The sequence below is a fragment of the Macaca nemestrina genome, chromosome 10 (assembly GCF_043159975.1).
Source record: "Macaca nemestrina isolate mMacNem1 chromosome 10, mMacNem.hap1, whole genome shotgun sequence".
In the NCBI taxonomy this organism is placed as follows: domain Eukaryota; kingdom Metazoa; phylum Chordata; class Mammalia; order Primates; family Cercopithecidae; genus Macaca; species Macaca nemestrina.
In genome coordinates, this window is record NC_092134.1 from 74,161,393 (window position 1) to 74,233,481 (window position 72,089).

The 72,089-nt window shown below is 36.5% G+C and overlaps 1 long non-coding RNA gene and 1 pseudogene across 1 annotated transcript; one reads left to right on the forward strand and one right to left on the reverse strand.

Moving 5' to 3' along the window:
* Positions 1–26,432: 26,432 nt before the first annotated feature.
* On the forward strand, positions 26,433–27,718 carry LOC105474053 (L-lactate dehydrogenase B chain pseudogene; annotated as a pseudogene).
* Positions 27,719–32,467: 4,749 nt separating this feature from the next.
* Positions 32,468–59,387, reverse strand: LOC139356551 (uncharacterized). Its single transcript, XR_011608554.1, has 4 exons — positions 58,948–59,387; positions 57,053–57,157; positions 33,398–33,469; positions 32,468–32,698 (listed from the first exon to the last, which is right to left on the reverse strand). It is a non-coding gene; the product is annotated as an uncharacterized lncRNA (long non-coding RNA).
* Positions 59,388–72,089: the final 12,702 nt, after the last annotated feature.

The window sequence follows — 72,089 nt, forward strand, 5'->3', positions numbered from 1 at the left end:
ACAGCCCCTCTATCAAAGGCCTGGAGGCTAAGGAGGAAAATATGGTCTCCTGGGCGGGGGCCCCGGGCCCACCTGCTATGTTCAGCCTAGGGACTTGGTGTCCTATGTCCCAGCTGCTCCAGCCATGGCTAAAAGGGCCCACGGTACAGTTTGAGCCGTGGCTTCAGAGGGTGCAAGTCCCAAATCTTGGCAGTTTCTGCATGGTATTGAGCCTGCAGGTGCACAGAAGTCAAAATTGAGGTTTGGGAACCTCCACCTAGATTTCAAAGGATGTGTGGAAATGCCTGTGTGTCTAGGCAGAAGTTTGCTGCAGGGGCAGGGCACTCATGGAGAACCTCTGCTATGGCAGTGTGGAAGGGAAATGTGGGGTGTGAGCCCCCATGCAGAGTCCCCACTGGGGCACTGTCTAGTGGAGTTGTGAGAAGAGCGCCACCATTCTCTAGAGCCCAGAATGGTAGATTCACCAACAGCTTGCACTGCACATCTGAAAAAGCCACAGACACTCAACAGCAGCCTGTGAAAGCAGCTGGGAAGGAGACTGTACCCTGCAAAGACAAGGGCAGAGCTGCCCAAGACCATGAGAACCTACCTCTTGCAGTGTGACCTGGATGCAAGACAAGAAGTCAAAGGAGATCACTTTGTAACTTTACTGCCCTGATGGATTTTGTACTTGCCTGGGGTCTCTAGCCGCTTTGTTGTGGTCAATTTCTCCCATTTAGAATGGATTTTTTTTTTTTTTTTTTTCCAGCAGAGTCTCGTGATGTTGCCCAGGTTAGAGTGCAGTGTCATTATCTCGGCTCACTACAACCTCCACCTCCTGGGTCCAAGCAATTCTTGTGCCTTAGCCCCCTAAGTAGCTGGGATTACAGGCACCCGCCACCACACCCTACTAATTTTTGTATTTTTAGTACAGACAGGGTTTCATCATGTTGGTCAGGCTAGTCTCGAACTCCTGACCTCAGGTGATATGCCCATCTGGGCCTCCCAAAGTGCTGGGATTACAGGTGTAAGCCGCAGCACCCAGCCTGGAATGGCTGTATTTATCGAATGCCTGTACCTCCAGGGCATCTAGGAAGTAACTAACTTGCCTTTGATTTTATGGACTCATGGATGGAAGGGACTTGCCTTGTCTCGGACGAGACTTTGGACGTGGACTATTGAGTTAATGCTGAAATGAGTTGAGAGTTTGGGGGACTGTTGGGAAGGCATGATTGGTTTTGAAATGTGAAGACATGAGATTTAGGAGGGACCAGGGATGAAGTGATATGGTTTGGCTGTATCCCCACCCAAATCTTATCTTGAATTGTAGCTCCCATAATTCGCACATGTTGTGGGAGGGACTCAATGGGAGATAATTGAATCATGGGGGCAGTTTCTCTCATAGTGTTATCATGGTAGTGAATAAGTCTCATGAGAGCTGATGGTTTTATAAGGGGAAACCCCTTCCAGTTGGTTCTCATTCTGTCTTGTCTGCCAGTGTGTAAGATGCACCTTTTGCCTCCTGCTATGATTGTGAGGCCTCCTAAGCCATGTGGAACTGTGAATCCATTAAACCTCCTTTTCTTTATAATTACCCAATCTTGGGTATGTCTTTATCAGCAATATGAAAACAGACTAATACAGGATTGAAGGAATTTCTTCATAAGAAGCCTGAACTTCCTTATGACTAATTAACATTTGTCCTTTCCAAATACATTATAAATTCTTTTGAAAGAAAGATACATGTGTCTGTATTTTTATATATTTCCCTATGAAAGTAGTGTTTAAGAAAACAAATTCTTGTTAAATACTCAATTTAAATGTCAAGTATTCCTTGAAATGGCTACATTTGTTTGAATGGAAAAACAGTCTGATAAATGAGGTCATCACTATATTTTATCTATTCTATTACAAATTTTTCATGTTAACATTTTTGAAATTTATAGTCTTTTTATTTATGGTACATAAAATAATGGTCCATTTTACACTGATGGCATCTTAGATTGATGAAATTTAATAGTTTGTGCATCTGTGATGTACCAGGTCCTAAGTACTTTATAGACATTATCTCATTTAATTATCATGCTACTAATGAATGAATGTGCCCCTCCAAAATTCATATGTTGAAATCTTATTTGGAGGTGGGACTTTTGGGAGGTAATTAGATCATAAGAGCAGAGCCCTCAAAAATGGTATTAGTGCCCTTATAAAAGAGATTCCAGAGAGCCCCCTCACTTCTTCTGTCATGTGAGAACACAGAGAGAAGACAGTCATTTATGAACTGGAAAGTGGCCTCCACTAGACACTGAATCTGCCAGGGCATTAATCTTAGACCTCTCCAGCCTCCAGAACTGTGAGAAATAAATGTTTGGTTGAGCTGCCCATTGTAAGTGTTTTTGTTACAGCAGCCCAAACAGACTGAGACACATGGTAACCAAGGGTGGATATTCTTATCATCATTTTGTAGGTCCAATTTAGAGTTAAAGAAAAATATTGGCCAGGAGCAGTGGCTCACGGCTGTAATCCCAGCACTTTGGGAGGCTGAGGTGGGCGAAACGCCTGAGGTCGGGAGTTCGAGACCAGCCCGACCAACATGGTGAAACCCCATCTCTACTAAAAATACAAAATTAGCTGGCCATGGTGGTGAGTGCCTGTAATGCCAGCTACTCAGGAGGCTGAGGCAGGAGAATCGCTTGAACCCGAGCAGCAGAGGTTGGAGTGAGCTCGGATTGTGCCATTACACTCCAGCCTAAGCAGCAAGAGTAAAACTACATCTCAAAAAAAAAGAAAAGAAAAAGAAAAAAGAAAAATGATTGTGATCACACTGCTAGTAATGATGGAGTCAATTCCACTGACATGTGTCTGGTTAGAAAGTTCATGCTATTAGTCAGTTCACCAGCATGCTCTTCTAAGAAAGGTTTCGATAATTTTTTTTTCTCTAAAAAGAAAAAAATTTAAAGTCTCAGAGGTGATTCTATTTATTTGCTAATGCTTCTCATGCTTCTTATATATCCCTCTGCTGGTCAAATCCTGCAGCCTCAGAGCCATACTGCACTTTCAGCAGCTGTACCATTTAGTGTTGATTCTCAGAGCTAATCCGACATTAGAACGCAATTTAATGTTGAGGTGACTCTAAGAAGCCAGAACACTGTTGAGGAAGGTTGTCCTCTTTTTCAAAATGAGATATAAAGTCTATTTCATTCCATTTTGATAATATTTTAGTACAGACTAAAATTCCCGATAGTATTCTCTATGAAGAAAAACAAAACTTATTTCCCCATTTAAATACTTTTATATGTCAACAAAATAATTTCACCACAGCCTTAAAAAATCCAAATTGACAAGATAACTTTTACTACAGAATTTTACAATGAATTAGAAATGTCTTTTTAAAAACTTTGTGTCCACGTAATTTTAAAAACTATTATTAAACCTCAATATTTTGGGAAATTTTTGAAATAATAACAGAGGCAACAGGATTGATGATTAAGTGCTTCACTACACTACCTTAATATTTGTTATGGTAAGACCCATGACATTCTTATTTTTACAGCTATTTCAATATCAAACTGAGGCAATAACAAATATACTAAACTAGATTTAGAACCAAACTGAAGAGCTCAAGAAAAAATATCGCAAGAGTGTTACTAATAAGAATCTATTTGGTGAAGCTACAACATATCTATTGCTATTTTAACATGCACAATCATTACATTCTAGGTTGTTCCCAAATTACGAATTCAAAACATATTGAAGGGCTGAAAATGACTGCACATTAATGGTAATTCAATATGAAGTGAACAAAATACAATATCGTCAATTGTTATGACGATATTGTTAACTTTAGTTACTCTAATGTTAACTTTAGTTACTCTAGATGAAATGTACGCTGTCAAGATGCTAACCAATCTTGAAATAAGAACTCGGCCTGTATTTCCCTATCCCGTGATTGCTCCCTTAGTCCCACATCAAGTTCTAATTTAGGAGTCTTTTCTTGCAGAGACTCTATCTAATCACTGGCAGCCAGAATGATGCCACTCTGTTGTCAACAACTTAAACTTGTAAAAAGAGTTTCCAGTCTTATAAAACTGTACAAGTAGTATATACATATGTAGAGATTTTACAGATAATATACATTAATTATACCACACTGATTCACCCAAAAGCATTGTCTTGTAAATATTCCCATAGCAGTCTATAAAGTCCATCTTTTTTTTTTAACTGCCCCAAAGTATTCTATGGTATGTAGGTACCATAATTTATTTATTTAACAGTTTTCTTTTGATATTTATCTACCTTGTTTCCATTTCCCTTTTGTTTTTGTATTTCAAATAATACAGAGAACATTCTTGGACGAGATACATTGTATATGTGTAGGAATTTCTCCAGAGTAGAAACTTTAAAATAATTATTGGAAATTATAGATGTCTAAAATTTTTTCGTAGAAAGTATCCAATTGCTCTGCAAAATTGCTATACCTTGGCTGGGCATGGTGACTCATGCCTATAATCCTAGCATTTTGAGAGGCCAAGGTTGGAGGATTGCTTGAGCTCAGAACTTGAGGCCGAGACCAGTATGAGCAACATGATAAAACTGTGTCTCTACAAAAAATATCAAAATTAGCTGGGTGTGGCCGTGCGTGCCTCAAGTCCCAGCTACTTGACAGACTGAGGTGGAATGATTACTTGAACCCAGAAGCTGAGGCTGCTGTGAGCTGTGATTGCATCACTGCCCTCCAGCCTGGTTGACAGAGTGAGATATTGTCTCAAAAAAAAAAAAAAAAAAAAAAAAAATGCTAGACCTGGAGTCAACCACCAGTAACAGAGAGTACTTGTTTCCCCACACAATAGTTAACACTTTGTACTTAAAGACTAAATTTGACAACAGTCTGATAAGTGAAAATGGTATCTCATTCTTTTCATTTTCATTTTCCCCATTGCAAGTAATTAAAAGTGATCTTTTCATGTGTGTATTGACTTACTCTTCTCATATGACTTTTGACTGTTCATATGCTTTCCTTATTTTTTAGGTATTTGTTGAACTTATTTTGTGTTGTATGCTGTAATGTTTTCTACCAGCTTGTCACTTATTCTCTAACTTTGTGGTATAGTTTGTTTTACCATGATCAAATTTATCTATTTTTATTCATATATTTTCCGTTATCTTTTTTAAAGAACGTCTTTCCTGTTCTAAGGTCACAGAAACATTTTTCTGTTTTTCTTATTTTTATGCTTTTTCTTTTTTTTTCTTTTTTGCAAATAGTAAATACTTTTTATTTTTACATATAGATATTGTGTCAATCTGGAACACATTTTTGAGACTCTTCAAGGTAGGATTCCAAGTATTTTTTTCCAAATGGATAGAAAATTACCTCAACTCCATTTATTAAGTAGTCTATCTTTTATTAACTGATCTGAAAAAGACGTTTTGGTATATTAGCTTTCTATATGTCAATTTCTGGATCAGTTGTGCTCCATTAAATATCTCAACTTATTATCTATTATATTTTTCAATTATGTTTTAATATCTAATATGACATCTGTTATTCTTCATGAAAACTGTCTCCACTATTCTGTTATTTTCTTCTTCATATGAACTTTAGAGTTGACTTTCAGGTTCCATGAAAAATATTGATGGAAATTCCATGGCTATTATATTAACATTAAAGATTATTTTGAAAATTAAAAATTTAGAATACTGAGATGTTACATTCATGAACATGTTATAGTTCTTCATTTATGCAAATCTTCTTTTAGTTCCTTTAGCTTTAAAGTTTTATGTTTCCAGTATTAGGCCTGTACACAAGGTTTATTCTTACAATTTTATGATTTATATTCTTATTTGAATGCTTGCTGTTTATAAAAATAATGATTTTATGCTTTAATTTTATATAACATCACTTTACTGATCTATTTTACTATTTCTTCAGTTATATTTTGTTGATTGTGTTGGGTTTTTCTAGGTAAAGTATAATATTGTTCACATAGAAAGATGCCTTCATATTTTTCTCTCCAATATTTATATTTCATTTTTTATTGTTCCTATTGCAGGTCTAGGGCCTCAAGTAAAATACGGTAGGATAGAATGCTTTTCTTGTACCTGAATTTATAAGGTCCTTGTAGCTTTGAGATGTGGTATATGCAGTACTTGAGTACATTGCTGATGCTAGTGCCAAACGATAACTTTAAATCCCAACTTCACCAATTACTACCTGTGTGACCTTGAGCAAGTTTTAAGCTCCTTGTGCCTCAAGAATAATAATGCTTATTTTATAGGGTTGTTGCGAGGATTGAGTGAGTGAATATACGAACACTGCTTTTAATAGTGCCTGGCCCATGTGCTATGTAAATGTTAACTATTATTATTCCTATTTTGACATTAAATATGATGTTTGATATGAGTTAATGCCCTCAGGTCTAGATACAATCTCTGAAATTTGGACTATTATCAAATATTAGCAGAAAGAATTGATAGCATTAACATTAGGCTTCAAACGTATTAATACCTTAAATAGAGTGTATTGAAGTAATTTTGGGTTGGTATCTAAAAGAAAGGGAAGAAAAGGAGCATCTATTCATTGAATACCAGATATGATCCAGGAACTGCCTGAGACTGACTGAGTTATTCCTCATAACTCTCTAAGATACAGAGCCACAATTTGACTTTTAAAATGAAGGTGAGGTTAAGCAACTTGACCAAGGTTAGACGCAAAGTTTGAGGCAATATTTAAATTCTGGTTGCAATTCTACAGATTGAGTAAACTCCTAGGTTTTGCAGCTTCTACCAACTTTGCAGATGGATTTAGACCTGTGGATCTTTCTTTTCCCTTCGTTGTTTTTTTTCAGGGGGACTGGAGAAGAAAAGGCAGAGGTGTTCTTCCTGTTAAAATGTAAGCTCCCTGCAAGCAGAATTTGAGTGACTCTCAAAATGCAGTGGCCAGAATAGTACAAGGTGTACGGTAAAACCTTAAAATACTTTTCAAAATTTTCAAGTGACAAGAACACGTACACGTTTATGTCACTTACACTGAGGATTCTCAGATACTAAGTTACCAAAATAATATTACATCATTTTCATTCTGAAAGATTATTTCTCTGTAATTTTCATCTCAATAACAGTTTTATATTCTTCAGTTCTGGGTACACAGGAAAGCTATCAAAAACACAGGCATCAGACAAGAAAATTTTCCCAGCTTGAAACTTCAAATGTGCGGTTATATGTAGATCCGCCTTGATTTTCCAGGGTGTTCCCATACCTATTTAGAGCAGAAAAGTAGCAGTTGATTCATTCTGGAAATGATTTGTTAAAGTTCTTTTTGTTTAAAACTTATTAAGTTAATACTTAATATTGGAATGATATAAAATAAAATTCTAGTCAAGGTGTTTTTTATTTATTTAATAATAAAATATCAATTACATCTGTTGATAATTATAAATCATTGAGATTGATATATTTAGTCATTCCAACTAAATATAGGAAAAAACTGAAGCACAGAATTGTTAAATAATTTCCTCAAGGTAACTTAGCAGGTAAATGGTTGGTGCAATTCAAACCCAGACGGGATGACTCCAGAATCCTCATTCTTAACCACTATGTTGTGTTGCCTTACATAATAGTTAAAATATCTTCATTATCCTTCCTAAATAAATGTTTAACATGTAGAGGGATATATCTCACATCCTTACTAGTGATTCTACATTTGCTTCCGGAAGTCCGGTTAAAAATTTGGAGAGAAACATATTACTCTACATTTCTGTATACCCACAGCAGATTTACAGCAGGTATTGTTAATATATTAAATTGTACTTTGAAGGACTTCCATCTAAACCTCAACTTCCCTCAACTTCCACCTTCAGTAAACCTCATTTATAAAAAAAGATGAAGTCATTTATGCATTTTTAGTTTCAGTATTTTCAGTGTGTTGTCCAGCTAGTGTGTTCGTTGCCTTACATAATGACATTTCTTCAAAGCCTGTACGTGCTGCTGCTTTATTTTGCATGGAGGAAATTGAATTGAATCCCTCTCTTGGAGTGAACGATCACTTGGCAGCATAAGTTATTTTAATGGACATCTCTTTACACGGAGCCTTTGCCATCTGTTTCACCCTCTAATTACAAATGCAGGAAGAACACAATTCACAATTGTGTCTGTAAAGGAAAGTATAAGGGACTTGAATGCAGGTTTATATCACTGCATCTGTTCAGTGTTTTTAAATCCAGGAGGAACAAGAGGGCAGGAAACTTTTCTTTCCCTTCTAGATCCAATTAGCATAGACAAGTAAGAATTCACAGCACTAAGTTACCAAGATTGGTTCCTCTAGTGAAAATTGGAAAACTACACTACTAATCTAGATCTGTGTTTTACTTTACATTCAATTGTTTTTCTCTGATACCAGCAATGGTACAGAAATTAAAATTATTTTAGAGACTAGGCAGAACATTCATATGAATTTAATTACATGAACAGCTCAATGGCAAGTGGGATTCAGAATCAAGACCCTTGTCATTTAGGTGGAATTAATTTAGTCAAAGGAAAAGGCAAAAATGTTTCCTTACCTGTTCATAATTTTTTGATAAAGCTCACAAACCTATGGATGGATAGAAATCTTAAATCTAGGTCATTTGGCAACCAAGTAATGATGCTTCCTGGGCCTGGTGCCTAAAGCTAGAAGTTAGATTCACACTCTGACAAGGAAAAGATATTAATGAAACCAGATTGCATGTGTGTAACTGGGCTACTCACTTCAGATTTTGTAGGTTCGATTTATTACAGCAGTATCTTGTGTCTGGTGGCTTAAATGTCTTTTCTTCTTAATTATGACAGCTGCACTCTCTTGATACATCAATTAGCCCGTGAAATGGAGAATTTTCTCATACCCATAACCAGTGCAGCTATTATCAATGTCAAATCCTTTCAAAATATACTGAGCTAGATAGAAATAATTTAAATCACTCAAGCATGTGGGCACTAGTCACTAAGGCACTAGGGTATCTCATTTCTCTGGGGCCATTAGAACGACATTATAGGAACTGTAACCTGGTGGCAGTCCCATCCTCTAAGAAAAACACACTGGGAGATTCTAAGTAAAGCACAGAGAAGAACAGCAATTATAATTTTTTTTCACTGTTGCACTAAAACTAAAACCCATAAGATCACTAAAAGTTAGGGAAATCACCAAAATTGAATAACTTGTGTCCATAAACACAAATTTTAATTTGCTGTCATATTCATGTTCTGACTGAACAAAGTAGGAAAGAGAAAAAATGTAATTCTGTTTTGTACCTAAAAGCTAAGAATTTATTTTTCTTTTTTTCTCTTGCACATAAATGCATCTTCCTTTTAAATGCTTCATATATAACAGGGTTACTCTACTTATGGGCCAATAATGTGGAGATTATTAGCCCGTATTCCCCGGGAGTTATCTAGAGTATAGTGATGCTGTAAAATGGAGATGGGAACTGTACATTGACCCTGTTAAAGATAATAATTCAGTGATTTACAAGACATGTCACAATGAAATCAACTGAATTCATTGTCTCATTAAACAATGCAAACAGGGTTAAAATATTATCCTCCAGTGATTTGAGTTTGCATTGTCCCCATTACAGCTGCATTATGGGGCTTCAATAGTCATTTGCAGGTATACGTAATTGAAATTATTAAAACAGAATATCAAACCCTTAGTTTTTACATTACTTGTGCAATAGAATCAGGAGTCAATTGAGGGCATTTCATTTATTTGCAGAAAATTTACATGCAGCATTTTTTTTCTTCTCTTTCCGACTTATCCAAATTGACATTCATGACTTCTTCCCAGTAAATCTAACATCCACTTTAGTTGTACCTTAATTCACCACCCCAGCCTCCAGGCTAATCTCTCCGCACACCAAGATCCCTGCCCAGAAAGTTCACTAAGTGGCCTGGAAAAAAAGAATTTATTATTGAAAACGATATGGGAGAACTTCCTTCTCTCATATCCTGGAAATGTGCGAAATAATGGATGATGATGAAGCAGCAGCAATGTTTTCAAAACGCAGATGAAGGGTCACTTTTATTCAGTTTGTCTCCTTAATAGATGAATAGATGCATGAATCATGAATCATTTTATTCATGACTGTTAAAAGTATATTTTAGATCATAGTACTATTTTGTTTAAAATTCTTCAACAGCTTTTCACTGCAACCAAAAGAAAATACAAACTACTAGGCTGACTTCTCTGATTTTATCTCCCTCTATTCTTATCCCTTTCACTAATCTCCAGCCACATTGACCTTTGTACCTTAAACATGTCAAGGTTTTTCTCAATTGGGCTTTTATTCTTATTGTTTTATTTGCTTCATACACTCTTCCCCAAGATTTTTGCCCTCTATCATTTTCTTATCAATCAACTGATAACTCAGAGAGCATTTTCTAATAAATCTACCTACAAAGCAGCCCTCTTGTCTCTATAATATTATCTTATTTTATCTGTGTCATTGCACAGCACCTAAAAATGTTCTTTTTTTACTTGGTTACATGCTTATTCTCTCTTTTTCATGGCTAGAGCATAAACTGTTTAGAATAGGGACTCTGCTCCAGTCACGCCAATGATTAGTAGGTGTTCTATATGTATTTGCTTACTAATTGTTGATTTACCCCCCCCCATACTACCACTACTCTCATGCTTTCCTCCCCAGTTATTTTCTTGATTGTACTGAAAATCATCCAGTAATTGGCCACACTGAGATAAAAATCCAGACGGAATCTAGAGTACTGACTCTTAAAGATAACATTATGGCACATTTTTAAGAGTTATACAAGGGAAATGGAGTGAACATTACAGTATTTATGTCTATCAGCATTGTCCCACTGAAGTTTCTGCAATGATGGAAATGTTCTATAAATCCAGCTGTCCAATACAGTATCCATTAACATATGTGGCTATTGAGCACTTGAAATGTGGCTAGTCAAACAGATAAAATGTGGTTCTTTGGATGTGGACCCCCATAGACATAAATATTAGGGCATCTGAAGGCAAAAGAGCTAATGAATATTTCTTAAGGCTAACTAGTACTCTACAGAATAAGTAATAATAGACACATAAGAAATATAATATAGCAAGTTACAGAACCAACCATTTAGACTTTAAGTGCTAACTTTGGGTTGATAACAATCATTGATTCTATTTGAAACATGAGAGCTCCTTTCTCCTTTTCAAATTTGACTGTTTTTAATTACTAGAATGTAGGTTATAAAAGTTGTTAGTATTTCTATAACCTGAGTTTTTGTATCACAAAATAGTACTAGATTGTCAAGATAATTATTCTAATTTTTATATAGACAACATAAGAGAATGCTTGATTATTCTGTATTATCGGAAAAAAGGTAAATTAATTTTTTAATTTGTTAAAATAAGACAACAGGAAGAAGGAATTTTATTTCTAAATAATTAGATGGACATTGTTAAATAATTTTTACTCAGTATTTGTTGATAATAAAACCATTTAAGGAAATATGTTCAATAGTTATCTGTAAAAATTAGACATTCTTTGGAATATTTTCTTATGCAATTCTTTTGAGAAAACCTTTAATGAGAGAGTATATTTTAATGCTAATATGTTCTTTGTATCTCATATCCAGTAGGTGGCACTCTTTCTTTTGAATTAAGAACCCAACAGAATAAAAGTAAGGATGGATGGATAGATGAGCTAAACAAACCCCATCATTCTAAAATGCACTGTGCATTTTCAGATAAATGGTGAAATGAATATCTGGTCTTCTAATCCAATAGATTTTGCAAGACTTGAAGCTGAAGATTCATGCCTTGTTGTTGACAATAATATAGGTCACCAGGACGCCTGGGAAAAGGGAATAACTAGGTTGTCTGGTCTGACAGGAAATTATTGCAGAGCTCTGTCGTGTTTTCAGTGCCTCAGGCCATAGGACAAATTTGTAGCTGATCTGGGAGCAAGTTCAAGAGTCAAGACGATGCCAAAATATAATTTTTTTCATCAAACTTCTACTGAAGCTGTAAGAAAATAACAGTGATTTAAGCTTTTCATCTCTTTTCATTATCCATTTTTAATGTCATGGAGACATGACAATAAGCAGCAAAATAAAAATGTATAAAGAGATTAAAAAATAGCAAAGAGTGAATGCCATATACTGCCTTTTAAAGAGTTTAAAGCACATTTATAGATATCATCTCACACTGAGAAGATGATATTTAATTTTTCAAAGCCTTACTGAGTAACTTTAACAATATTTGAAATATATACAATTGGTTCTTTTTTCCTGTCTGAAAGAAATCAACATTCTACTCTTTTTTCTTTCTTACTGTCCCTACTTCAAACTTGGTTGGGTTGTAGTTTATTTTCAGAAGGAGAGGTGCATACATATTTCCACCCTTATAAGGGTTTTTTGTTGTTGTTGTTCTTAACACCCCAGATTTCATGTTTGTTTCATTTTGTCTATCTCATTTCTAAAACATTCTTTCTAGAAAAAGATAAGGTAAAAATCAATAATCCAACCATTGTGGTTAGATGGCCTACCAGCCTTCAATTCCCAACACATTGATCACACAAATCCCTTTCTTCATGTACTTAGTTTTTTTATTATTATTATTGTTCACTAGACCATAACACTGAGGTCCTCCTGGCAAGAGATATGTTTTACTCTTCATGATTCTACCTACAAGGTCTAGCATAAGACTTCTACATGGTAGGCATTCATGCAACATTTATTTAATAATTGAGCAAATTAATGAATATTAAATCAAATTTTACTTTCGTTTGGGTTTATGCCATGTAAAGTTTCTAAATTTTTTCCCATAATATATAGAAACTCATTTCCATACTTCAATAGCTAACATTCCTAATATTGAATATTTCTGTTAATGTTAACTCCAAATTTTTTCTGATAATGCTCTATGCTCTTAACTTTTTCTATAGACACCCCTTTAACTATTAAAAAAAAAAAAAACTTCACGAAGCAAGTAAATACATGTTTCATGTCAATTTTACTATATCTTACACCACTCTGCTCACAAACTGGTTCCACGTGGTTGCCGGGAGAAGAAAAGAGAGCAAATAGGGTAATCGAGGATTATATATCCCAATAACCAAGTACCACAGGGCATGCTGCAATGTCAGAAGGGCCCAAATTCTGTGGTAAAACAGGAGTTCAGATACAAATTTCTGACAAAACAGAATTTTTAAAGCTACTTCCCAAATGTTCAAAAAAATTAATAAACTAGTACTATAAGCCCAAGAACCACTTACTCTTCAGACTGTATTTCATTTCTCACTAAGTTTTCTCTGTTAAACATGATTAACCTGCCTGGTTTAACCTCAAAAACTACCTTTCTAGAATTTTAGTATTAATCATTATTATCTTAAAAATCTTTCATTATTGCCATCGCTGTCGATCTTCACATAGTTAAGTTCATGCATGTTCAGCCTCTGTAAGTAGAAAACTATGGTCTCCTATAAGTATCACTCTAGCTTCTGGTGTACAGAAAGGAATTCATGCTTGTAGTAAAACTTCTAGTTCAGTTTGTTTTAATACATAAAAGACTCATATTATTTAATATTTTCTTCTTTGTTACCTACTTCTAGTCTTGACTCCTTCATTTGGACCCTGTGTTAGTTCTGAAAAACAACCTTTCTGGTATTTGTTTCTTCATCTTGATCTGTCTCCAAATTACTAACCTTCTCTTAACATAAATTTTGCTATAAAGAAATCAATAACATTTGAAGGGAATAGTTTAAGAATATTATGACACACATACAGAGTATCTGGGAAATATAAGATTTAGCTGCAACATATTCATGGAATATGGAATATCTACTATTAATATTCAGATCAGTGGCTTTGATTGCCATTTGTATGGGGATGATTAGTGCAAATCTCTCTTCTGGATTCCAGTCTTCTTGTCCCAAAGTTTCTAAGATAGTTATACAATTAGTTCCCATTGTATTCATCTTTTTTTGGTTGTGGGCTACACAGAGTTGAAACAGTTGAGTAAAGTTTTAGATTTGTTAACATAAATGTCTTAAGCAATGGCAAATATGTGAACATTAAAATAATTTTTCTGGACAATGTGGAATATGGATTGTATTAGTCTGTTTTCATGCCGCTGATAGAGACATAGCCAAGACTGTGTAATTTATAAAGAAAAAGAAGTTTAACAGACTCACAGCTCCACATGGCTGGGGAGGCCTCACAATCATGGCAGAAGGAGAAAGACATGTTTTACATGGCAGCAGGCAAGAAAGGAAGGAGAACCAAGTGAAAGGGGTTTCCCCTTATAAAACCATCAGATCTTGTGAGGTTTATTCACTGTGGCAAGAACAGTATTAGGGGAAACTGCCCCCATGATTCAACTATCTCCCACCAGGTCCCTCCCACAATACGTGGGAATTACGGGAGCTATAATTCAAGATGAGATTTGGGTGGGGACAAAGCTAAACCATCATGTATGTTAAGGGGAAAAAAATATATATTCAAGATAAATATGTTTTTATTGTAATACATTACTAATATTAATAGATACCCTCCTCTTTATTAATTTATAACAAAAATTATATATATATATATAAAAATTATAAAGTTGTGTGAACTTCACTGGGTATAATGGTGCTAATAATAAAGACTCATTTATTTTGAAACTAATCATATGTTTTAGTTTCAATGCTGAGGTCACTGGCACAGTGCCTTTATGTTGATTCAATCGCTTTGTCACTTGTTAGTTCACCTATAACTTAAACTTACATCCATGTGGCAATAATTTAAAAAAAAAAAAAAAAAAAAAAGCAACCTTTTCCAAGTGATTTGAGTAAAGTTATAGGGTGGATCTTTGCTCATTTTACTCATGAGTGAATGATACTAAAAAAGAAATCTTTTTACATGACATAAACTGGTTTTATTTGTTATGAAATGTTTACCCTTTGACTTAAATGTTTTAAGTAGAAGTCAATATGGAAAACTGTATATTTTTAAGTCACTGTAAATGTTCATGTGCCTGTTAGCATAAATGTGAAGTATAGTTTTATAAACATTATATTTAATATGTCACATAATTTTTAAAATGTATGTTGACATGCAGTCAGAAAACTTTGAGTTGTTTCTAGAATCTATTACATTTTAGTTGTGTGACCTTTACTAATTTACTTAATATCTCTGAGTCTCAATTACTTGTAGAACAGAAATAATAATATCCTTCTTAGGACTTACATAAATATTAAATGGGATCATAGACACAAAATTTGATGATTTTTTAGTCCATATAAAATTACTCTTCACCCAGTGTGCAGAGAGTATTTTAAGTACTCTACATACAGTTTGAATATACTACATTTCTGTATATCTCAATAATATAGTTTGGCTCTGTGTCTCCACTCAAATCTGTCAAATTGTAATTCCCAATGTTGGGGGAGCGATCTGGTGAGAGGTGATTGGATCATGGGGTCAGATTTCCCCGTTGCTGTTCTTGTGATAGTAAGTTCCCATGAGATCTGGTTAAAAGTTTCTATCAATTCCCCCTTCACTCTCTCTCTGCTGCCACCATATGAAGACATGTTTCCTTCCCCTTCACCTTTTAGCCACGATTGCAAGTTTCCTGAAGCCTCCCAGCCATGCTTCCTGTACAGCCTGCAGAACTGTGAGTCAATTAAACCTCTTCTTCATAAATTACCCAATGTCAGGTAGTTCTTTATAGTGGTGTGAGAATAGACTAACACAGTCAATAAAACGTGAAAATGTAAAATATGAAAATAATAGTACCTGCTCCGTAGGGTTGTTTTAAAACAAGGTACAAACATGAACTCAATAAATAATAATTGACACATTTAACTTGTAATTATTGTTAATGAAAGCTCAATCCCCATGTGTTACACAGTGGGACTTTGTTATATTTATATATAAACCAATCAAATGACATATCCTGAAAGAAAACTTCATCAAATAAAAAATAGATACAGGCTGGGTGCGGTGGCTCACACCTGTAATCCCAGCACTTTGGGAGGCTGAGGCGGGTGGATCACAAGGTCAGGAGATCAATACTATCCTGGCTAACACAGTGAAACCCCATCTCTACTAAAAATACAAAAAATTAGCAGGGCATGGTGGCGGGCACCTGTAGTCCCAGCTACTCGGGAGGCTGAGGCAGGAGAATGACATCAACCTGGTGCAGGCGGAGCTTGCAGTGAGCCGAGATCATGCCACTGCAGTCCAGCCTGGGTGACAGAGCAAGACTCTGTCTCAAAAAATATATATATATAATAGAGTTTGTCTACATAGAGTACTAATCTACATCGTAGTGAAATAAGAAGGGTAGGATCATTTTTAGTAACTTATAAATGTTATCAATATTGGTGATTGTCAAAAGCCAAAGGGATATGGTATAAATCTAGTTGCCAATTTTCCTGCACACCTTTCTCCCATCTGCTTCATTCCATAAAACATTTTAGGCCGGGCGCGGTGGCTCAAGCCTGTAATCCCAGCACTTTGGGAGGCCGAGACGGGCGGATCACGAGGTCAGGAGATCGAGACCATCCTGGCTAACACGGTGAAACCCCGTCTCTACTAAAAAATACAAAAAAAAAAAAAACTAGCCGGGCGCGGTGGCGGGCGCCTGTAGTCCCAACTACTCGGGAGGCTGAGGCAGGAGAATGGCGTGAACCCGGGAGGCGGAGCTTGCAGTGAGCTGAGATCCGGCCACTGCACTCCAGCCTGGGCAGCAGAGCGAGACTCCGTCTCAAAAAAAAAAAAAAAAAAAAAAAAAAAAAAAAAAAAATTTTACAGAAAAAAAGGATTTCTCTAGACTTTTTTTCAATCTAATAAGGGCACAGATTAGGCACTGATTATCTGCGATGCAAAAGACTGCCTGGTGAATAGGTTATATATTCCATTTAATGTCTCTACTTCAAAAAGAAAATGAAAATATTAATTGTTTGACTTCAAATTATTTCTAGAAAAAGAAGGGATTTTTTTTCTCATATTTGCAGTTATTACTTAGATTTTTTAAAAGGCATATTTTCAAAGCCAGAGGTTTTGAATAAGGATATTTCAAATAGTGATAGTAATTGCATAGTTCAGGGCTAGTAAAAATACCAATTGTGAAAATAATGTGTGGATTCATTTTCTAAAAATCACAATTTTTTCAAAGAATATTATGGTATTATTGTAAAGTACAGCCTATTGGATATCTAACTTACAATGTGGCTTTTATTTTGCAGCTTAATTATAATTGACAAAAATAGATTTTATTTTTTTTTTAATCAGTGTAACCCAAATTGAGACAGAAACAACAGGAACAATCCTAATTGTTATAACATAGCCACACAGAAGAAATTAGATTTTGATATCCAACTTTTAGAATTACTTCCAGCACAAAGATGTGTCTATGAAAAACTATAATAAAAAATGTCATTTATAGGTAGTTAAGGCAAATCTCAGTATTGGCATGGACACTTCTTCCTTGGATTTTTTGCAGTGATCAACTCTCACAGCTTGTTTATATGCAATCTCCATAAAGCTCACTCTTAACTTTTCCAGGCACAGAGACGTTCTTAAACAATCTTTTAATCAACTATAACACTATAACAATACTAACTCTAGTTTAAAGCATCCATATTCATTAGATAACAATTAAAGAGCTCAACAGGATATTTTTATTATTTATGCTTTGTTTTGTTATGAAATTTGTATTTCCTGCTGACCTATATTTTAAATAACAGAAAAGTTCTAAAATAATGCAAGTCAAACTAATGGTTGTTATTATTTCTGGCAATTCATTGCTGTTGTTTGTAGATAATTCTCTCTCCAGATAAGGATACAGAGGATGTTAAAAACAATTAATTCCATAGGTTTTTCTTATTTTATAAGAAATTTTGGTAGCAAATATATATGTTTACCCAATGTTACCTAAATAATCTGATAAGACAGTGTCTTCACTTTTAGGAAAATAAGCTTAATGGAATGTTGGTTAAGAGATGCAGCATCAATAATTTAGGTTTATTGCTATTCTTTATCCTTGCTAAAAAGAAGTAAGTATGTTAAATCCAGAAGGACATGGAAAATGAGATAATATTCGGCAACAGAAGACAGAGGTCAGCAATTTTTTGACAACTAGAAAGTGGATGACTTAGTGGAATGGAGAATGCTTAGAAAACATAGATCAATATAAGCAAGCCAATAAGTTCTGAAGAGCCCTGGATTGGTTCCTTAGAAGATAAATGTGGCAAAGTCTTAATGGACTTTATTTAAAACTTGAGGACCTGTAGTGTGTTATGCAATGTGTGCTACTCAGCTTAGCTCGTAACCCAGGTACTAATCGAGCATGTCCAAGCCAATGGCGATCAGCTAAAACACTAATCAAGAATGTACAGTTGAGTTGTGATCAGCAGCATTCTATGGAAGCCCCTACTCAAAATGTAGCTAATACAGTTGTTTCTGTTATCCATATATTAATCAATATCCAAAGCTGAATAGTTAATATACTAATGTTAGTAAAATATGTTGACTAGTTTGATAAATATTGCATGTAAATTTTCATTATTGAAATTAAATTTTTCCCAAGATAGGATCATTGTATAAAAGTATTTGAGAGACTCTTCTTGGTTGCATAGCAGATATAAGAAGCCAGCTAGATCTATTTCCTTTAAGTGGAAAGATGCTTTGAGCTGAATTCCTAAGTGGTCCTGTGTTTAGCTGTGAACTCTGGGGCTTTAGGGCATTTTGTTTGGTTGACAAATTCCAGCTATCTGGGCAACAAAATCCTGCCCTGAAATCTTGACGTTTGCCCAAATCTACCCTCAAGCAAAGCGGTAATAACAATCATCTAAAGGAACTAAGAGTGTGTTTCCTTGAGTCAGCCAAAAAGATTATATAAATTCTTCCTTTTGTATTTGTCGGTGTAATAGATGCAATGTCAGGATCAGAATGGTATGGGACTTCACAATGAAAGCAATGGAGATTAGAAGACAATAGTATAATGATTTTAATGGTATAAAGATAATGGTATAAGTCTAAAAGATAATTATTTCTAACTTAGAGGTCTATATCCTGATGCAATTCAATCACAAATGAGGGTAGAATAAAAATTTTAAAACATGCAGGGGTAAAAAAATACATTTCTCAAAACTTGCTTCTTAGGAAGGTAAGGGAGAAACTGCTCCAACAAAATAAGGGGAAAAAAAAGAAGAAAGTATGGGGCCCCCCAAAAGAGGAGACAGGGCATTCAACACAGAAGAAATGCAAAGGGAATCGGGAATGATACTAAAGGCAAAGAGGATCAGACTGAAGGGAAGTGCCAGGATGCCAAGGACATGGCAGGCTTAGGCAGCAGTCTATTGAGACTGGACCAAGAGGAAATTAATCTGGTATTGTGCACAGCACATAATAAAATCATGATAGCCAGGCTATGCATGACCAATCAGGCTGCTAAGGAGGCCCAATCCATGTGATACAGACAGCTCAGATGAAATAAAAATGGATCATCACAGTGACATCTGTTAAAGCACTAGGTCTCTCTGTTAAAGCACTGGGAATAATGTCAATCATTTATATGTTTGGGTGTGGCAAATATTTCTAAAGCATTGAATTCAAGTTTTGAAACTTAAATTACAGAACTTATTGCTAGACAAAGGTACGGAAATAGAGAAAAAACCGACTTAACATTATCTATATTCTGGCAATACTATTCAATTCAGTTTAATTCCAGGACACTTCAGGTCCATAATTGCCTTTTTTTGTTGAATGTGGGCTTTAAAAGTCCATAAACTTCATGCAAGATCTATTGAGGTGTTGGGATGCAGAACTATGATACCTCAAGGTAGAAGGCACTTTGCCATGCTAAGTCCTTTTGAACTGAAGGAGACTGGAAGGGCCTCAGAAGCAAGAAGTTCTCTGTGACCTTCTCCTGTTCTCCTTTCTCCGTTTCATCCCCAAAGCAGGTCATAGAACTAGAATTCCTCTTCCCCAAGGAAGATCCCAGAAACTAGAACTCCTTTCACCTAAAACAAGTCATAAAATCTAGAAATGTCACTCTCTGATTTTCTTTCTTCTCCCCTGAAGATCCTCATGTGATAAGTGACCTAACCTATACCTAGATAAAGGGATGCTACACTGAGATGCTGAGAAGAATCAGCAAACAGGCCTTGCTGGGTTCCCCCCAGAGTTCATTACCATTAGATCATACCCTTTTTAGCCAATTTTATTTCTACACAGCCATCAATTCTTTACTGCATATAAGCATAAAAATGCACAGTTTTTCCTAGGTCTTTAGGTCTTCATTCTGAAGTTTCCTGGGACACATAAAACTTGGATTAAATAAATTTGTTATCTTTTCCTCTTGTTAATCTGTCCTTTGTTATAGGAACGTCAGTCATGCACTTTGAAATGGGTGCAAAAAAAGTATTATACATTTTTACCTTTACATAGTCTTCAGAAAAAATATAGATAATCATAACTTCTTTTCAGTTAGTCTCTAAGTAAAATACTAAATGTTGGTTGTCATATTTAAAATATAATGAGAAATAAAATTGTTCTGTATATATATATTTTAAATTTAAAGAACCCTATTATGTATTACTTCATTGGATCTATTTTCTGGATTTTAATTGTTGAAAAGTCTGGAGTAAAATAAACAGAATATTTTTCAGATGCATTGTAGTTAAAATAATTGAATAAGAATGCTAATGTAATTTTTCAGGAAGTCATTGTCAATTTGTCCAAACTTGGGTCTTTCTGCTCTTTCTGCCTGGTTTTTTGTTTGTTTGTTTTTGTTTTTGTTTTTGCTCATTAATAACTGTATTAAACAAAGGTGTTATAAAAGAGAACTATTTTATGCATTTAATTAACTTTAATTTTATTTTCAGTTTTTACTTGTTTTAAATAATTTATTGTTGGCAGTTTGAGGAAAATATTAAATGTGAGAGATTCACATAAGCTATTGGTCAGAATGAAGTTTTTGGTTTATCTTTGAATCCAATAATCCTTTCTTTGTCAGCATTTTTGTTTTTACTATTTATCATTCTCATATTGCACAAATTGGGAATTCACTGAAATAGGTATTGATGTTTATACTGTGTTTTTCATCCTTATAGGAGTATGAGGATGTAATTTTCTTTATAGAGATGCATTGAATTCATCTTTTTGAATTATCAAGCAAAGCCTATTTCAAGACTATGAGATCTTCTCAGACTTCTTACAATAACTCTTATTATTCATGAAGTCACAAACTCAGAAACCAAGAGAACTCACACTGACCCTGTTATTACCTCTAGACAGAAATAGGGGTGTTTTGCAATAACCGCCCCCCCCAGTCCCCACCAAAAGTAGGTATCATAAAACAAAGAACAAAGACATACACCACAGGTTGCCTTACACATTAGCAAAAACTAAAATGGGTTTTGATATCTTGGTTTAGCCTGAATGTCCAAAAAGAGAATATTCTAAATCACTGTGGATAGAAATATAAATATATCTCAAAGAATTTTGGCGGTATAATATATATAATGGACAATATCTATATGCATAAGGTTTGCATTATACCATTGTTTTTAGAAGCAAAAATGGAAACAAAATATCTATTTAGAAAGGTTAAATAAACTAGTACACCTAAACAATGGAAAACTATGCTATAACTTATTAATATTAATAAAATGAAAAGGTAGGTTCATCTACATTCACTCTTGTGAAATAAACTTCATAATATATTGATAAATAAACAGATACAGATCAAAAAGTATATTTTATTCTGACAGTATACACCAGAGTTAATATCTATACACTCGATACTAATATTTCACATATTAGTTTTCCCTATTTTTTCTAATTTATATCTATAATTATTGTTCATTATTTAAATAATTTAAGAAAATGTTATGCTATCAAATTGAAGAAATTAAATTTCCCATGAAGTCTTTATAATTGTAATACTTTTCAAAAAGCCATAATAATTTTAAGCAAAATAGTATGCTTTCTAAAATGTGCTGAAGACTTTACAATGGTTTTTAAAAGATAGTGCAGATATATTTGTAAGTGAACACAAATATCCCATCCTTCATTCTTGATCTCATCCTTTGTTATTGAAGACTTTCAAGTATGGCAATTAACGTAAGAGCATAGAGATAATTTCCAGTTGTGATGGTTAATACAGAATGTCAACTTGATTGGATTGAAGGATACAAAGTATTGATCCTGGATGTGTCTGTGAGAGTGTTGCCAGAGGAGATAAACATTTGAGTCAGTGGACCGGGAAAGGCAGACCCACCCTTAGTCTGGGTGGGCACAGTCTAATCAAAAGCCAGTCCAGCTAGTATATAAGCAGGAAGAAAAATGTGAAAAGAGAGACTGGTCTAATCTCCCAGATTACGTCTTTCTCCCGTGCTGGACGCTTCCTGCCCTCGAACATTAAACACCAAGTTCTTCAATTTTGGAACTCGGACTGGCTCTCCTTGCACCTCAGCCTGCAGACAACCTATTGTGGGACTTTGTGATCATGTAAGTTAATACTTAATAAACTCCCCGTTACATATGTATCTATTCCATTAGTTCTATCCCTCTAATTAGAACCCTGGCTAATAAAGCAGTATTATTTTGCTTATTCTACTTTTTCAGAAAGTCAAGAAACCTTTAGATTCTGTGATTTAGAGTATACTGAATTTATTACTTTGTTTTACTGACTTTAAATGTATGAGGATGAGTACGAACAGGTATATAATAACTATAGATTGAGCTCTTCAAAATCTGAATCTTATTCAGACAGCCACAGATCTATGTTATTTGATGACTTTCAAGCTTTCATTGTTGTACATACCAAAAATAAAAATGAATTACAGCTTTTCTTGGATATTTGGAGAATTTTCAGAAATTAAAGAAACCTAGCTTTCTCTGCTAGTTTCAAGTGACATTTAGCCTTTTGTTCGTTTACAGATTAGGTTAAGAATATAACAAACCCAAGGGATCATCTTCCCAGAAAAATGTTCTTATGCACATACAAGAACAATTTTTACATACAATTTCAAGTGTCCATAGAGTCCCCTGGAGCACATGCTTATAATGGATAAATTAGTAAAACTAAGAGAGAAGGTGATTTCATCTTCATATTCAAAGGGGCGTGTAACAAAGCAGAATTTCCAACACTGTGCATTGCTTCAGACAAAGCGGAATTTCTGACACTGTGCATTGCTTCAGTAAGTCTTTGGTGAGGGTGATTAAGTATACTCTGGAAACAGATTGAATGAAATGGTGCAAAAGGAATGCTAACCTCCAATTTGAAGTTTGACAAGATGGCCTCAGAGAATATGCTGTTATTTTATTATTGGATGTAAACAAAGATAGTATATTTAATTTAATAGATAGACTTTCAGAACATGAAAGTAATTAAAACATCACCACTGTACTACTATCTGCCACTCTCTATTTTCTCATCACAAAGGCAATACTAGTGTTTGATGTCCTCTCCCTTGATCCTTCTTAGGACTTTTGTTTCAAGATGGTGGGCGGATCATAGACAACTATTTCTTTCCATCCCTAAACCTATTAAATTGATAGGAAGGATAATCAGGAAGGGTAAAGTTCACAGCAATGAAGAAAATAATGACAATGAAGTCAATGGGTAAGAAAATTATACATTCCAGAAGATGAAAAAAGATAAAGGATGAAGCAGAAGTGAAACTGAACTGCAGACTGGAAAAATTGGGAAGGAAGCTGCAAAAGACAAACTCAAGGATAAATTTAACCTGACTAAGGAGACTCTTGAGCGGCTTTGTCTCAGGGACCCAAGGTCAGCAGACAGTAGATGTCTCCCAGTACTCGGATGAACTATATCCTGCTACCTGGCACTTAGCTCTGGACAAAAATCACAGGACTCTTCTTCAAAGAAACTGCATCATCTACCTCTGGTTAATCAGTGAAATTCTAAATAAACTGTAGAGCACAGTTTTCCTTATTCCAGCATTAAGATTTGGTTTAATGGCTACCCCCGCCCACTAACCTTAAAGTGAAGCCTGCTGAACTTGACCACACACAGTGCTTCCTGTTTATTCCTTCTAAGTGTCAGCATAAAAACCAACATTCAACATAGACCACAGGATATCTGCAACATGAAAAAGATACAATAGAAACAGATAATTTGTGTAACATAATGATGAAAATTTGTTCAAAGTCAAATATGTTTTCTCAGAAAGAATAAAGAAGATACAGTATCCACCAAAAAGGAATGAAAGGTTATGAAAAAAAAAGAAAAAGACAGAGCTTTTAGAAATTAAAATGATTGGAGGATTAATTAATTGAAAGATAAAAGTTTTTAAAAATCTAAGATTTATAGAAAGAAAGAACAAAATTCAAAAAGACCTAGTAAGAATCCATAACATCTGACTAAGAAGTGATCCCCAAAAAGGGTGAAAAGGAGCAAATTTTAAAATACAAGGCAAGTTTAACAGTTATTTTTAAGTTAAAAAAATACTGTTCATAGCTGAAGTTTCCCAGTGTTCAGGAATATGCAGAACAATGATAAAGTACCTTAACAGGGTTTTCACAAAGCACAGAATGGACTCAAATGAGGCTGTGATCAATTCTATCCTGGAATTTTTCAGGGTCACCAAATAACATATAAGTAGACTACTAGAATATGACTGAGAATTCAGGATTAGAAGAGAGAGAGGTAAGTGATTCTAGAAAAAAGGGAACACCACACACAAAACTCTGGTGTGGACAAATGAAAACTGCCTGCTGTCCTATGGTAATCTTCGGAATCTGTAATAAGCAGCAGCTCATCAGGACAGATGCAGCAATCAATTCAGACAGATACCAGCTCTTCACAACCAGTACAGCCATACCTGACTAAGTGTCATCCCTGCTGACACTGAGAGAGAAGGGCAAGTTCTTTAGTTTAAGAAGAACAAAAAGAATGAATAAAAGAAGAAAAAAAAAGATGAGGTAGATTTGCTATTTTAAGGCATACTGTTTATGGAGTGAGAAGACCAATTGCGCCGTAAATTCCTGCCCTTTGTCCTCCAGAGTCTATCCTTTGTCTGTGTGTGTGTGTGTGTGTGTGTGTGTGTGTGTGTGTGCGCGCGCGCGCGCGTGTGTGTAGGCCTGGAAGAGAGGAAGATGAATTAAATACATACTTGATTTAAAACTCAAGATAAAGCTTAATTTACTTCTGGGCAAATACATTGTTACTTTCTGGGCAAAGACTTCATTTTAAGGCAATAGATGGCTGATCGACCTTTCAGTAGAGGAATTTTTCATGGTAAAGTCTCAGGGTTTCTTGAATACCAGAGGGGGCAAGAGAAGAGTTAAGGGTTATAAAGAGACAGGCGGTAGTGAAAACAAAGATTCATTAAAAACTCACCTTGGTTGAGGTACTATACCCTAGGACATACAGATATGGATTATTGGGATGATAAACAAGAAAAAAAACTGAATTCATGAGAGTGGTAAGTTTGGAGTGATAGGAGAAAGGGGGAAAATTTAATCTATTCTTAGATATAAGACTCAACCTGACAGGATCTACAAATCTGAGGAGTGTAGGCTCCAAGAAACCAAGAGTCTTTTTTACTTCTTATTCATCTGAGAGTTGGACAAATTAGGTTTGTTAATTTCTAATGAATTAATTGAATGGGTGATTATGCAGATTATGTTTTATTTTGAAATAGTAGTAAATTTACTATAGCCAACTTACTTATTTTTCATATTTTGTCAAAAAAAATTTGCTTAAAGTGTCTCTTTTTTTCTAATTTAAATTCATGCCAGGTTCAGTGGCTCACACCTGTAATCCCAGCATTTTGGAAGGTCAAGATAAGTCGGTCATTTGAAGTCAGAAGTTCAAGACCAGCCTGGACAACATGGTGAAACCATGTCTCTACTAAAAATACAAAAAAAAAAAAAAAAAAAAAAGGCTGGGTTGTAGTGCTGCACGCCTGTAATCCCAGCTAATCGGGAGGCTGAGGAAGGAGAATTGCTTGAGCCTGGGAGGTAGAGGTTGTGGTGAGCCAAGATTATGCCACTGCACCCCACTCTGGGTGACAGAGTGAGACCCTGTCTCAGAAAAAAAAAAAAAAAAAAAAAAAAAAAAAATCTCTGCTGCATGTCTCTGCTTCAGTTTGCAGAATCTCAGCCACAGTGAATAAAACTCATTCCAGTTCAGGAAATTCCATTTTCAGACTGGGCTCAGTGGCTCACATCTGTAATCCCAGACCTTTGGGAGGCTGAGGTAAAAGGATCTCTTGAAGCCAGTAGTTCGAGTCCAGCTGGGAAATTAAGCGGGACCTGTCTCTCCAAAAACAAATTTAAAAATTAGCCTGGTGTGTTGATGCACACCTGTAGTCCCAGCTACAAAGGAAGCTGGTGCAGGACGTTCGCTTGAGGCTAGGAACCTGAAGCCACTGCACTCCAACCCAGGCAACAGAGACAGACCTATCTCTGAAAGGAGAAGAAGAGGAAATAAATTCAATTTTCAGAAAATGGCCCATTAGAAGTCTCCAATTGGAGACGCAGGCAGCTCACATTGTCTTCTCCGCACTGCTGTTACTGAGGTCTCCAGCGCCTTCTCCCTCCTGTGTAAAATGGCAACTCTTAAGGAAAAACTCATTGCACCAGTTGCGGAAGAAGAGGCAACAGTCCCAAACAATAAGATCACTGTAGTGGGTGTTGGACAAGTGGTATGGCGTGTGCTATCAGCATTCTGGGAAAGTCTCTGGCTGATGAATTTGCTCTTGTGGATGTTTTGGAAGATAAGCTTAAAGGAGAAATGATGGATTTGCAGCATGGGAGCTTATTTCTTCAGACGCCTAAAATTGTGGCAGATAAAGATTATTCTGTGACTGCCAATTCTAAGATTGTAGTGGTAACTGCAGGAGTCCCTCAGCAAGAAGGGGAGAGTCGGCTCAATTTGGTGCAGAGAAATGTTAATGTCTTCAAATTCATTATTCCTCAGATCGTCAAGTACAGTCCTGATTGCATCATAATGGTGGTTTCCAACCCAGTGGACATTCTTACATATGTTACCTGGAAACTAAGTGGATTACCCAAACACCGCATGATTGGAAGCGGATGTAATCTGGATTCTGCTAGATTTCGCTACCGTATGGCTGAAAAAATTGGCATTCATCCCAGCAGCTGCCATGGATGGATTTTGGGGGAACATGGCGACTCAAGTGTGGCTGTATGGAGTGGCGTGAATGTGGCAGGTGTTTCTCTCCAGGAATTGAATCCAGAAATGGGAACGGACAATGATAGTGAAAATTGGAAGCAAGTGCATAAGATGGTGGTTGAAAGTGCCTATGAAGTCATCAAGCTAAAAGGATATACCAACTGGGCTATTGGATTAAGTGTGGCTGATCTTATTGAATCCATGTTGAAAAATCTATCCAGGATTCATCCCGTGTCAACAATGGTAAAGGGGATGTATGGCATCAAGAATGAAGTCTTACTGAGCCTTCCATGTATCCTCAATGCCCGAGGACTAACCAGCGTTATCAACCAGAAGCTAAAGGATGATGAAGTTGCTCAACTCAAGAAAAGTGCGGATACCCTGTGGGACATCCAGAAGGACCTAAAAGACCTGTGACTACTGGGCGCTAGGCTATAGAAATTTAAAAACGACAATGTTATTAACTCTGAGCCTTTAGTTTTCATCTGTGTACATGGATCGCAGTTTGCTTTGATCTTCAATATGTGAATTTGGGCTCATAGAATCAAAGCCTATGCTTGGTTTAATGCTTGCAATATGAGCTCTTGAACAAATAAAATTAACTATTGTAGTGTGCTTCTAAAAAAAAAAAAAGAAGTCTCCAATTAATGAAGTGATAAATTGAGTTGTGCATAAAAAGTAACTGTAAGTTTTATATTTCTTGTATAACAACATATTTCTCTAACTTAGTAATAAGTCTATTGATTTGTTCATAAATGAAATTTGAGACACAAGCAAGGTGAGTTGTTACATGTTAAATTAGTTATTATAAAATCAGGCTTTGGTCAAATTGTGTTATTTAAAAGTAAATAAATAATTAGCTGATCTTTCACACAGTGTTTTCCAATGTCCTCATTACTGTCTTCTGCACAAACCACTAGGGGGCAAGACAGTCTAACATATTAGAGCAGACCTAATTGTATCCAACAGAGGGCAGTAATACACAAACTAGGGAGACAAGTCAATCACATTACATTTCAGCCATTCACATCTGCCATTTCCTCTGGGGATTATAAGAGGGAGGGAAGAGAGAAAGGAAGGAAGGAAGGAAGGAAGCAAGGAAGGGAGGGAGGGAGGGAACAGCCTTCTCAATAAACAATTCATTGGCTGACTTTTCTGAAATTGTTAAACAAGTGAATTTAATAAACAACTTTTTCTGAATTTAAATAGTTTAACTTTGAAGTGAAAAACCACAAGTTTGAAGATAAGTGTTAACAAATAGAAATGAGAAAATGTGAAAATCATTTCCAATGAAAGGAAACAAGTGTTAACAACTTTATTTTTAATGTTACTTTTAAAGGATAAGTAGTGAATCAACAGCATAAATAATTATTTATTAGGCAAATAACAAGAGCTGAGTATCTGTGAAGTGTCAGACATTCAAAGTCATAGTCAAGGGATTAGCAATGTCTCATAAAATATCTTGAAGAAAAAAACCTCGGTTATGGGGAAAAGTCAAGAGTCGGAAAGCCTGGGTTTATTACTGACTATGGTATCCGACGGCTGTATGATATTTGGTAGATCGGTCAATCTACACAGCCTTCAGTTGCCTCATGTGCAAAGTTACAGAACTTGTAACATAAATGGTTTCCCAGCCTGGCTGCTCATAGAGGAAACCTTGCATTGTCATTCTCCATACCTTGTGAATTAGCACTGACTCTCCAGAAATGAAACTCAGCAACACCTATACATACATATATATATACACACACATATGATACAATTTAAGATCATATAATACACACATGCAATTCTAGGTAATTCTGATGATCTGACATTATTATAACTATTGGGTTAAATGATGGTTAAGATTTCTTTTTTCTCTTTAAAATACTGAGTTTATGACTATTTGTACATAACTACAACTAGTATTTTAGGATAGAAGGTATTTTTCTCACCCAACACTAAACACACACACACCCCAAAAACTCCATCACATTAAAAGAAAAAAAAAATAGAACTTGACAGAGTTCAAGATATGCTCTCCTAAAATGTGGCACCTTGACATATGGAATATTTTAAGTTGAAGGAATTTGTGAAATAGATACGCAGGAAGGTATTTCTGACTTCTTCACTCCTCCCCTGGAGAAGGTCATAGTTCTTCGTGTGAGAGGTGGCTTCTCAATGCCTGGAGGAAAGGAGCATCCTTACCCCTAAAGACACAGATCACAGGGACACCAAGAGGAATCTCAACAAAAAGGCCTAAGCTTCCCCCGGTTTATTACCCTTAATTCTTTCTTTCTTCCTTTCTTTCTTCCTTCCTTCCTTCCTTCCTTCCTTTCTTTCTTTTTCTTTCTTTCTTCTCTTTCTTTCTCTTTCTTTCTTTCTTTTCTTTCTTTCTTTCTTTTCTTTCTTCTTTCTTCTCTTTCTTTCTTGCTCTTTTTTTTTTTTTTTTTTGCCTCATGTTTTTCCATGATTCTCTATTCTTCCTCAAATCTATTTTAAAAACACTCAGGTTTAACTGATTTTTTTTCAGTCTTCACTTCTTTATGAAGGCTCCTGTATCATGTAAAAATAATATTAAATAAATGTGTATGCCTTTCTCTTGTTAATCTGTCTTTTATGACAGAGGCCCCAGTCAATGAACCTATGATGTGCGGAAGGAAAATGTATTTTTGTTTTCCCTCCCCAACAAATTAAAAAATAAATCAATTTGGAGACAAAGTTTCCAAGAGTTCCACTGAAACACTGGCACTTTTTCATTTTCCCTTAGAACTTTCTTTCTTTTTTTTAATGAATAGTTGTCATTATTACTTTTGATGTGATGTGGCTGCAGCTGATTATATGCATAAATACCTTGACATTATTGTTGTTCTTGTTGTTGTTATATCTTGTATTAGTCCATTCTCATGCTGCTAATAAAGACATACCTGAGACTGGGTAATTTATAAAGGAAAGAGGTTTAATTGACTCACAGTTCAGCATGGCTCAGGAAGCCTCAGAAAACCTACCATCATGGTGGAAGGGGAAGCAAACACGTCCTTCTTCAAACGGCAGCAGCAAGGAGAAGTGCTGAGCAAAGGGGGAAAAACACTTAACCATCAAATCTCATGAGAACTTACTCACTGTCACAAAAACAGCATGAGGGTAACTGCCGCTGTGATTAAATTACCTCCCACTGAGTTCCTCCCATGACATGTGGGGATTATGGGAACTAAAATTCAAGATGAGATTTGAGAGGGGACACAGCCAAAGCATATCATAACTTGAATTTGTAATGACTAATCACCTCGGGAATAACTTCATTACATGTAGTCTGACTCCAGAGAAAGTTGAAGAATTTCTCTCCTGTGAACTATGATGGCAGCATTACAATTGAAATCCCGCTTTAAGAAAAAGCCGGAAAGAAACAGATTTAGCCCAGTAGTAATATATGAAACAAAACAGAAATGAATTCTTTAAATGACTGGTAAATCACTTTCTGTGTGAAAGTTTATCTTTTTCAATCTCCTTCCAAGAAAAAGGACTCACAAGTTTAACTTTAACTTAGATATAGCAAAGAAAATGTTCTTGTAAGTCACCTAACTACCCAATTAGATCCAGTGACAAAAGATGTAAAATGGCTTCATTTTTGGTGAGTACGTTATGTTTTTGGTACACAACTTGCTCACAAGGACATGCCAATCTTTGTGTTATGTCACTTCTCTGGAAGCAGTATAGATTCTTGTGGGATTTTAAACATAGTAAATGTCAGAGGAGATGAGATACCTCATTACAAATGAATGAATAATAACCTTAGAATCTGAGGTGATATTGAAGGACAATCAGAGGCAATCATATTCTCTGCTAATCTGCTGTTTTGGTCACTACATTATATTTTTAAATCAGACTACATAATTTCCCCTCAAGAAAATAAGAATTTATTATTTTAGTAATTTCACGTGACATAGTACCTCCTGTTTCTGTGGAAGAACAAAGCAAAGTAATTCAGAAATCAAATGGTACATAAATGAGGTTTTTGCAGTTATCACATTTTTCTAATTGTTATTACTTATATCTTCCCCATTTCAGTCTCTCTTTCTCTCTAATGGTGTTACAGAGTGATCTTCTTTTAATTTTGGACTAGCACTTAAAATATATATTTCTATTTCAAGAGAACTCTAAAAATTATTCTCCTATAATGGCAGCAAAAATATAATTCTGCAATTGCAAAAACCATTTTCATGTTTTATTTTAAAATTCTAATTTAAAATAAGTACAACTTCTAAGAAGCTCTTTCACCAGCTATTTAGGTTCATTTTAAATACACCTGCATTTTTTATTTGAGGAAGCTGCAATGTTATATTCCATGTACAAGTCAACTAGTCCTAAAATGTTAAGTACTAAAGCAGTGCAAAATGTACACAAAGAAGGTTAAATTAATTGGGGTAAATAACACTCCTAAATGTCCTATTGACATCTAATTTATATCATATCCTGCTGCAACTGGAAATACAACTGAAATGTTTTAGAATTTCATAAGTGAGTAAGAATGTGGACATTTTACCACTGTCAAGTAAACTTACAAAACGTGTACATTTTACCTTAACTTGACAGCTCTGAATAATCTTAGTTAATATAATACCCACTATTAATTTTACCGTTAGGAAAATCAAGCCTGCAAGAAAGAAATCCAATTTTCAAGACTACGTCGCTGCCTGAACTATATATGGCATATACCCTTAACTTTTGCTGCACTAATGACCAGCTTCTCCAGAAATACCTTTCATCATTCATTTCTAGGATTGTGGGATACACTACACCAACTACAATGTTCCTGTACCACAGAATCACACTCTGATTTAACACTCCATGGAACCCTATTCTGAATCATGAATCAAAAACAGAGAATGTTAATTCTCTGTCTCCTGGAATTTACATTATCTTACTTCTCTTGTCTCCTATCTTTTCTCTTTTCCCTAAACACTTGGAGAGAATAATTCAGAAGCTCCTCTAAGATAGAGAAAATGCAAACACATTTGAATCTGTTGATGAGACAGATTCTCTTAATTCTTGGCCAAATCCGAAAGGTGAGCCCAAGTGATAGGAACAATGTATTACTATAGTTTTGGAAAAGCACTTTTATGACAGCGTTGGCAGAAGAGATGTAAGAACATTAAACACCTCTGTGTACTCTGCTTGTTGTCTAAAAAGTCATCATTAATATGCTAATGTATTGTGCACAAATAAGAAGCTGTTACATCATTTTATGTTTTAAATATAAGGAAATTGATATAACATGGTGAATTGAGAAAAAGCACAGTAAGTGTATCAAATCTATTCTACCTTTCCTTAATGTTTATACAGTAGAATAATTTTGTAGTTTAAAAGTTCAGAAAGGCTCTTCAGATAGTTTGGGTCACCTATTTCCAGATAGTTTGGATCATATATTTTATTAATTATTGAACTATCATAGAGGAAACTAAACTTGTGTCTTGATGGTGGTGAAGTTCCTGAGCTCTAGAATCAGGCTGCCAGGGCTGAATCCAAGGTCTTCCACATGCAAATTGAGGAACATTGGGCAAGTTACTTAATTACTCCAAGACTCAGTTTGCTTATCTGTAAAATGGAAACAAAGTAACTGATCATAAGATTATTGTGAGCTAAAGCACTAAAGTACTAAATGTAGTTCCTGCCCATCATTGTTCAATAAACATATTACTTGTATCATTTTACTTTGTTTTTACTTTGTTCCTCTCTCAAATATCTGCAAACAAAAGCAAGAAATAATGCCTTAGTTTCTGGGTCAGCCGAAATCAAATTGGATACTCAATTGTGAGTTTACTTTAAGTCATGAAATACTATGACTTTGAGGCCAAAACACCATCTAATAAAGGAGACACATGCTGAAAATGGCAGGGCCATAGATGCCAAGGGAGTATTGCCGAAAGGGGCAGTACCACTTTCAGAGGAGTATTTTTAGCTCCTCTTTCTTCAAGTACCAGCCATGTGACATGAGCAAGTTGTTTAATCTCTGAGGCTCAACTTTTTCATATGTGAAAAGAGCGAATAACACACATATATCAGACCCTTATCCTGAGAATTAAGAGATCATTTGTGGAAGATTAAAAACTATGAATTTGAAATTGGGAAAGAAAAAATTTCTTTCACTTTGAGAGAAAGAAAAAAATCAAAACCTCCATGTTCAGCCTGAACTCCCCTCCTTTCCGGAACCTTCCATGTTTCTACAGTTATCTGCCCCCAGAGGTATATTGGTTACTCTTCCCTCTTTGTTACCCTCGGACATATCTTCCTTACCTGTCTCAAAATTAATTATGAGTCCATGGCCCATAGAAATGAAAGATTTGTTTCCATAGTCCCAGCACCTAGCTAAGAGAAAAACATTCTGAATTATATTCAGCAAAGTAATTTTTAAATAAATGATTGAATGCTTAAATGAAGGACTGTATTCTCTTGATATTAACAATAGGACATATTATTTCTTCAGATAAGTGACAAAAAAAAAAAAAAATCCACACCACTATTTACCAAACAAGTTGCCTTCTCCATGTATATCTCCAGTTGCATGATTCTTGGTATTGTCATAATTAGAAACGCCATGCTAACATTTCAGAGTCAAGCACACATCTCTTTTGTTGAGTGCATAAGGACTCCAGCCTGCTGGTGGGGCTGAAGCTGCACAGCCATCTGGAAAGAAAACTTGGAATCCTGTGGTAGGGCCAGAAAAGGGGCATTAGCTTCATGAATGTGGCACTCATACAACTGTTGGAACAAAACTGGCAGTGAATCAAACCCTGAGCTTGTCTGCCTGTCTTCCTTGGAAGAGTTTATGCATTACATTGGCTACAAGAGACAGGCAAGGACTTTAAGACACAAGCAGAAGAAAAGATAGAATGTCATTTAAATCACATTTCCAGACTCCTTTTCAAGTGAAAACCCAGCAACTCCGAGTGGATTTATGCCAACAATGCTTAAGCATTTCTGTACATGATCAGATCACTCTCATGTCACCTGGACTACCATCACTTGTGATCAGTAGAAGGCTGTACTGTAGGGGATACTGCAAGTAGAGAACCAGTCTTTTCACTCAAGCAGACAGATTTGTGTGGAGAATTCTGGTTAATTCATAACCCATTATAAACTGAAGCATTTAACACTTCTTGATTACAGATTCAAAATCTTATAATTCTTTGCCAATAAAATACAGGCTTTCACTGTTTCAGTAACCATGCTTTGAAAATCATGGAAAAAGCCTTACTCCATAGCTAGACAAAATTTAATATTTTAATCAGCTAAACTGAAAAAAAAGAAAGTCTTAGTACTTGTGTGTATGAAATGCTTTATACACACACACACACACAGACATACATATATATATCTGTATAAGTATATATGCAAAATATTATTCCTCTAAACTGAAAAGAGACAGGTTTTATATTGAATAGTGCCTAAAAATTTCAAGCCAATTTTGGAAGGAAAAAAAAGGAATTTCAGCTAGTCAAATGGAATGCAAGAAAATTAGTTGTGATTTTTCTTTTATACATGACAAATTATGGCTCTCCAAATTCTAGTTCTTCGACATTTGACAATACTGATTCATATAAGCCATGAATTATTTAAGGATACTTTTATTAACCAAGAAGGCTTACTAACCTCTCTATCTAACTCATTTCTTCCTTCCAATTTAATGTAACTAATAAAATTCCATTGTATGATATGTAAGAGTCACAGAGTTATGGTTAAATAAAAAATCTATTAAGATTCTGTTAAAAATCTAAAAATTGGTCAAAAATAAACATGCCAAAATACTCCACTGGCAGCCTTTACTCAAGCCAAGACATCTCAAGATGGAAGACTGGGTGTTAAACATCTTTTAATTCCCATCACTTAGCATAGGCCTTTACACTTAATGAAATCTCAAATGATATTGGTCAAGAGCATAAAGGTTGATTACAAATTTTAATAAAATAAAAATTTTCTCAGCTTATATATGAATTTTACTAAATAAAATTTTACTAAAATAGAAATTTCCTCAGTTTATAAAGGCAGAAGTAACACTGAGAGAATGTTAAATACATCCCTCTGTTCTTTCCAATTTCACTTTTAAATTCTCCACCATAAGGTTGAAATGTATGTTTGCAATAAGCCTATCTTAAGTGAGCAGAAAAAAAGATTAAAGGGTGGAAAAGCTACATGAGATCATGGGTGCATGGATGAAGTGAAAGTAGACATGAAGAGGAAAAAAGTTCCAAGCACTCCAAGGAATAAAAAAAGTAAATAGCAGAAAAGAATTTTACCACAAAATCAACTTTATACATTTATAAGGAATTTCCTAAGGGATTTTTAAAAATCACAATCAATGAAAAGATCTTTAAAGAAGAAAAAAGAAATAAATCACTTTAATCCAATCCAATAAAAGCTTTTCTTTATTTTCTGAGAGATAGATTCCTTTTTGAAGCCCTCCAAGGCCGGGTCTCTACAGTCAGCATAAAATTGAAGTTGAGCAATTATTTGTTGAATTTTAATTTAAACAGTGGTAGATCAGAATAATTTAGGTCAATTATGATCAAGGATTCATGTCAGTTTGATAGCCTCCAGGATGTGAGTTAATGATCCCCTCCCTCAATGTGGTAGTGAAAAGAACACTCAATAAGAGGTCAAGAGAACTGCATGCTTTTTTTCACATTCACCATTTAACTAGCAATTATTAATCTCTCTGGGTCATAGTTTTATTTTCTGGTCACTACAGATAATATTTGCACAATCAAGTTATTTTGATGAGCAATGAGACACTACATGTAAATGATTTTGTAAAGATAATTTTGTAAGTATAAGGAATCCCTTATGAAAACTCATTCCCTAACCAACGTTGTATTGGTTGCGTGAATTATTTTTAGTAGGACATTGTAATAGGTATAGCTAAAAAGCAAAGTCATTTGATAGCACAATATAAAAGCAAATGTCTTTGAGAGAAAAAAATATGATGCAGTGAACATGCATTAAAGCACTTTTTGAAAAGCTGCTCTTTGGAAAAATTATTTCTCAGCAGCATCCAGATTGTTTCAGAGCATATAAATGCATGTATGATGTAACATTATTAATGAATAATATATATAATTTTTTCTTCATCCATAGTGAGTGACCTTGTTTTTCAATGGAAAGAAAATTAGAGTTGTTTCCAATTTACTAGTGTTAAAATTCTGTAAAACCAGCCTTCTAGCATAGTAAGTTCAAATTCATACCCTATAAACACGCTCTCTTAAAAGTTGAAAATTTCATTAGGCATTTTGTGTGCAATTAGCATTTAAAATGCACAATTTTGCATTTGTTATCATTAGGGTTAATAATAGTTTATACTCTAAGCCATGCAAATATTGGCAGTAATATCAGACCTTGTTTAGAAATGTTGAACATATATGAAACTTAACCTAACTAAAACTACAGGAGATAAATCCACATAAACCCAAGCCCCAAACCCTGTGAATTTTCCCTGAATTATCACATCATTTTAAATCATCTACACAGGCAGTAACTTAAACAACAATGTTCTGATTAAACTAAAGAGCTTCTGCACAGCAAAAGAAACTATCATCAGAGCAAACAGGCAACCTACAGAATGGGAGAAAATTTTTGTAATCTATCCATCTGACAAAGGGCTAATATCGAGAATCTACAAAGAACTTAAACAAATTTATAAGAAAAAAACAAACAACCCCATCAAAAAGTGGGCAAAGGATATGAATGGACACTTCTCAAAATAAGACATTTATGCAGCCAACAGACACATGAAAAAATGCTCATCATCACTGGTTACTAGAGAAATGCCAATCAAAACCACAATGAGACACTATCTCACGCCAGTTAGAATGGCAATCCTTAAGTCAGGAGACAACAAATTCTAGAGAGGATGTGGAGAAATAGGAACGCTTTTACACCGTTTGTGGGAGTGTATATTAGTTCAACCATTGTGGAAGACAGTGTGGTGATTCCTCAAGGATCTAGAACTAGAAATAGCATTTGACCCAGCCATCACGTTACTGGGTATATACCCAAAGGATAATAAATCATGCTGCTATAAAGACACATGCACACATATGTTTATTGTGGCACTTTCCAAGAGCAAAGACTTGGAACCAACCCAAATGTCCATCAATGATAAACTGGATAAAGACAATGTGTCACATATACACCATGGAATACTATGCAGCCATAAAAAGAGATGAGTTCATGTCCTTTGCAGGGACATGAATGATGCTGGAAACCATCATTCTCAGCAAAATATCACAAGAACAGAAAACCAAGCACCACATGTTCTCACTCATAAGTGGTAGTTGAACAATGAGAACAAATAGACACAGAGGGGAACATCACACACCGGGGCCTGTCGGGGGTTGGGGGGCTAGGGGAGGGGTAGCATTAGGAGAAATACCTAATGTAGATGACAGGTTGATGACTACAGCAAACCACCATGGCAAGTGTATACCTATATAACAAACTTGCATGTTCTGCACATGTACCCCAGAACTTAAAGTATAATTAAAAAGAACACAGCATTATCATGGATTTAGAGAAATTAAAGCAGAAGTTTTTTTAGGCCCTTTAGTGAGAGCTACAGTATTGTCCTTTCATCCTCATTGTTGCCACTGATGCTTTTTGTGTTTGCTTTAGGGGAGGGATCTATTAAAATTTTCTTTAGATTTAATCATTGAACATAGCAATGAAATGGGAATGCATGAAAAATGAGTTTGACATTGTCCAGACATAGTGAACATATCTTTTTATAACAGAGTTATAGGAAAGTTTTTGGATAGTAAATATCATTTCATATGATTAAGATGAAAATTATATTCTATTTGGCTTTTTAAATGTGAGAAGACTATGGTTTTTGTCCCTCTTGTGTTGGTACAGCCAAAGAAAATAACTATGACTTCACTGAAAGCATTAATAATACTATCTTCAGAGTGGGGTTCTGGTTGAAAAATATATGCTAATATTAAAGATTGACAATTTTTCATTAGCAATTCAACATAGATGTGTTGCTAATTAGAAAAACCCAAATTTAGATATTAAAATATGCATATTATTCTATCTCATTCAACCTAGGATTTCAGAATTCTACTTTAAAAATAAGTAAATAAAGGTAATTTGGGGAATCTCTTTTGCTATGAAACTTGGAAAAGACTCAGAGATCCTATAGATGAGCAATTTAATTTTACTCATGAGAAATTTTTCTAGCTGTTAGCTTTGAGAATCTGTATCTGCTAGATCATAAAGTTTAATGCTTTCTAGTTGCTCTCAAGTATACAGAAACCTAAATTTAACATAATTTTTTCCCAAAACTGTTTTAAATGTACTTAGGAAATGTACTTTCAAATAACAGGTCAGGTGCAGTGGCTCACGCCTGTAATCCCAGCACTTTGGAAGGCTGAGGTAGGCAAATCACTTGAGGTCAGGAGTTCACGACCAGCCTGCCTCAACACATGGTGAAACCATGTCTCTATTAAAAATACAAAAATTTTCTGGGTGTGGTGGTGGGCATCTGTAATCCAGCTACTCGGGAGGCCAAGGCAGAAGAATCACTTGAACTTGGGAGGCGGAGTTTGCAGTGAGCCATGATTGTGCCACTGCATTACAGCCTGGTTGACAGAGCAAGACTCTATCTCAAAAAATAAATAAATAGATAAATAAATAAACAACTGTTAATACTTTTATAAAACAAATAAAAAGAAAATTGATATTTATATCATCCTTTAGAAAAAAAGACATGAGCCGGGCGCGGTGGCTCAAGCCTGTAATCCCAGCACTTTGGGAGGCCGAGACGGGCGGATCACGAGGTCAAGAGATCGAAACCATCCTGGCTAACACGGTGAAACCCCATCTCTACTAAAAAATACAAAAAACTAGCCGGGCGAAGTGGCGGGCGCCTGTGGTCCCAGCTACTCGGGAGGCTGAGGCAGGAGAATGGCATAAACCCGGGAGGCGGAGCTTGCAGTGAGCTGAGATCCGGCCACTGCACTCCAGCCTGGGCGACAGAGCCAGACTCAGTCTCAAAAAAAAAAAAAAAAGAAAAGAAAAAAAGACATGAAACTATGGCTATACACCTCATAACAACATTTCAGTCCACAATGGACCACATATGTGAGCATGATCCACAAGATTCTAATACTGTATTCTTACTGTACCTTTTCTACATTTAGAAATGTTTAGATACACAAACTATTCAGGGCAGTAACATGAACTACAGCCTAGGAGTAGTAGGCGAGACTACCCAGCCTAGGTGTGTAGTAGGCTACACAGTCTAAGTTTGTGTAAGCACATTCTGTGATGTTCAAACAATGACAAATAGCCTAAAGACACATTATGCAAAATGTCTCCCCATCACTAAGTAAGGCATGACTGCATTAGAAATTTCTTTTTTGCTGTTCTCTGAATGAAAAGTGTATTCCCAGGCACCTATGAGTATCTCTGGCATACTCATATTCATTTGCATACCTCTTTACAATGTAGAATAATTGTTTTCAATGTTTTTTGAAACAGTATTTCTGAATCTCAGAAGTAAAATACCATAAGAAAAATTTAGATATGTGGACCTGTCATTCTAAGTAACAACTAGACTCATGGACCACTAAAAATCAAGGTTGTGGAGAAAGGATAAGTGGAGACTTGAGATCAAAGTGGGGACAAGTAAAGGAAGGAATGGAGAGGCAAGAAATCCCACAGAATCTACCAAAAAAAGGAAAAATGGCTTATGATCCCCATTTCTCAACTTTCTACTTCCCTCCTTTCCCAAATCACAGCAGCATGCAACTATAGACAATCAGGCAAAAATATTGAGTGATCTATAGTAATGTCTACAAGGTATTCTACCAAATGAATACACTATAATATAATATATTCTAATTATTTTCTATTGTTTGACATTTGCATTTTATACAAAACTTTGAATAGATCACTGAATATGTCCATAGGAATAATTAGTAGAAGTAAATCAGATAAATTATCAGGAATGAAAATGTTAAGACTTTTAACCCCAACTACTTGTCAGGTAGATTGCACTAATACTTCTACTAGTAGCACATAAGCTACATACTGCCTTGAAATCTTGCCAACTTTAGCTGTCAGAACAAAACACATCTATTTTATCTAATTTTAGAAACAAAACTGACTTTCATTTCCAAAAAGCTAATGGTTTATTATTTTTTTCTGACTGTAAAATATACATGCTTCTCTAAAAAACAAAATAATTAAACAATCAAGTTCTTACAAGGAAAAACAACATCTCCTAAATATGTCAACTCAGAGATATTTGATTATCATTGTGGTGAATCTTCAAAACTTTATCTGAAACATTATCTCTCTGTCTCTCTATTATCTACACTAATATGCATACACAAAAATTCTTTGTGATCTTACTATAATGCTATTTTATAACAAATTTTTCACTCTACAAGAAGCACATATATTTTTTTCTTGCCACTAAACACACACATACACACACACATACACCTATATATATACACACACACACACAAAGTATTTTAATGTGTAAAATAATCTCTGCTTTCTATACCTAGGTAATTTCCAATCTTTCTCAATTATAAACAGTGCTCTCATGAATACCTTTGTGTTTATATTTCACACACGTTTTACATACTTGTTGATGTGGTTTGGCTCTGTGTTCCCACTCAAATCTCATGTCAAATTATAATTCTCAGTGTTGGAGGAGGGGCCTGGCAGGAGGTGACTGAATCATGGGGGTGGACTTCCCACTTGCTGTTCCTGTGATAGTGAGTTCTCATGAGATCTGGTTGTTTAAAAGTGTGTAGCACTCCCCACTTTGCTCTCTGACTCTTGCAAGCCATGTGAAGATGTGCTTGCTTCCCCTTTACCTTCTGCCACGATTGTAAGTTTCCTGAGGCCCTCCAGAGGCAGAAGCCTGTACAGGCCATAGAACTGTGAGCTGATTAAACCTCTTTTCTTTATAAATTACCCAGTGTTAGGTAGTTCTTTATAGCAGTGCGAGAATGAACGAATACAGATAATCAGTACCAGGGAAATGGAGTATTGTTATAAAGATATTTGGCAATATGAAAGCAACTTTGGAACTGGTTAATGGGCAGAGGCTGGAGGGCTCAGAAAAAGACTGAAAGATTAGGGTAAGTTCAGAATTTCCTAGAGACTTGTTAAATTCTTGTGATAGTGATATAGACAGAGATGTTTGGCTGAGGATGTCTCAGATGGAGATGGGAAACTTGTTCAGAACTGAAGTAAAGGTCACTGCTGCTATGCTTTAGTAAAGGGGCTGGCAGCATTGTGCCCATGCTCTAGCAATTTGTAGTACTTTGAACTTGAGAGAAATGATTTAGGATATTTAATAGAAGAAATTTCTAAGCAACAAATGCTTAGAGAGATGTGGCAAGGCTGCTTTTAAAAGTCTACATTCATCTGCAGAAACAAAGAAATAACCGGAAATTGGAACTTACATTTAAAAGGGAAACAGACAGAGCATAAAAGTTTGGAAAATTTGCAGCCTGACCACCTACTAGAAAAAAACCAAAACATTTTCAAGGGAGGAAATCAAGCCAGCTGCAGACATTTGCAAAAGTAAAGATAATCAAATGTTAATAGTCAAAACAAAAGGGACAATGCCTCCAAGGCATTTCAGAAATCTTTGTGGAAGCCTCTCCCATCACAGGCCTGGAGTCCTAGGAGGGCAAACTGGTTTCGTGGGCCAGGCCCAGGGCCCTGCCGTTCTGTGCAGCCTCAGTACATAGCACCCTGCCTCCCAGCTGTCGCAGCTCCAGTCATGGCTAAAAGGGGCCAAGGTACAACTTAGGTTGTTGCTTCATAGTGTGCAAGCCCCAAGCCTTGGCAGCTTCCACATGATGTTAGACCTGCAGGTGCCCAGAAGACAGGAGTTGAGCTTGGGGAGCCTTCACCTAGATTTCAGAGGATGTACAGAAATGCCTGGATGTCCATACAAAAGTCTGCTGCATGGGCAGACCCCAAATGGAGAACCTCTACTAGTGCAGTGTGGAGGGGATATGTGGGGTTTGAGCCCCCACACAGAATCTCCACTGGGTCATTGCCTAGTGGAGCTGTGAGAAAACAGCCATTGTCCTTCAGACCCAGAATGGTAGATCCACCAACGGCTTGCACTGTGAGCCTAGAAAAGCTGCAGGCACTCAATGCCAACTTGTGAAAGCAGCCGCAAGGGCTGTACCCTGCAGAGCCACAGGGGTGGAGCTGCCCAAGACCTTGGGACCCTATCCCCAATGCCCTTGCATCAGTGTGACCTAGACATGAGACATGGAGTCAAAAGAAATTATTTTGGAGCTTTGAGATTTAATGACTGCCCTCCTGGGTTTCAGACATTCATGGGGCCTGTATCCCCTCTGTTTTGGCCAATTTTTCCCTTTTGGAATAGGAGCAAATTACCCAATGTGAGTATCTCCATTGTGTCTTGGATGTAACTAACTTTTTCTTTATTTTACAGCCTTATAGACAGAAGGGACTTGCCTTGTCTCAGATGAGATGTTGGACTTGGACTTTTGAGTTAATGCTGGAGTGAGTTAAGACTTTGGGGGATAATTGGAAGGCATAATTTTGTTTTGAAATGTGAGAAGAATGTAAGATTTGGGACGGGCCAGGGGCAGAATGATATGGCTTAGCTCTGTGTCCCCACCCAAATCTCATGTCAATTTATAATCCTCAATGTTGGAGGAGGGGCCTGGTAGGAGATCATTGGATCATGTGGGTGGACTTCCCCCCTTGCTGTTTTTGTCATAGTGAGTGAGTTCTCATGAGATCTGGTTGTTTAAAAGTGTGTAGCACTTCCCCCTTTGCTCGCTGTCTCTTGCCAGCCATGTGAAGATGGGCTTCTCCTGCCATGATTGCAAGTTTCCTGAGGCCTCTCCAGAAGCAGAAGCCTGTATAACCCATGGAACCATGGGCTGATTAAGCCTCTTTTCTTTATAAATTACCCAGTGTCATGTAGTTCTTTATGGCAGTTTAAGAATAGACTAATACACTTGTGCAATTATCTCTTTAAGAAAATATATTTCAGTAAGATCCCTGTGTCTAATGTCACGAGCATTTTAAAGTTATTCTCCAAACAACAATAAATGAATCTTTCCTTTAGAACATCTAATCTGCAAACTGTCTAATGGGATTGGTAGTAATATAGACAAATTTGATATTTTAATATTGGGCAATCAAACGTGTCAACATTTTGAAAATCTGCATATATCCATAAACCAATAATTTCTATATGACGAATAAATAATGTTACATAATTTGACATAGATAAATGGCCCATTTAATGTGCAAGATAAGCCAACAGAGTCAAAAGGAATAGTTTTAAAGCTCATCAATATTGCTTTAGATACCCCATTGCAACTAACCTTTAAGAAACTACCACTTGCCAACTTTTGGTGTAATGTGAAAGAAAAACATCCACAATTATAGCTAAGGGGTGTTAAAATACTCCTCCTTTTTCCAACTCCATACATAACTGTGTGGTACCAGATATTTTATATATACATCCACCAAAATAACAGTGCAACCAATTGAAGGCTGAAGTAGACAAGACAATCTGTTCCCTTCTATCAAGCCAGATATTAAAGAAACTTGCAAAATTGTAAAGACAATGTCACTCTTCACCTGAAAATTTTATTTCAAAATAAAAAATTATTTTTTATAAAAATAAGCCGGTGTCCTATGCTAATAGGCAATGGAATTATTATTGTTATTTAAAATAAATTAACACATATATATTTATTTTAATTGCTTAGCTTTAATTTATAGTATGGTAGATATCAATAGATAAAATGCAAATAAACAAAAGTCTTTAGGGCCCTCAAAAATTCTTAAGAGTGTAAAGGGGTCCTGAGACTAAAAGGTTTGAGACATTTAGCCTCATAGGAAGTCACTCAAAGGAGCACACCTCTTCAGAATCTGATAAACCTTGAAAAATTCAACAGACAAAACATAGCACTTCATTTAAAGGATGCTCCATAATCTCTTCTTCCATTTCCAAGGTTTGGACAATTTTTCCTGACAGTATTTACTGAGAAAATAAGCCACATTTTACTGAGATTTAAAATGTGTGTTGGAACTCAGGCTTTAAAAAAGTAAACAGGATCATGCCTGCTTTACATTATAAATTTAGTTTTAGGACTATGTAGGCAGGATGAGAATTCTGATACAAATTTTTGTAACACTAAACTACAGAACTACAAAAAAACCCAACAAACACAATCAATTTTTTGCTTTAGAAAATCTGAAACCCCAAATTTAAAAGCAGTTTGTTACCAGTTGTAATGTTCTTATCATAAGGCATGAATAAGAATTATTTAAAAAGGGCAGTGAAGGCACAAAATGTATCCATGATAGACTTTTTGAAGGAAATATTTGAGAGAGAGGAACACAATTCCCCTTTTCCCTTGACAAATGCAGGACATCTGGTCACTTTAATGAAGCATATGGGTACTAAACATTAGCTGAGCGTTCCTTCTGTTGTTCTTACAGAAACTCTAGAACTCAAGAGACTACAATTTCTTATTTTAAAACAAATACAAAAAAAGTAATTTATTTGTATTATAAATTCCATGGTATATTGAAGGTATAAATCTGACTTTTAGGACAAGTCTACCATATTTAATATGGCTAGAGTTTATATTTTATGACAGACTAGTAGCCCAAGTTATTAGGGTATGAATCCCCAATAGGCATAAATATTAGAGCATCTGAAAACAAAGGAGTTTAATGCATTTTATTTAAAGATAAGCAGTGTTCTATGGAGTAAGTGATCAGGGACAAAGAATACAATTGAGCAAGCTAAGGAGTCAGCCATTTAAATCTTAAAATTAAACCTGAAATCAAGCAATCAATCTTTGGTAGAATTTATAATCAAATGATGGCTGTATATAGTTAAAGCAATGCAATGACTACCTATTTGGCAAAGAGTTTAGGTAAAACATTAAAAGTGATTGAATAATTAAGGTATAGCCACCCTCCCTACAAGTAGCCAACCTCTTGAAAAGACACATCTGGAGAATCACTAGAGGCTTTGGGGATGTCTAGAATTCCTTCAATTCCTCTTCAGTCCCTCTTGACTAGTGAGCCAGGCAAAAGGTGCCTTAGGAGAAAGTTCAAGACAAAGAACTAAAAATGTCATTTTATTCAAGAAAGCTATCTCTGTCTGATTTACAAAATGCCCCTACCTTTAAAAAAATAAACCAACCTCCTTCATTGGTTGTATTGTGTTTTGTTTTGTTTACACATAGCTTGAATTATAAATAGTGGCCTAATTTTAAACTGTCACAGCTGAGATGGTCAGCTAGCTCAGGTAAACAAAGCACTGTCTTGTCTCAGGATAATCAAAGCAAGGACCAAATGCTGGTTTGTCAAACGGATAAAAAAAAAGAAAAAAAAAAAATTCAATTCCGTGGGCCTCTCTCTCAGATGCTAACTTTAGTGGAAAGGTTCTGTCTCTCCTCTCTTTCCCCCAGTATATTCTCCTTCTCCTCTTTTCCTACTTCCCCTCCTCTCTCTTTCTTCTCCTTCCTTTCCTCCCTCCGTACCCCTCTCTTTCTTTCTCTATCTTTCTTCCAATTTATGTATGTTGATAAAGAATATGAGAACGGGAGTACTGTTTCCCATAGTCAGTTTATACTTGCCCCCTCTAATAGAACTAGCAAAAAGAATTAGAAACCAAGGTGTTAGCAGTCTCTGCCTGACTTGTGTGAGCTGTTTTAAAATGTGAGCATAGACAGAAAAATTCCATTTCTATGAACGAGTTCAGCCTTAGAATAATCCTCAGGAATGCATACACACGCACATGCACACACACACACACACACAATTACTTTGGGGAACAAAATTTTAATCTAGTCTATAAAATGCTAAGTCAGGAAATATATTCTTATGAATGAAAATTATAGTTTCATGAAAAAACATTCTTTTCAAAATATATATTGCATAGACTAGTATTTGTGGTGCATCCGTAATGGGCAGAAATTTCTTTGAAAATTGACATCTCTGAGTGGAATATCAACTCTTCTGTCTTTCTGTCTCCAAACTCCTTTCTCACTGCAAGAAATAATTTAATTAATAAAAAATTGGTCTTGCCGGGCGCGGTGGCTCAAGCCTGTAATCCCAGCACTTTGGGAGGCCGAGGCGGGTGGATCACGAGGTCAGGAGATCGAGACCATCCTGGGTAACATGGTGAAACCCCGTCTCTACTAAAAATACAAAAAACTAGCCGGGCGTGGTGGCGGGCGCCTGTAGTCTCAGCTACTTGGGAGGCTGAGGCGGGAGAATGGTGTGAACCCGGGAGGCGGAGCTTGCAGTGAGCCGAGATCACGCCACTGCACTCCAGCCTGGGAGACACAGCGAGACTCCGTCTCAAAAAAAAAAAAAAAAAAAAAAAAAAAAAAAAAAAAAAAAAAAAAATTGGTCTTTAAAACATGGGAGTGGCAAGACTTTCTCCAAAAATAATCTACAGATACTATTTTAGTTTACATAAATATCTAATTGTTCATAATAAAAATAAGAATCACACTGATTTTTCCTGTGCCTGTCCTTACATTTTAAACTTTCTTAATTTTAGTAAATCTAAACTTACAAGGTTATATCTGCAATATCAAATTAGGACACAGCAAGCCACCTCCCCTCTGTAACTACCCATTTTCCCAATACATGCAAGACATATGATAGAGTTAGTGATAGAGTTCTTTAAAAATATTCATAGAAAAATTATATATATCTCCATATATAATAATGTACCTTTCTCTTCCATACTGATCAAACCTTAAAAATATAGAAAGCACTTTCATAAAAATTCAAATAAAATAATTTAAAATTATGACATGTTAACTTCTTTCTTTAATATTTACACCTGTCAAACATGCCTTCCACCCCAGGTTAATATAACATCCTGCCTATCTTGATATCGGTTTTACTTTGTCAGGGTTTTTTTTTCTTTTTTAATTCTGTACAGATCTCTTCTCTAGGTGTTGGTAAAATACTAGACCTAGTTTACCAAGGTAGAAGAAATCTTAAGCATGTGTCTTTTATCTCTGAACTCCAGCTAGAGTAAGAGCTAATTGGGAAAACATACATGTAAAAATACTTATTTGGATTTGACCGAATTAGAGACCAGGGCTGAGCTAACTGGTGTCTAAAGGGATTGTATGCATCACCTCTGTCTTGTTAGCACTGGGTTCTCATCAGCAGTTCACCACCTAATCGCCTCACTTCTTTGAGCAGACTCCTGAGGTGCACCCAGGTACTGCTGTCAATGCTGGTATTCCAAGCCTTAGGAGCTCAGGGTTATTTCCAAGCCAAGTCTCAAGCTGGAGCAAAGTTACAAATCACTTCCCTAAGTTCCAGTCCCCACACTCTAAAATGAGGTTCATCACTTGGTGAACAAATGTGAACCTGAAAGAGCCAGTCCTTCATGATGGATCCCAAGTAGCTAACTGTGCCTAAATTTAAAATAGAGCCAAGTGGCCATTTGGTGAGTAGAGGTTACACATATTCTTCGAGTTGCCTGAAAACCCTGGAAAACTGTACCTTTTTAACTTTGAGACTTTTCAATGCTCACCTGAACCAACCAATCAATCACAGCTTAACTGCCTCAACCAATCAGATCTCAGCTTATTAACCAATCAGAACTAAACAACTGTCAATCTTTCATTTGCATAAACAGATCTGACTGGAAACCTGGGTGTAAACTTTTGTTATAAAATCTGAACCCTTTCTTTGTTCTCTAGAAAGCACCTTCCTTGTACATAGAGGACTGTGGTCTTTCTAATTTGCAAACTGTTCACCAGAATAAAGTCTTTCCTCCAAGTTCTTTTTCAGATAACTTTGTCCACACCTTTATTTAACCTACCTTACATGGCAATTGTGAGGAAAAAAGGAACTATTTTTTTTAATATATCCAAGTTCTTTAGAGATAAGTAACACATGGGTAGAGGTTATAATAATAATTGCTTCTAAGTACTTGCTTCTTAATACTAACAATATATGTCAAAAATTTTTCCAAAATAAAGTTAAGAATGCTTGGGAAAATGAAATCTGGTGGTATGGAGGTTACCAGAGCAGAAACATTGCTACTAAATATGTTACGAGTTCAATACGCATTTTAAAGCTTTATTTTTCTGACTATAAAAATTTTATCACGATGTTTCTCACTCCACCTTTTGTGGAGAATTTGTCCGAATTAAGTTATGTAAGTATGTAAAAAGGCTTTAAGCAAACTAAGCAAATAAATATCATGCAAAATGTAAGAACTATCTTAAGTGACTAGGCAGACCAACTTCTTATGCATAATTTTTGTAAAGTTGGTAGAATTTTTGCACCATTAAATTGTGCACTGTTCCCTGGTTCCATCTATGAAACCATTTCTTTTTCATAAAGACAGAGTGCTATTAATGGTCTGATCATTTAAGGATTCTTGAGTTTTAATATGAATTCTAATACTGCCTCTCAAAGGAAAGCATTTATCTGGTTTTTTTTTATATAATTATTTATTTAAAAAACAAAGACTGCAATGTCTACCTCTCTTAACTACTGTTGTGTAAATTCACAAAGTTAGTTAAGACTGAAACACAATGTTCCTTAAGTCACAATGAATGCTGGCTGATTCTGGATGAAAAACAAATTGTTTGCAAAAGAAATACGTTATCCATACACTTAGTATGGATAATAAGGGTATATACATAAGGGTATAAATATATGTGTGTGTGTGTGTGTGTGTGTATATATATATATATGGAAGGATTCATTGTTGAAAGATGATCATTTAAAGATTCTGGTGTTAGAAAATCATCCTTTAAATGTATGAGGGTAGTCTGAACTTCTATTTAGCATACATGAGATGGGAATTTCATTTTAATATTGGCAGTGAATATATGAAGGTTCAAAGTAAGATAATCAATAATGCAAATTAAAATATCTCTTAGATTCATTTTATGTGTCACCATTTCACACTTCCAACTTTTGGTCATTTATAAGTCTGGTGAGAACATTTCATATAGGTTAGTATATCTGTCTTCAAAACAATGGAAATAGGGAAATAACTGTTCCCTGAGGAACAGTTCAAGGTAGTGCCTAACATGGTCCAAGATGATCAGTTACCACACTGCATTTTGAGTTCTCAAGGACAATTAAATGTTGCTGTGAGAAAAGAGTAAGCAAAGCAAGTAGCATGTGTTTCAACAGAGAATATAAAATATTAAAATAAAAGGTTATTGAAACAGATTTGCTGTGTGTCTACTCCCAAATGTCATGTCGAATTGTAACCCCTTTGTGTCAGGGGAGGGACCTGGTAGGAGGTAATTGGATCATGAGGGCAGATTTCCCACATGCTGTTCTCATGACAGTGGGTTCTCATAAAATCTGATGATTTAAAAGTGTGACACTTCCCCCCTCACTCTCTCTCTCTCCTGCTGCCATGTAAGATGTGCCTTGCTTTCCCTTCACCTTTCACCATGATTGTAAGTTTCCTGAGGCCTCCCCAGCCATGTGGAACTGTGAGTCAATTACACCTCTTTATTTTATAAATTACCCAGTCTCAGGTAGTTCTTTAGAGCATTGTGAAAACAGACTAATGCAGTTGTTTGAGGTATAATTGAAGAACAATAGACCTCACATAATTTAGAGTATATAATTTGATGATAAGTTTTGGCATATGTATTCACCCATGAAGCTATTGCCACACTGATATAAAAAATATTTCTGTCACCCCCCCCAAGTGTCCTCTTGCCCTTTGTAGCCCCTTCCTTCTGCCTCTACCTGCTGTCTCTCCCAGGCAACCAATGATTTACTTCCTGTTACTGTCAATTAATTTGAAATTCATTGAATGATATGTACATTCAGTAATACAGTATACTCTGTTTTATTACTTGCATCTTTCACTTAAAATAGCAGCATTGAGATTCATCAATGTTATTAAATGTATTAACCGTTTGCTCATTTTTACTGCTGAGTAAAATGTACTCCATCGTATGGATACACCACAATATGTTTATTCATGCCAATGTCGAACATTTAGGTTGTTTCCATTTTGTAGCTGTTACACATAAAAGTGCTATGAGCATCCTCATGCAATCTTCATGTAAACATAGGTTTCATTTTGGTCTGGCAAATACCTAGGAATGAAATGGCTGTGTCATATGGCAGATGGATGTTTAACACTTTTCAAAGTGGTTTACCATTTTGTATTCTCACCAGAGGTGTTTTAAAGTTGCAATTTCTCCAGAACTATTTTGTGTGGTCAACTATTTTTATTATTTTTAGATACTCTGATTTAGCAGCAGCTAAAATCTCTGTTCAACATTTTCAGCCATCTAGCTTTTGCTTTCTGATAAGTTTCTTGGAGTCCCCCTGGTGCATGTTTAGTTTGGTTCAGTTTATATGACAATGCAGGGATTCTCTGCTTTTGAATTCATCGTTTTAAGAATATTCTCCTCAATTCTCAACCACCCTGAAAGCCTCAAACTCTATCCTCTAATACCAAAAGCTAGTAACACTATAGCTTTCAGCTTAAGTTCTGCCCACCCACATCATAGACTAACCCTTAACCAAAAATGAACATAGATGTCAGCCATGTTTCAAGGATTGAATTCTAACCAAATTCTTCTCCCCATTTCTTTATAATACATAAATATTCATTTAAAAATCATTCTATTTGATGATTATGCCCCAGTTCTTTAGTTAGTGATATGGTTTGGCTCTGTGTCCCCACCCAAATCTAATCCTGTAGCTCCCATAATTCCCACGTTGTGGGAGGGAACCAGTGACATAGGATTGAATTATGGGAGTGGGTCTTTCTTGTGATACTGAATGGGAATCACGAGATCTGATGGTTTTAAAAACAGGAGTTGCCCTGCACAAGCTCTCTCTCTCTCTCTTTGCCTGCTGCTGTCCACATAAGATGTGACTTGTTCCTCCTTGCCTTCTACCATGATTGTGGGGCTTCCCTAGCCTCGTGGAACTGTAAGTCCAATTAAATCTCTTTCTTTTTTAAATTGTTCTTTCTTTTTTAAATTGTCTTTATCAGCAGCCTGAAAATGAACTAATACAGTAAATTGCTACCAGTAGAGTGGGGTGCTGCTGAAAAGATACCTGAAAATGTGGAAGCAACTTTGGAACTGGGTAACAGGGAGAGGTTGGAACAGTTTGGAGGGCTTGGAAGAAGGCAGGAAAATGTGGTGAAGTTTGGAACTTCCTAGAGACTTGTTAAATGGCTTTGACCAAAATGCTGAAAGTGATATAAACAATAAGGTCCACACTGAGGTGGTCTCAGATAGAAATGAGTAATTTGTTCAGAACTGGAGCAAAGGTGACTCTTCTTATGCTTTAGGAAAGAGACTGGCAGCATTTTGCCACTGCCCTAGAGATTTGTGGAACTTCAAACTTGAGAGAGATGGTTTAGGGTGTCTGGCAGATGAAATTCCTAAGCAGCAAAGCATTCAAGAGATGACTTGGGTGCTGTTAAGGGCATTCAGTTTTATAAGGGAAGCAGAGCACAAAAGTTCAAAATATTTGCAGCCTGACAATGCAATAGAAAACAAATCCCATTTTCTGAGGGGAAATTCAAGCTGGCTGTGAAAATTTGCATAAGTTATTAGGAACTGAAAGTTAATCCCCAATACCAAGAGGAAAATGTCTCCAGGGCATGTCAGAGGTCTTCACAGCAGCCCCTCCCATCACAGGCCCAAAGACCTAGGAGGAAAAAGTGATTTTGTGGGCCAGGTCCAGGGTCCCCGTGCTGTGTGCAGCCTAGATACTTGGTGCCATGTGTCCCAGCCACTCCCACCATGATTCAAAGGGGCCAAGGTACAGCTCAGACCATGGATTCAGAAGATGCAAGTCCCAACCTTTAGTAGCTTCCATGTGGTATTCACCTTGTGGATACACAGAAGTCAAGAATTGAGGTTTAGGAACTTCCGCCTAGATTTCAGAGGATGTATGGAAACACCTGGATGTCCAGGCAGAAGTTTGCTGCAGGAGCATGGCCCCCTTGGAGAACCTCTGCTAGGACAGTGCAGAAAGGAAACGTGGGGTCACAACCCCCACACAGAGTCCCTACTGGGGCACTTCCTAGTGAAGCTGTGAGAAGAGAGCCACTGTCCCTCAGACCCCAGAATGGTAGATCAACCAAAAGCTTGCACCCTGTGCCTGAAAAAGTCACAGACAGTCAATGCCAGCCCATGAAAGCAGCTGGGAAGGAGGCTGTACCCTGCAGAGTCACAGGGGTGGAACTGCACAAGACCATGGGAACCCACCTATTCTATTGGTATGACCCAGATGTGAGACATGGAGTCAAAGGAGATCATTTTGGAACTTTAAGACTTGACTGCCCTGCTGGATTTCGGACTTGCATGGGGTCTGTCACTCCTGTGTTTTGGCCAATTTCTCTCATTTGTAATGGCTGTATTTACCCAATTCTTGTACCCCCATTGTATCTAGAAAGTAACTAATTTGCTTTTGATTTTACAGGCTCATAGGCAGAAGGGACTTGCCTTGTCTCAGATGAGACTTTGGATTTGGACTTTTGGGTTAATGCTGAAATAGATTGCAACTTTGAGGAACCGTTGGGAAAGCATGATTGGTTGTGAAATGTGAAGATAAGAGATTTGGGAGGGGCCAGGGGTGAAATGATGTGGTTTGGCTCTGTGTCCCCACCCAAATCTCACCTTGTAGCTCCCATATTTCCCACATGTTGTGGGAAGGACCCAGTGGGACATGACTGAATTATGGGGGCGGATCTTTCCTGTGCTGTTCACGTGATAGTGAATGGGTCTCATTAGATCTGATGGTTTTAAAAATGGGAGTTGCCATGCACAAGCTCTTTTTGCCTGCTGCCATCCACATAAGATGTGATTTGCTCCTCCTTGCTTTCCACCATGATTGTGAGGCTTCCCCATCCACATGGAACTGTAAGTCCAATTAAACCTCTTTCTTTTGTAAATTGCCCAGTCTTGAGTATGTCTTTATCAGCAGCGTGAAAACAGACTAATATAGGTAGCATCTTTTCTTTCCCTTCCAAGTTTATTACAATACATTTTACATATAGTGGATTTATTTTTCTCACTCTCCATTACCTTCTTTATCTACTATAGAATAGCTTAAGTTTGTACCACTTTATTATATCTGTTCATATAAAAGTCACTAACAAGTAATTACTCACCAGGATAAAAAGCCTGTTCACTCTAAGTTGCATGTAAAATTGTTAACCTTGCTTGTCTTTTACTAGTTGGCTTAATTTCAGATTTCAACCTCAACCTACAGTTTAATTTTTAAAAATGTTTTAATATTAATAAAACAAAATATTTGTATATTATTCTTTCCAAAAGATAATTCTTTTGACACTTATATATGATTTAAGGGTTTTCATTAAGATAGTTATACTTAAAACAAGCAACAGGCAACACTCTGCATTTAAAAAGTAAAGTTTCAGTAAAACCGTTTTAGGTACACACACGAAAAAAGTTAGGTAGTAAAATTGTAAAGATAACGTTTTCTATATATTTCTCCAAATCATAGTTTAACTGCCCCTCAAATAACTTTTTTCTGCTCCATTCCCTGATATTGTTTAAAGTGATGCTATTAGAAAACAAGAAAGAAAATTCTAGCTAAGGAAACATAACTGGTGACTGCTCTGAACCTGGCTTCCTTTCTGGAAAAATAACTCTTGTGCCAATTAGATCCTGGAATTTCCAGTGTTTTTGTAAGGCAAAGTGGTCAAGTTGGCTCAAATGAATTCTGTAGCCAAATTCATAGGAAAATGTGTCACACGGGCTTTCCAAGTGCATATCAGAAGTCATAACACGAAGTTGGACTACAAGTGAGTAAAGGATTTTCTCCAAAACTCAGGAAACAGATGTGTTGCTTTTTGGACAGTTGGTAAAGAAATAGCTCAGGAATCCATAACATGAACAATCACACAATGCCTTCATTACACTTAGAAGAAGCCCAAACATGTTTCCATACTTTAGAGTGATCACAAATTTTACTGTTTTATTTAGTTTTTAAAATACTGAAATTGACTAATAATCACATCTCAGATATGTTTTTTAGTATTAGGAAATATTAAAGTCACATTTTCATGCTCCCTTAATTTTCAGTGATGTATAGATTTATCAAAAAGAAGTTGAAAATTAAAAACACTTATGTAGTTTAGTCCCCAATAAAAATCACCAAAATGCTCACAAATCAATACATATTTATTGACCACCCATTATGTGCAAGCCACTGTGCCCAGGGCGTAAAGAGTCAGACATGCAGAAATGTAAGTGTAATACAATGGAATAAGTGCCACCGTAGAGGCAAAAACCAAGCATGATGACAAAAGAGAAGGAAAGAATTTACTCTTCTTGAAGGTGTCACAGAAGAAAGGACATTTGATAAGAGTTTGAAGGACGAATAGGAGTTTTCCCATACACAAAGTCACAGAGGACACTCACTACATTCAGAGAGGACAGCAGTAACCAGGTGATGAGAGAGTAGGGGAAAGGAGCCCACAATGAAGCTATAGCAAAAACAACAGGGGCTACATCAGGTAGAATCACCTGTAGCCAACTAAGAAAAAAGCATAGTCACATTGGGATTTTAATTCATTATTCAGGTCATTTTTTTTTAGAATAGCTTTGAGGAAGACAATATTGGCAGTAAAGAGACTTGCTAGGGATTGTAGTACTCTGGGTAAAATGTATAAGAATCTAAACTAGGACACAAAGGAAGTCCCAAAAGGAGGTTCCCTTTGGAGGAAAGGAGGGAGAGAGGGAGGGAAGGAGGGGGAGAGAGAGAGAGAAGAAGACTAGGAAAAAGGGAGAAGGAATCAAGTCCTACCTTCTCATTCCTAAGATGAGGAAATTGAAGTTCTGAGAGATAAAAGTGGCCTTACCTAGTTTACTGAAGTAACATGTTAGAGTCAGCCAGGCCAGAGCGGTTTTCATCTTATATGGGAAAGGAGAGTCTCACTTATAGCATTAATAAGGAACTTATAATAGCATCTGCAGAAATTTACTGTCTTTGTTGACTTATTTAAAAGGGTAATTTTAACCTCAAGAAAAGCGTGTGTTACTGATTGGAATGTAATGTTACTGGCCATGTCTTTGTACATATTTTCTAAGACTTCATGATGTTGGTTTAAACTTTTCTTTCCTTAGACCAAAGCTTAAGCTTGCTAAAATTCTGTTGTACTACTATATGAGATTCTTCTTTTTATATGTCTATGTATCTGTATGTATCTTGATTATTTTTAAACTTTTGGGGGTTTCTATCCCATGCCCAAAACTTTCTAATAGATAAAATACTATAGATAGCCTACATAAGGTAATATGTTTTTAGCAAAGACCACTGTTTATTCATATTTTTTGAAAACACTCTTTATGTACAAGAAGAACCAAATGGGGATATATTTTCTCATGTCTTACTCATTTAAATGCCAAGCCTAACTGGGTTAAACACGCTGAGTCAATGAGGCTAAGTGTTAAATACAAACATGCTCTAATGCTTTAAACCATGCCTTGGAAAGCATTTAGAATTGAATCAGAAAAGTTAAGTGGACTCATCACAACACGCATCAATTATGAAATTGATGCAAAGTTGTTGTTAATATTATAATAATTTCCAGGTTTCTATTTCTGGCCATGACAAAACCATTATTTGTCTCCTGGACTAAAAGTTTTGACATCACTTTTGATTCTGCCCTCTTTTTTGTCCATTATGAGTAATATACCAGCAGTGCATTTACAGCCTCTTATATAAAACTTCCTTGATCCTCCTAATAGTAATTAATTTTCCCTCATCATCTCTATTCTCTTAATTCTTTTACCTTTATTATAGTACTTATTAAACTATAACTTGTATTATGGCTGTAAAAACATCTATCTGCTCTATTGAGAGCAAGGGCCATATCTTATTAAATTTTTTAACCTCTACAATGGCTACTTCTCCACTTATGTGAATGTAACTACCAAGCATAGTGTCTGGCATGTAGTAAACATATACGAGGGAGTTAAAACATGTTTTACAAACTTTAAAGATTTTAATTGAATATTATCACAAGACAAATCTCCATAAAGCATTATTAACATTATTTTATACAAGTTCCCACTGCCTACTCCACCAAGTACAAACTTCTTTTTCTCTTGCTTTTTTTTATGTAACATATTTATTACCAATTCCTAAAACAAATCCTCTATTCCAGGTATGCTGGAATCTCAATAGACGTCTATCCTCATCCTTCAAAAGTCTCTCGTCTAATAGTTTTGGCCCAAATAGGGATGCCCTCTTTTGCTCCTTTCCAAATCTTACCTAGATTCTAGGTTCAGCTTTGGCCCTACCTAATCTAAGATACCCAAATAGATCCCTTTGATCAGTCCAACGATTACCTCCTTTTCTGACCTTAATTCCTTTATTTAGAAGACATTACTGTTAAAATTAAATGAGACTATGGATACATAAGACCAAGAAAATAGTAGCTCATTAATTAACAAGATGCATAAAAATGCAAGAATTGCTACATTAAAGCATTCACAATAAACATTACTGATAACTAGGAATTTAAGTTTCTATGCATTCGAACTGCTAAAAAGTATTACCAACAAATTACATACTAATTACGGTTATCTGCTATTTTGAAATATCCTACAACAATAGCAAACTTATTACTGCCTAAGAAGAAAAAGAATTCAACATTTATTCAGATAACATTATGTTAGCCGCAATTCAGAGAACTTCTACACATTCTTTATCTTGTGTGATAATATGCTGCTGTTTTCTGAGGCAGTTTTAGTGTGCTTAAAATTTTTCATCTTCAACTAAACAGCCAAAGGTACAAGCTCAGGGTGTGATTCATCCTGCTATTTACACAATAATGCCACATGACAAACTCAAACTCAGTGACTTACAACAGCATTTATTCTCACTCACAAGTCTTCAGGTCAAAAGTGGTTCTTCCAATCCAGTATGTGCTCAGCTGGGCTGCTCTGCTCCAGGTCACAGACTTCTGACACACATCTCGTTCTGTAGCCTAGGCTGAAATGGCATTGATATGGTTTGGATCTGTGTCCTCACACAAGTCTCATATTTAATTGTAATCCCTAGTGTTGGAGGTGGAATCTGGTGGGAGGTGACTGGATCATGGGGCGGATTTCTCATGAATGGTTTAGCACCACCCCCTTACTGCTGTCATGATGGTGAGTGTGTTCTCGTGAGATTTGATTGTATGAAAGAGTTTGGCACCTCTCCCTTCTCTCTTGCTCCCGCTTTCACCGTGTGACATGCCTGCTCCCCCTTCACTTTATGCCATGATTATAAGTTTCCCCAGAAGCCAAGTAGGTGCCAGCATTATGCTTCCTGTACAGCCTGCACAACCATGAGCCAATTAAATCTGTTTTCTTTATAAATCACCCAGTCTCTGGTATTTACTTATAATAATGCAAGAATGAACTAATACAGTCATATTCTTCTCATAGTGCAACTCCAAATCTGGCAAACACACTTAAGGCATCTATTTGTGTCCACTAACATTCTGTAAACCATAAAGTGTCTGAGACAGTATCGATCTACTTAGAAGTTTATTTTTCTGAGGTTAAAGATCATGACCCATAACACGACCTCAGAAGTTCCTGAGAACATGTGCCCAAGGTGGCTGGGTTAGTTTGGTGTTTGGTTTTAAACACTTTAGGGAGACAGAAGTTATAGGCATAGATGTAAGTTAATATATGTCAGGTATAGATTGATTCAGCCCAGAAAGGTGTGATATCTTAGTGATTGTGGGGGGGAGGTATAGCACTTCCGGGTCATAGATAGATTTACAGATTTCCTAATTGGCAATTGGTTGAAAGGGTTAAGCTCTGCCTGAAGAGGTGAAATCAGCTCTGAGTTAAAGTAAGAGGAGAATCGTGCAAGCCGAGGTTCTTGTCATACAGATGAAGCCTCCAGGTAGCAGACTTCAGAGAAAAGTGAATGTCTCTTATCAAAGGGTCAGACTCTCTGGAAAGACCTAGTAAAGGAAGGAGAGTCTCTACAGAATGTAAATTTCCCTACAAGAACAGCTGATCTTTAACCTTGGCAAAATAAACTTCTAAGTAGATTGATACAATTTCAAAATATGTCAAAGATACACATTTCAGGGTAAAATACTTTGATTTCCTTTTAGAGCCTATTATCTGCCATGTGATGTTACACTTGGGTGGGATTGGAGTTTGTATCTTATTGCTACAAAGAGTCTGTTCTGTCATTCTTAGAGTTTCTATTTTAACGTTAATGCTGGTCAATTTTATGCCTGAACTCCAAAGGGAGAAGAGTATAATGAAGCATGTCCAATATCCATCTACCCACCTTCCTGTCATAGCCTGAACTAGTTTTTCAGGTTTTATCAGGTCCCCTTAGCCAAGAGAAGGGTCCATTCAGTGAACTGGAGGATTTAGATTTTATTTTTGCTTTACAATTCCAACAGCCGTATCATACCTGACAGCCAAGCCCAACATTAACAGGGAGTAGATATTTGATGAACGATAAATCCAACTACTGCAGAAGGCTAAAACGTTAGGTGAGCACAACCTAGATCAACTGAACAACACAGCTGATCTGTGGAAATAATGATTGTTATTACAAGCTTATGACACACCTAGGCTCTATGGTACAGCCTGTTGTTCCCAGGCTACAAACCTGTACAGCATGTTATTGTACTCAATACTGTAGGCAATTGTAAAGCAATAATAAGTATTTGTGTATCTAAACATATCAAAACATAGAAAAGATATGGTAAAAAATACAGTATTATTATCTCACTACTACTACTAAAATTATTATTAAAATACCGCCATTGTGGTATTTTTGTGGTTGCAGTCAACTGTGCAGTCCATAGTTTGCTTCTGTATCTGGCTTGGAGATGCTGACTGGAGTTGGGATTCTGCAAACTGTGTCCTTTTGACCAGTTACTGTCTTGTTAGATTCTATGACTAAGGGCATTAAAAGTGAGACTACAATGCAGGAGGAGAGGAGAAAAGACTTCTTTCTTGTCTATTCCCGTCAGTCTTCCCAGCAATGGTTGTTTTCCTGGCAGCAGCCGTTGGTTGACGATATTTTCTTTCCACATTTCCAGAATGACGCATTCCACCCCAGTGATAGTAGCACCAACTGGGCAGTTCCGCTTTTCAGGAGTCAGTGTCAATTCTGTAGAGTCCTCTTAGAAGCTCCCTGGTTGTGAAAATGAAGCAGCATCATTGTCTGGGGTAAATCCCGGGATTCATCTTCTCGCACCAAGATTAACCACACGGACATACACACACTGGAGTGGGTTAAGGAGCGGAAAGTTTAATAGCAGAAAGGAGAAAGGAGAACAGCTCCCGCTCTCTTGTGAGAGAGAGGCATCCAAAACGGAAAGGCTGCAGATCGCGGCAGATATTACAGGCAGGCTTGAGGAGGCGGTGTCTGATTTGTAGGGCCCACAGATTGGTTTAACCAGGTGTGATGTTTACATAGGGCATGGTAAAGGCTGATTGCCCCACCCTAATCTTATTATGCAAATGGCCTTCCCACTTGGCCAGCGCCATCTTGTCTGGTCCTCACTGTACACATGCCTGGCAAAAAGAGAAGATGGAGCCACCATTTTGAACATGCTTACTTCCCGGTGGTATATTTGTATTGGCACAACTGCCAGCATTCACCTGTGCAAGCTTCCAGCTTGCTTGCCTATGTCTGCAGCTCGATTTTACAGTCCGCTCTTTATTAGAAAAGAACATGATTTGGGGGCTGCTTTTCATTAAAAGGAAGACCTTACGGAGGATTCCCATACCCTCACTATCTGCCTAAGTACTTTCTTCTTAGCTTTTATATCAAAAACATCAATCTCTTCCCTTTGTTTCTTCTGCTCCAGGGGTAGTAGCTCTCACTGCAGTTACTACCTCCGTAATCTCAGGAAGTTCTGTTGGACAGCCATGACACAAGACCTGGGACTCAAAGGTCAATCCAGGGCACTGGTTCCCAAACTTGTCTGTACATTACAATTACTTGAGGAGCTTTTCAAACTTCCAAACCTCAGCCATAGCCCAGACCAGTTTATTCCCAACCTCTGGGGGTGGATACAGAGATTCCATTTTTTTTTTTTTCCAATCTCCCCATGTCCTTCCAACTTGCAAACAAGGTTGAGAACCACTAACCTAGAGGTCAGGTTAAGCGAAATGACAAGCTAACTAGCATTACATGCTTTCCTTTAAGACTGCTTTTAGAGAATAATCACTACTTTCTCGCTCTCTCAAATTCCTACTGCTAATAAAAATGGGAGCTACTTTTATCTCTTTAATGTTGATCTACCTACATTTCTGTCTTTGTATGAAAGCCTAGAATGAAAATGCATTCCTTGAATGTATTTGGAACATTAAAGAAAACTCTTCATCCCTCATAGAGAAAAAAGTACTAACAGGTATTTTGGTTTTCTGGTAGGCAGGTTGATTTGTTTAGAATGGCTTATAAGTGGCATTTAAAGGTGCTGAAACAGCTGCAGTGCTCAAAAAAGTGTGAAATTCTTTTCTGCTTTTGTAAACAGTGGAGAAAATATCACCAGCATCTGAAGCTTTCCACTGAATGCCCTGCAATCAGCTAAAGGGAAGGCAGAGCAAACCATTGCAAAGTGGTCTGTGAGCAGACAGGAAGATGTGAGCAACATGGCAAAATGCTCCCTTGAAAAGAGGATAAAATAGAATGTAACTCTTTATTTAAATTACCTGGCAAAGGCTAATTTCTGTCCATAAAAAGGTTTGAATGTTTGGGAAACAAGAAATCAGAATTTAAAGTGCCTTGATTTGATTTTATGCTTTATGTTACTCAAAATGCAAGAAGAATAAATGCAACAGGAAGGAAGGGAGATAAAAGCAAAAGGGCAAACTGCAGCCTTCTTCCATGTAAATGAGTTATTTTTCTTAATGAGTACTGTTCCTGCAAGTAATTAGCTGAATATGGAAGCTGAATGAATGAATAATGCTAAATAAAATAAAAATTGACCCCAGTCCACAGCTGTTTATTGAAGTGAACCCAGTATGAACCTCTCTATAGCTGTGGCCTCACATGCAAAGTGAAATGAATCACCAGTTCAGCTCAGCTAATTCAAACCAAAAATGCAATACTTGATTCAATTATCAGACTGTTTCAGGAGAAAATTATTTTTCTTGTGTTTTCCACTTCATTTGCATATATAGCTTAAAGATAATGTATTCACAGACACATCTCTTTATATATTTTCCATAATTTTCATACAATCAGTAAATATTTGAGGAAAAAATTACCCAGAGCTTATCTACATTTTGTTATTTATCATTTCTTTGCATTGAAAGGAAAATGCTGCCTATAGTTTGTTTTCAGTTCTTCTTATATTCATTCATACACTCATTAATTCACTCACTCAAAATCATTTACTGACTTCTTACTACGTTCTAGGTATCTGGATTGCTTCCAAGTGCAACAAATGAATAAAGTATAGATGTAGTGAAATAATTTATCGATATAATTAACTTATATGCTAAAGGATTGTTCTATTTTTTTTTTCCCTTTCCCACTTTGTAGGCAGTAGTCAGACTCAGAGTATTTCTTTGCCTGGGGGATTTTTATTAGCCAGAGGTAAAATAGTAGGTGCTTCTTTTTCAAATTAAAATGGCACCATTCTATGGGATGTAATCTGTCAGATTACAGTATATATTGCATCTATCAGTAAGGTCTAATCAGTAGACAGAAATGACATAGTAATTTGAACTGGGAAATTTTAACACAAGTTACAATGACAATTTTTTTTTTTTTTTTTTTTTGAGACAGGGTCTCCGTCACCAAAGTTGGAGTGCAGTGGCACAATCATGGCTCACTGCAGGCTCAAGGGCCCATGGCATCCTCGCACGTCAGCCTTACAAGTAGCTGGGACCACAGCTGCACACCACCATGCCTGGCTAATTTTTGGCACTTTTTGTAGCAATGGGGTTTCACCACATTGCCCAGGCTGGTCTTGAACTCCTGGACTTAAGCAATCCACCTGCCTTGGCCTCCTAAAGTGCTGGGAGATTACAGGAGTGAGCCACCACGCCTGGTCAAAAAATAATTATTAACTATAACAATGGAGTGACTATAAAGGAGAAAAGACAACTCTCAAATAGAGGTCAGCAAATTTTTTTCTGTAAAGAGTCCGATAGTACGGAGTATGTGCTTTCTGGACAATTGGGTCTCTGATGCGACTATTCGTTTCTGCCATTACAGCATCAAAGCAGCCAGAGACAAATTATAAATCAGTGCACACAGCTGTATTCCAATAAGTCTTTATTTACAAACTCCAACAGGTGGTGTTGAGGGCCCCTGTTCCAAAGAATTCCCTGACACCCAAGAAAGGAATAACTTGCCAAGGGGGCCATCTTCCTGAGGCTGGGATTTAAACCTATTCCAGAAGATGTGTTTGCAGCATACTGGATGGTGGAGCCACTGGCTGCATTGCCCGGGCCAGACCTGGTTCATAGTCAATGTACAAACAGGAAGCACACTTCCTTCAGCAGGGGGAGCTTGGCGGGAGCACAAACTGGGGCAGTGGGGCTTTGGCAGGCAGTTTCCTGACAGGCCTACCGGAGGCCTAGCCACCTGGCATCCACATCTGGGGGGCCACAGTGAGGTGATTACTGAGCTAAGATGGGGCCTTGAGTTTGCAGGAAGTCAGGCAGCACAATCTGGGTGCATGGCTGGGACAGTACAGTTTGGCAGCAACGCAGAAAGAGTAAGAAGCAAAAAACCTGCAACTTACTGGAACCTGGAAAGGAAACTCCTTCCTCCTGCAATGGCCCTCCAGCGCCCTCTACTGACAAACTTAGCATCATGCTTAGTACAGAGGAAACACTTCAAAGTCTCGTCCACTGTTTCAGAACACGTAATAGAAGGGTAGATTTGGAGCTGAAAGGCAATAAATTGATAATTGTCACCATGCATAAAAATTCTTAATAATACCAGAAAAATTCTTCCATAATAAAGCATGTATCTTTCTAAAATTGTACACCTTCTGTTCAATCCTCTCATTCCTCCACTGCAGAGCACATAAGAAATGGGAACTTCATTTGTTTACTGTAACCAACCCCTTCTAGGTTGCATCAAACATCCAGAAGTTTTACCTTGTTCCAAGGTACTGGGGAGAGGAGAAATCATCTGACCCTCCAATTGTCTGTTCACACAGGTTTCACCAAAAATGTCCAGTGTATCAACCTGCAGAGTCATTCAGCTTCAGTGGGGCCTGTCTGTTACAATATTTGCCAAAGCTTATTTGTGTCCAAGATTAGTTCCCCATTTTGTCATTAAATTTTAAGGTTGCAAATCTATGCTTTGAAATAAATTCAAAGTTATATTTATGGTTGCATAAACAAATCTATTTTCATTTAGAAAATACATGTTTCAGTAGGCCATGGAACACTTTGGGGAAACGACAAAGCTAAATCCCATTCGGGAATTATTAGGGTACAGGATGACATGCTTCCAGTTCCAAAGCTTGACCTCCGAATGCCTTGTCTTGCCCCTCAGCTGCCCTACACACATACTAATAGAAGTACTGCCCCAACAGCCGCAGCAACATGCGCAACATTTTCTCTCCATTTAACCCCAAATTCACAGTACCTGGCTAGGAAAATTGAGCTCCCTCTAGGAATAAACCCATAGTGAGAGTCAGACCAGAATCCCTAGAAACAAAGATCCAAGTAACTTATACAGATAATAAGAAGAGCAATCACTATATGTCGGCGTGTGTTTCTTTTTTAATGTACCAGGCACTTTCAAAAGACCTTACATACATTAATTCATTGAATCAGCATAGCATTCTTGTTAAGAAGATACGGCTGTTATACCCATTTTACAGATGAGGTAACTGAGGCACAGAGAGTTTAGGTGACTTCCTAAAATAAGTAGCAGTGATATATGGAATTGAGGCATCTAAGTTTTAACAATCTTCACAGATGACTCTGATATCCAAATAGGCTTGGAAGACACTTATAATGAAATAAGTATACTTGCACTGTACATTTAATTTTATCAACATGACTTCATATTAAGTTCTATCAATATGATAATTGATTGATTTGGTTTTATAAAATTATAAAGATGGAAAAAAATATGCCCATTTCAAATTTTACAAAAATGTTATCTTTAATAACCTTTTTGCTTCCAGTTAAAGATGGAAATATCTGTGATGATTTTCTTCTTATGCTAGCTATCCCCTTCACTCTCCAGAGCTCTTTAACTGGGTGTCCTATTACATGATTCTCCAAAGTGGAATATCCAGGAAGGGTTAGGATTGAAGTTGCTGACAACATTCTTGCAGCCGGTGTCAATCGATGGCAGGATTCTGGGAGCCTAGGATACTGTATCAAAGACATCTCTCTATCTACATATATGTGCCTGTGGGTGTGCATTGTTTGTGCTGTTATAACAAAATACCTGATACTGGGCAGTTTATAAGAACAGAAATGTATGTCTCACAGTACTGGGGATGGAAGTCTAAGAACAAGTTGCTAGCAGGTTTGGTGTCTATTGAGGCCTGCTTTCTGCTTCTAAGATGGCACCTTGAATGTTATGTCCCCACAGCTGAAGCTGGAAGGACAAAAAAAGAACATAACTCATTCCCTCCAGCCCTTTTACAAGCTAGCTAATCCCATCCATGAAGGCTCTCCTCATGACCTCATCATCATCTCCTAAAGGCCCCACCTCTTCACACTATCATGTGGGTGATTCAGTTTCAGCACATGAACTTTGATGGTCATTCAGACCACAGCATGTGTGTATATATCTCTATCTATCTTTCTATCTATCTTAGTAACAAGGTCAAAATGAATAATAACTCTTCCATTGTCAAACAGAGATTTATCTTTTAAACATTAATTCTGTATTGCCTCAGATACCACTTAATTCTATTACATTAATTCTATATTGCCTCAGATATTACTTAATAATGATTGTTTTCTTTCTACTTCTAAATTGAATCATGAAAATAATACATAACTAGTAGAGCCTCTAATACTTTCTGATTTTCTAATGCATAGTTACATGTGTTCTGAGTTTAAGGTAAAAGATAGGTGCTTCAGAAATAAATGTGGAATGATTTTACTTTTCAAAGAGGACTTTGTTTTCTAATAGAGGTACTTCAGGCAAAATAATCATAGACTAAATTTTAGATGTGTATATTTTATCCACAATTATTTTTTAAACAACGTTTGTGTATGTACAGCCCTAAATCAAGCCACAAGAAAGCAAGCTCAACATGGTCCCATGGTCTTTGAGCCTACAATTGAAGCCACAAATCCCAGATGGGACAAACATAAAATTGCAACAGAAACTGAGATCAAGCTGCAAAATTAACAAAAGTCAGTATCACCGTACCAGTAAATATCCATATAGCAAATGGTTCAAAAAATTATTTTTATGGAAAATATAACAAATGAAATAAGTAATTGACTAAAGGAAATAAAAGAGAAATATAAAAACTATTAATATATCCTGGTAATTATCAACTGAAATTAAAAAGTATTTCAACCAGTAAATAATAGTGTCATCTTGGATCTTTGTTCTTTGAGGCAATAGTAAAGATGTTATGTTCCCTGTTCCTTTTTGGCATAGCTATTATTCTTGTAAGCATCTCTAAAGCATGAAACTCCTAAAACACTTTATATAAAACCTCTGATATTAGAAAGGGCGATAAAATAACAATAATATCCAAAACAATCAGTTTAATAAATATTCAGGCTGACTTAAGAATTTTATATACATTATCTTATTTGATCCATTTAAATCTCTGTGAAATGAGTATTATTATTATAACACCTATTTTAGAGATGGAGAAGTTGCAGCTAAAGAAATTCAATAACTTGACCCAGGTCATAGCTAGCAAGTGAAAAATCTGTCACTCAGTCTCAGCCGGTGTTATCCCAAAGCTTGTGTAATCACTACTCTATTTTGTACTCAGAATGCAGAACCCTGCCCATCCTTTCTCCTAGGATGTTTCCTATAATGACGCTATCATCAATCCAATTCTACAATGAATTGGATTTCAAGGCTGGCAGCGAACCTTGAAAACCTGATCTTCCTTACCACTCCATTGAAACCATCTCCAAGTCCCTCTCTCACTTCTCCTCACTTTCCTGTCCCTCCTGTAGCACCATCCTGGTCCTATGTCATTATCTTGAAAGAGGACGGTGGCCACTGCCTACTGACTGGTCTCTCTTCTTTTCTGCTTGTTTTTCTCTAATCTGTTTTCAATACAGCAGCGAGAGCTCTCTGTCCAAAGCAGGGTAAACAACTCAGCTTGTTTAGAACTTTCTGGTTTTAGTATCGAATGTCCAAGTCCTGGGAAATGCCTCAATCCCAATCAAACCTAGTTCTAAGTATAAATTAGATTATTGTACCTCTCTTGGCTAGAACTCTTCAATGGTTTCTTTTGCCGTTAGATCAAAATATTTCATATGCATACTCGTCATCATGACCTTGTCCCACTCAACAGTCGTCTCTGACCTGGTCTTAGACCCTCTTCCTCACAATGGCCTCCTGGTAAAATCTCTGTTTCCCCTGATCCTAGGGCCTATGCACATGCTGTTCTTTCAGCTTTTAATGCTCTGTCCCTAAATACTCACCTCCCCACTCCCTGCCCCAACATCCATACTGGCTTTGCCTTGTTAACTCCAGCTCCATATTTGGATCTTTCTCAGGGAGGATTTCCCTGGGGCCTAACTAGAATCCTCATAGATAGAACTTATTTCTTGCTTTATTGTCCCCAACTCAGCTTTTTTATGAAGTTATTTGCTTAATGTCCATTTCTCCTACTAGACTTTAAAAGCCATGTGGCTGAGACTGTGTCTGTTGGGCTCAATATTATATCCTAGCACTTCCATGGAATAAGGCATATAAGTAGGTGCTCATTAAACATTTGTGAATGGACTAGGCATGGGGACTCATGCCTATAATCCCATCACTTTGGGAGGCTGAGGTCGGAAGATTATTTGAACTTAGGAGCTGGTAACCAGCCTGGGCAATATACTGAGATCCCATCTCTACAAAAAATAATAAATTAGCCAGGCACGGTGGCATCCAGTTGTGGTCCTGGCTACTTGGGAGGCTGAGATGGGAGGATTGCTTGAGCCAGGGAGGTTGAGGCTGCAGTGAGCCATGATCGCATCACTGTACTCCAGCCTGGGAGACAGAGTAAAACTCTGTCTCAAAAAAAAAAAAAAAAAAAAAAAGTTATATGAATGATACGTTACTAGATAATTTTTTAATGATAATATTCCATAGAGAGAGTGCAATTGCATTATGAGAAAGTTTCTTATCATTACCTTTATTTATAGTATTCTTCTACTAACATTCCCTGAGTGACCTCTTCTACCCTGTAGTTTTGAAGGCCATTTACGCTGATGATTCTCAAATCTGTGTCTCTAGCCCTTATGCAAGGCTGTGCTAGCCTATACAGTAGCTTTGTGTGAATTAAAAGTTACCCCCACCTACATGTAAGAAAAAAATTAACCTTACATATTATTGTACAACATGAACAGCTTGTGGGCACTTTCTACATAGATGTACACACGAGTGCACACACCTATGCATACACACACACACACACACACACACACACACACCTGCCCACTCATACATCCTCCTTCCCCAGACGCCAGGGTCTCACTTGCCTCTAGCATTATGCATACTTCATACACTGTTTCATGCAGATAGGTGAGGTGACATCAGGTTCAGTGTAGTAAGGAATGAGAGTTGAGAATCTGAGCTCTGAAAGAGAATGGAAGGTGGCAAGAGAAGCACCCTAAGGGGAACTCTGAGCACTACTGGGAGAGGGTGCAGCCACACATACATGTGGTGCTGGTTTGGGCATGAATGCATGCTCTCCTAGGTGAGTCCCTGGCCTGGTGTGTGTGTGAGGGAGGGATGTGTATAGGAGACAGCTCCCCACTGCTACTCTAGGAGCCTCCAGCAGCTATGTCTTATGATGTGAATGGCGCTCCCTGAGATACGGTACTCTGAGGCAGTAAACAAACTAGGTGCCTGTACGCCAGGCTTTGTGTTTGTTTTTTCCAATCTACATACCAAAATAATCACACGGTCTATAGCAGTCTCTGCTTCCATGTATGCAGGGGCCTCAAATGTGATTTCTTTAAAATGTTAGCTTCCTATAATCTACATTTCAATAAGGGTGCAACCCTCCAACCAGTCTCCTATTCAAAAGCTTAAACAAGTCCATTTGCCTGTCTTTCATCATCAACATCTAGTTGGATACCAAATTTAAGTTATGTCTCAGAAAGCACTCTTAAAAGTGTATTTTTTTGGTCTTTGCTGCCACCACTTTTCAATTCAAACCTGCATCATCTTCCCAGAACTGTTGAAAAGGTCTCCTGATTTTTTTTCACCTGTATTTCTCACATTGACTCCAGAGAAACCTTCCTTCTAACATATTTTTGAGAACTGTTGGTCAAAGCTCTAGTTAGATAGGAAATATAAGATTTGGGGGATCTGTCATACAGCTTGGTAACTATAATTAAGTGTATCATAGATTTTAAAATTGCTAAGAGGGTAACTTTCAAATGTTCTTACCACAAAACAATTATAAGTATTTGCAGTGATGGATATATTAATTAGCTTGATTTAACCCCATTCCACATTGTATACCTAATCATAACATCACTTAGGTTAAAGTTGAACACTTCACTCCTCAAGTAAAACACAGTAACAAAAACAAAAAACAACAACAGCAAACACAACCTCTTGCTTCTTGTTGGATATTGAATAAAGCTTTATGGTTTGCCAAAGCTCTTCACAATCCAACGCACTCTATCTTTCAAATCTTTTCTTCTCTCTCCCTCTACCGCCTCACTGATTTTTTCTCAAGTCCTGGACATACCAGGCCCTTTCATGATACTGCCTATGCATAAATTCTTCCCATTTCCTAAAACATTCCCGCTCACTCCATTTTTTTTATATAAGCTACAATTTATCTCTCAATACTCAGCTCAAACATTAGGTCCTCAGTGAGACTTCTCTAGTATTGTCGAAAGGACTCTTGCACTGGTCTCCCTGCTCCCGTATCTCTGTAATATTATTACACCATGATATCAAAATGTCTGTCTGTTTATATCTTTTGCTCCAAATAAAGCTGTGAGTGCCTCAAAAGCAGAGTTGTTAGTGTACTTATTTTTTTAAAATATCTCCTCCCATTCACCAACAATGGCAAAATGTTTCTTCTAAGTGTTGTATAAATATTTCTCAAATGAATGACTTGATGTAGTAAAATCAGCAAGAAAATACGGTTCGTAAGGAAGTTGATGAGGTTGCTTTGTAAAAATATTCATATATTATAAAGCCATCAAAATCTCCAAACACAACACACAACAATCTCCCTCACACACACAACAGGCCAGGAACTCACCCAGGAGAGCATGCATTCATGCCCAAATCAGCACTACATGTGCGTGTGGCTGCCCCCTCTCCCAACAGGGCCCGGAGTCCCCCTTAGGGTGCTTCTCTTGCCACCTTCCATTCTCTTTCAGAGCTTAGATTCTCGACTCTCCTTCCTCGCTACACTGAACCTGATGTTGTCACCTCACCTATCTGCACAAAATTGTGTATGAAGTATGCATACTGCTACTTTCTAAACCACTTATATTAATCCAGATTCCAACTTTTTAGCCAATAGTGGGCTATGTACTTTAGTAGTTGTTTATTTAATTTTCTTATAGAATGAAATCTCTCCCTTAAGCTTCTCTGACTTCTTTCCTTCATTATTCTCCCTTTTCTGTTTTTCTGGCCCCTCATAATCTATTTCTGAGCCTCTTGGGGTATTTCCTATTTTATCTCTCAGGGGTTTAGATCCACCCATTCCATGTATGAATGTAAAGGAAGAGAACGCAGGGAGAAATGGTTGCAGGGGTATAGATCAGTGACAATAGGCCAAGATCCCTTGCTAGGTAGTACCAACTGTGTTTTTTTCCCACTGCCTTTAATTTGATAGCAGCCAGGTCCCAGGAGCATCATCAAACCCATAGCAACTCCTTCTGTCCCTTCTCCTCGCCCATAATAGCAATTCCATTCACCTACAAAGAGATATTGACAGCTATGTTAGTAGTCCTTGTATATCTGTTAGATACAAAAAGGAGCTGGACTTGTTCTATGGGGTCCCAGAAGACAGAAGCATCACTGATTTTTGGAAAGTATAGGAAAACAAATTCCCTAATAAATGAAAGCTACCTGACAATGGAAGAAGAGGCTCTGTGAGGAGGTGAATTGCCTTGTCACAAAATTTGTCAAGGAGATTCAGGGAGAAGAGACTTCTGGGATCACCCGCTCCATGAATGCTACTTGATAAAAAAAACTTCTCTTCTTTCTCCTGTTTTTGCTACTTTTTTACCCACATTTCAAGAGATTCAGCTAAGATTATGAAGACTGCTGAAACAGATAGTATACGCTTCAGTTAGCCAGTCTTTATGTCCCTTAATCAATGTTACTGCAATAAAAATGCCAACTTCAGCAGAGATGGCTAGACAAGTCCATGTTGACTGTGCCCCATGATGTGGAGTACTGATGCACTAGTAGACTTAAACAGTTATTGTATGCCTTCCTAAGGGACAAAATGTATTTATTTTAATCATTAACTTTAAGTTCTTAGATTAAGTGACATATTCCTTTCTTATGTCTGACTTGGGTACAATATTTTCTTTCAACGTATTAAGGCACAGAAGTAAAGCCCCACGAAATCACTCCTAGAGTGATTTACAAATTGAAAATTGTAGTACGTTATTGGGATAAATTAATTTTTAAATAGATTTGCTTTTTATATAACTTTTGAATTATTTAATTGTCAAGCTTATTCTGAGTTCACATCTCATTAGTGCTAACTGGTGTGGCTTTTCGATTTCCCCAATAGGAAAATTCTTGTTAATTTGCAATGTCTGACACAATAATGAAATATTTCAGAAATTAGATCTGCAACTCAGATTTATGACTGAATCCTCAAATGGTACGGCATGGGACTTTTTCCTTTGTTTATGAACCGCTTGCAGTATTGTAATGTTATATCACCATGAAAATAGTTCAAGTTGTGTTTTTGAAATGAAATCACATATATGAGAAATTGGAGGCCAAGAGGGTTGTATTCATGAATAAATGGTTTATTGTGCATGACTTCAAATGGTGGGCTTAATGCTTAGAAGAAATATTCACATTTTACCTCCTTCGCACAGTAGGAACTCTTATGAATGCTTGCTTGCAAAAGAAAGAGTAAGTTAAATTTTATACTTGAAAATACATTGTTAAATTTTCAGATTTCAGCCTCCAAAACTCAACAAATTTTAAAGCTGAATTGCTTGTGACAATGTGAGGTAGGATGAACTAAGGGAAAATTACTGAGTTGAAAAGGAATATCTTTCAATCTGGTCCATTTTCACTATTAATTAACTGTGATCTTGCATAAAGCCTTTAGCTTAATCTTTAAAATGACAGAGGAAAAAGGAATGGGATTATATAGACTCTAAGATTTCTTCATAAGGTTTTTTGACTAAATACGTATCTAACATCACTCATGTGCAGTCAACCCATGGGCTTTTATATGCCTCTTCCACTTAATTAATATTTACTCTAATATTCATTTAAATCTGAATTGTAAAATGAAATATAAAACAGTACACAAAAGTTAATATTTAAATAGTGATTCACTAAAAATTGACAATTATTAGTATATCCTTTTTGTACAGTAATATTTTCACCCTCCATGAAAATGGTATCAATGTTCTCAAAGTTACAAAACATGGCATATGTTTTATTCATTTATCCACTTAATCATCATATATTTATTGTGCAGTTGAGAACACCTTGTAAGAGGCAATGTTTGGGTGGTTGTGTTTCTGTCAAGAATAACCGGTTCCAGGGCCGTGGTTTGAAGTGTGGCTGTCTTGGGGACCCCTTCCCCCAC